The sequence below is a fragment of the Miniopterus natalensis genome, chromosome 11 (assembly GCF_054644295.1).
Source record: "Miniopterus natalensis isolate mMinNat1 chromosome 11, mMinNat1.hap1, whole genome shotgun sequence".
Lineage (NCBI taxonomy): Eukaryota > Metazoa > Chordata > Mammalia > Chiroptera > Miniopteridae > Miniopterus > Miniopterus natalensis.
This window is the reverse complement of record NC_142091.1, coordinates 32670693-32742482: the sequence shown is the minus strand read 5'-3', so window position 1 is coordinate 32742482 and position 71790 is coordinate 32670693. Positions and strand designations below refer to the sequence as shown.

Sequence of the window (71790 nt, the reverse complement as noted above, 5' to 3'; positions counted from 1 at the left end):
ACTCTATCCCCTGCCACGCATTGAAATCCCGTTGTTATGGGCAGAATTGATTAAGAGATCGGATTGTGAGCAGAGCTGGGCACCGGGGACTCCGCGTCCTGGGACCCCCCACAGGCCTGCTCCTGCAGGGGGACCTGGGAGCTGCACCGCGTCTGCCCAGCCACCAGGCCCTTTGTGCAGGGTTTTGTTTTGTCTTCTGCAGTAAAGGCTCCCTCCGCCAGTGCTCCTTACAAACAGCTCGAAATAGCTAGGGTGAAGGGGCCGGTTAGTCACGGATTCCAAGTCATTGTGGAGGGATGGGGTGTTTTCAGTGCCGAAGCTTCCACTGACCTTTTAAATCCTGAGATTAAAATCCTGGGGCATCCACAGTCCTTCTTCCCTGGACACAGAGGAGGGAGGGACCAGGCAATCTGGCACTCTTTTCCTGATATCTGCTGAGGCTTCTTTGGGCAATAATGGTAACAATAATAGTTAATTTTAAAAGAGTCTTTATACAATGCTGGGCCTCTACATGCAGTCACTACCCCATGCGATATCACTATTGCCCTTTGACAGAAGAGAAAACGGGGGCTCTGGTGTAGTAATCTGCAACATTTCCACCACCTAACTAAAATAGGCAGGACCCACCCACAGTGGCCTCTACCGGAAGGTAGGGAGTTATGGTCTAGTAACAAAAGTTGCCACCTAGACTAGGGCAGTCAGGAATAGGAAATAAACTGCGAACACCGAGGGAGCCTCCCTTAAAAGTAAGGATCCCCTTTGTCTTAGCCAGCTTAGGCTGCTACAACAATTACCACAACTGGGGTCTTAGGAGACATTTATTTCTCACAGTTCTGCAGGCTGAAAATCCAACATCAGGTTGCCAGCATGGGTGGTTCTTGGTGAGGGCCCCTTCCTGGTCTGCAGATGGCTGTCCTCTTTCTGTCCTCACCTGGCAGAAAGACTGAGCTAGCTCTCTGGCTTCTTCTTATAAGGGCGCTAATCCCATTCATGAGAGCTGCACCCTCCTGACCTAATCACCTCCCAAAGGTCTCACCTCCAAATGCTGTCACATTGGGGATTAGGGTTTCAATATATGAATTTTGGGGGACATAAACATTCAGCCCATAAGACCCATAGTTCAGGGACAGGGTTTAAAAGAAAAAGCTGATGACTCAGGTAGATCTTAGAAAGAGAGAAAAGAGAACATTGGTGATGCTGGGTCCCTGAGGTGACAGGTGCCAGGGCCAGTCCTGACCCAGTGCTCCTTCCTGGACCCTGGTCCTGAGGGAGGAGATCATCTTCCCACAGTGCACCTGGGTTCTCCTCAGCAAATGGGAGCCGCTGCACTAGCATGTCTATTCTTCTGAGTAGGACCAGTTTTCTGTGGTGACCCTCAGGGTCACAGCTATCTATGCCATGTCTGTGGGCACATCTTAAAAACAAAACATCCCCTTCCTTGTGTGCACTGCTTGGCAGCACTAGAGTAAGCACAGGCTGGATTTCAGTTTCACTCATCTCCTTGGCTGTGCAGGCTCCAGGGTGTGTACACTCTGTGATCCTGAGTTGCATGACCAACAATGACAGCAGCAGGTTTATCAGGCGCCAGCTCTAGACCCACCTGAATGGCAAAACCAGCCTGAGTTCCCTTTGGGGGCCATACGTCTCTTGGACTGTAAAAGCTCCCAGGGTTCTGTCAGGCTCTGGGAAGAGGGGGAGACTCTATGGGTAGAGATACTAAGACTTTACGCAAATAAAAGAAGCCTAGCCTCAGTTGTCCCCAAATTATGGAGTTGTTCCTGCAAGTTATACTACTTCTGCTCACCGCATGCTGCTCTGATTTTCGTGTCTTTTGTGTAGGTAGATACGAGGGATTCTCCTGGTCAGGCAGAACTGATTTAGGTTTATGTCTCTGCTGCATGTTGGCAAGAGGACTTATGGTTTATACTTGGGAACTTGGACTGTGTGAGTCAGTCTCCCAACATTGGATCGGTTCTGAGACACTGACCAAATACCAGATGAAAGCAGGCTTTCACCTGGGCAAACGGAAATAGATAGATAGATTCAGGCTCGAAGGGCAAGAGTGCCCTGTTGAATTGGCAGTGTCGTCCCTGGCTCACATCAAATTTCTGCAAATGTTTGTTTCGCCCGGCTCTCCCTTTTCTATAGGGCACATGCCACTCTCTGCACTCTCCTCACACACTCTCGCTGTTGCTTGAAGCTAACCACTAGCTCTGTTGAGGCAGGGCTGCTGCATGTTTCCAGGTCCATCCTTCCCATCATCATATCCCACCGCTTGGCACAGTACCTGCCCTCAGGAGGGACTTAATAAAAATGCCTAACTGTCCCAGTTTGCCCAGGACTGGGGGATGTTTCTTGGTAGTGGTAAAACTGAGACAGTCCTAGGCAAGCTGGGATAGTTGGCCACCCTAAGACTCAAAATAGTTAAGGTTTAAATAGCAGGTGAGATGGAGGAAAATGTGTGGATTCCTTTCCTGAGAGACTCGACTCTAAATAGAAGATATAGGCTATCTAGAAAGGGAAAATAGGGTTGAATTATTCAGTTTTCTATCCACCCCCTTGCTTATTTTTAAACCATTCTAAAGGCTTATTTCTAGGATGGGAGAAAAAGTGAGCCTAGAGATAAAGGAGACTTAGGATAACTGAAGGAGCAGCATCTTGTCCTCAAGGAGTGGGAGGGGCAGGATGCTGAGCTGTGCGGGGCAGGAGAAGTTCCCGCCTGTGGAGACAAAAAATCCTGTGTGAAGGTGGGGCTGGGAAATGGAGGGGGCTTGCATTTCAACAGATGTTCTCCATGCTGTCAGGACGCATGAGGAGAGGGAAGGGTGGAGGCTCGAGTGGAGATGAGTAAAGGCTTGGGACAACCATTAGGGAACGCAGGAAGACACTGAAACACACTCCAGGCACCAAGGGATGCCCGGCTGAGCTGGAGCATCATGAATATGCAGCATGTGGTATAATCACTAACGAGGCTAAGATGCCCCGCCCGTCCAAAGTGACACAATCACAAGCCGATTACAACACATTGCTGGTCTTGAAAAATATCTACCATTGCACCTAAAAAGAATAGTCGATGGCAAGTATGGGGTAAACAAGAGACAAAAATACTTTCTAACAGGCTGCAGCAGAAAATGACACATGAAGAGAAGCAACAGTCCATTGAGCCCTTGGCAGGACTGTTATTAACGAGCAATACTTACTGTCCCGTAAGTAAGTGGCATGGTCAGACACACGTGCTCAGACTGGAAGGCAACGTGGGGAGAAGAGGAATGAGAGGTGGCGGGATAGGGAGGTACGCAGGGCCGAACACATTCCTGCCGCCCTGGGTAGCAGGGTGGCTGGGAACCTCGACGCAAAGCCAAGCCTCGGCTGCCTGGGATTAGAACTGCTCTCTCCCTCTTGGTGGGAACTTATGCGTTCCCTGTTCGACTCCCCATGATAACCATTTGTGATAGTTTCCCAATTTTACCAATGGAAAGACTGCTCCTTTTTTTTTTTTTTTAAATATATCTTTATTGATTTCAGAGAGAAGAGAGGGAGAGAGAGAGATAGAAACATCAATGATGAGAGAATCATTGATCGGCTGCATCCCGCAACCCAGGCATGTGCCCTGACCGGGAATCGAACCCTGATCGCCTGGATCCTAGGTCGCCGCTTAACTGCTGAGCCACGCCCGGCCGGGCAAGACTGCATCTTAATACAGCTAAGTAACTGGCCTGTGGCTGGTGAATTAGCAGAAATGAGATGCAACTAAGTGGACTGATGCAGCCCCTCTCCTTGCCCTTCTTTTCACCTATAGAAAAATAAAGAAGATACCTGAGCACAGGCCTTGGTAAGAATGAAAGGAGATCATGTGTGAACATTCCAGGCACCTCACTGACGCTGCTTATATACTCTTCTAGCATAGTGGTTCTCAACTGGCAGCAATTTCACCCTCTAGGCGAAATAGGGATTTTTTATTTTATTTTTTTATTGTCCCAACTAGGGGAGTGCTATTGGTATCTAGTGAGTAGAGGCCAGAGACGCTGCTAAACATTTGACTATGCACTGAACAGCCCCCACAGCAAAGAATTATCCTGCCCAAGATGTCAATACTGGTAAAGTTGAGAAGTCCTATGGTGGGACTTAGAAGATAGAGCACTATCTAGAAAAGGGAAGCAGGATTGAGAGAGTTGCAGGGGACCGGGAACCCTACACAGCAAAGCCTTGCAAGCAATAGGCAGGTCTTGGTGTTAGGACACTTGTAGATCTGGCTCTTGAGCCCACGATGTGCTTTCAGTAAGTTATTTAACCTGTCTGAGCCTCACTTTCCAAATGGGAATAATAACAGTACCTACCTCACAGGATTGTCAAGAGACTCAATGAGTTGGTGACCAGCTTGGTGCTGGCACATGGAAACAGGGTGTCGGCGTTATTATTACTAATGAAAGGGCGCGGCAAGCAAGGTGCCGGGAGAGGGACGCCTTGTTTTACTAAACAAGGAAAGAAGAGGAAGTTGAGGAGCACTGCAGTGACACTACAGCCTTCGGAACTGTCCCAGGGTTCTTGTCTGCTTACTGTGCAGCTCTATCCCGGATGGTACTCGTTACCAAGTAATTTTGATAAATTAAACGATGGTTGAATAATAATCTGCTAGCACAATGGAATTAATCAGCTTCACCGCTTTGAAAGAAATTCTATGGACACCAAGTTTCTGGAATTGTAAAAGTTATTTTCATCCTTAATAAGACTCATCGCCCTATTTCCCTGTGGTGCTTTCTTACGAAGCGTTTTGTTCAGAAGAGTGATTAGCGGTGGTATTTTAAGTTGTATTCGGTGGCTTGATACCCATTTACTCCCCCCCCCACCTCCCCCCCCACACACACACAAGTTCCTTTCTGAAGGTATTGCAGTACTTTTGATTTGTGCAAACACCGACCTGGATTTTAAAATCTTCTGCAGTAACACAGGCTTTGACTTTCTCCCTGCAGATAGTCCTGTAATCTACCTTGGCCGCCTCGAGCAGAGGCAGATCTCCTCTGCAACGAATCAACAGGCAACATCTTATGTTTTCTGGGTGCTGGTCTCTCTGCATTTTCATCGGGGGGTCTGCAGAACGGAAGCCCCCCTTTCCTCTCCAGCTGCTCCCTTCCCACCCAGCCTTCCCTCCCCTGCCCCTGGCCATCCCATCCCGACCCTGCCGGGCGCCCTCTCTGCCACTTCAGGGCCGAGTAAAACATCTCTCTGACTCTTCTCATGGAACAGCGCAGCCTCCTCGCTCCGGGGCGCCCTTCAGATGCCATTCCCCGAGCCTGCTCTTCGGGGAACTTCACCCCCTTCGTCATTGCTTCCAGCGGGGAGAGTGGACAGAGGAAGGGAGGGAGCACCGACCGGGAGCAGGACTGAACAGGGGGGCGCCGGAATGGGGGGGGGGCGCAGGGCTCTTAAAAAGGGGGGGGGCAATCACCAGGCAGCAAATAGATGACCCAGAAAAAGCGCAGGAGGCGCAGAATTCTAAGGGCCCCGCACAGGGAAACCGTCGGTGCGCACGTTGAATGTGCTTCAAGGCGCGCTGCGTGTGTCCCCCCGCCGCCCAGCGCGCTGCGAGGTGAGGCGGGGACCGCGGCCGCGCGCCTCGCGGGTGCGGAGAGGGCATAGCGCCCCGCGCGCCCCGCTGGGGGGGGGGGGAGACACGCACCCCAGGGCTGCCAAACTCCAGCCTCCTGCGTGAGAGAACTGCAGGGAAAGCCGACAGAAGCAAAAGTATCAGAGAGCAGGAAAGACAAGGCAGAGAAGGAGGAACGTAGACCGTGGCACGGATGGGAGTGGGAGGGTCAGACGCGGAGGGGCGCAGAGGAGCTTCGGGGGCGGCGGGGCGGCGCCCGCCCCGGGGAGGTCAGCGCGGGGCGAGGAGGCCGCGCGGGAAGCCGTCTTTCTTAAAAAACTCCACCCAAATCAGCAACGTACCTGCGCTCCGGCCTTCCCAGCACAGGCGGGAATCGCGAGGCTCCCGGGCGGGGGGGGACCCGGCGCGGCTCGGGCGGGGCAGGGGCGCTGACATAACCGACCTTTGCCGACCGTCACCCAAGCCCCGTCTAGGTTTCGGGGCTCCTCTGTTCCAGGGAGAACCTACCAACGGCCCTTTTTTTTTAAGCCACCTGAGGCTGGGATTAAAACAACCCTCGACTCCTCTTCGTCTCTTTTTCTTAAGTTTCCTTTATTAATTGAAACCTTTAATCCCGTTTCATCTCCATGTGCATTTTCCAGTCGCTCTTCAGTCTTGGGGATCCGGAGCCCCCACAGCAGCCTCGGACGCGGGGGAGGGGCGCCCCGAGTCAGTCCCGGCGCGCCCCCGGCCCCCCCGGCGCCCCTTCCCAAGCCCCGTCGGGTCGCCAAAGGCTGGAGAAGGCGGCGCGGCCGTAGCCCGCGCTGTACTCGTAGGACATCTGGGGGGCGGGCGGCGGCGGGGGCAGCGCACAGTCTGAGAAAAACGGGGCGAAGGAGGCCAAGGGGCCGGGCCCGCCCTCCCCGCCGGGAGAGTCCGCGGCGGCGGGGTACGGGCGGCGCAAGGGCTCGGTCAAGGTCGAGCCGCCGCGGGGGGCAGCCAGGGGCGACTTCTGGGTCGGGGGGCAGGCCGGGGTGCTCCAGGACTCGGGGTACAGAAGGCTTCCCACCATCGCCGGCAGCGGCTCAAAGAGGCCGGGCTCCAGCTCCGGGGGTCCCCGCAGGGCCGCGGCTCCGGTGGGGAACACATCCAGAGGCTCCGCGGCCAGCAGGACGCCCTCCTCGGTGCCGGCGCCGTAGTCGGGCCCCAGCAGCTCCAGGAACTCCAGGGCCTCGGGGCCCTTCTCCAGCGCGCACGAGCCCGCGCCCGCGCCCGCCCCCGGGGGGCCGCCCCCGCCGCCGCTCGCGCGGGACGGCTCCGTGAAGAAGGAAGGGGGCAGGTTGCGCGCGCGCAGCGGGACCTTCCCGGCGCCCGGGGCCGCCGTGCCCCCCGCGGGGCCGGCCGCGTCCCCTCCGGCGCCCCCGGAGCCCGCTCCGCCGAGCCCCGCTGCGGGCGCCGCCGAGCCCCGGGCCGGGTCGGCGTCCCCGGGGCCGTGGCGCAGCGAGTCGAAGAGCGCGGCCAGGCTCCGGCTCTGCAGGCTGGCGGCCTGCGACGCGTCCCGCCGCGGGGCGGCCTTGCCGTGGGCCGGGGCGGCGGCCGGAGCGCCGGGGGAGCCCAGCGCCCGCCGGGCCGGGGCGTCGGCGGCGCCCGGGGAGGGCGGGCCCGGGGGCGCGGCGCCCATGAGACCGCTGCAGCGCTTGATCTGCTTCTGCAGGTACTTGCGGTGGTTCACCTTCCGCTTCGACTTGCCCGGCTTGTCCAGGGCCAGCTTGATGTTGCTGGACGCCGAGTCGATAAAGCTGAGCAGGTCGCGGGTGGCCTCGCGCGCGTCCCCGCCCTCGGCGCCCGCCAGCAGCGCTCCCGCCCGCGCCCCGGCCTCATCGTCCTCGAAGCAGCAGCCCTTGTCCAGGGCTCCGAAGGCGCCCCCCAGCCCGTCCGGGGAGCCCCCGAAGCCGAAGGGGACGAAGGGGTGCGCGCTGAGGAGCGCCGCCTGCACCGCCATCGCCGCGTCTCGCCGCAGCCCGCAGCGCGGCCGGTGCGCCCCGCGCGTCGCCGCCGGCCGCCCGCGCCCGGATCCCGCCCCGGCGCTCGCGGTGCGCGGCGCAGCCTCCGCGGTCTGGGCCCGGCTCGCCGCGCGGCCTCCCGGGGGAGCTCATTAGATCTTGTAGGGGCGGGGGGCAGAGGGAGGGGGCGCGGCGGCCGCCCCGGTGGCCGGGGCGGGGCCTGCTCTGCGCGGCTGGAGGGGTGAGGGGTCCGCTTCCCCAGCTTTCCGGGCTTTCCCGTGCTCGTCGCCTTAACCCTTCGTTTCCCTGCGCCCCGCGCTTCCTCGCGTCCAGCTCCCGCGCGGGGGTGAGGGCGGGATGGCCCCGCCGCAGACCCGGCTTCACTCGCGGCCCTGCGCTGTCCGTACATCGCCTCATTTAATGCTTGAACAACGGTCCGAATGAAGTACATGTTGTTATCACCATCTAACAAATGAAGAAACTGAGCCTCGGAGAGTTTCAGGGAGCTGGCCAAAGCCACAGCCAGTCTAGCCGGACACCAGAGCCATTCTACGCCCTTGACAAAACTTTTGGTCTCTCTTGGTCTTGGTTTTTTTCACCTGTAAGTTGGGGCAAGGACACTTGTGTCTCTTCAAGCTCTAGCCTTGGTGCTAAGATTCTAACTGGCGTTTCCACAGGACTCTCAGCTTTGGTGCTCTTTCTTCCACCCATTGGTTGTCAGAAGTAACAGCTTATAGTACACTGAGGCCAGCACCTGGCTCGTTTTTTATTAGTAGTAGGTGGCAGGAGGCAAGGGAGAAAGGAGTTGCTCCCACTAAGCCAGCTGGTGCTTGAGAAAGAGCCCTGCATGTGTGTAAACTCTCAGCATCTTAGGACAAAATGTGGGCTGGAATCCTCAAGTCATACCATTTACACTGTCCTTCTGGAGCTTCTGTTGCATTTCAAGAATCACTTTGAAGTTCACTTAGACCCAGTTTCACCTGGGCAATCCTGGGATAGAGAAAATGAACAATATGGTAAAACGTAGATGATTCAGAAAAAACTTGGGTTCTGGCCTTAGACCCACCCCTATTCAATATCAATGTGACTTGGGTGGAAATCCTTGCTCTGATGAGGACAGATTTGGGCAAACCAGCCCATCTCTCTGTGCCTTAGCTTACTCATGTTAAATGCAGGTAAGGTCGCCCAACTCACAGGGCACTTGTGATATTTAAAGGGAACATCCTGTGAAAAATTCTCATCTGTTGACTGTCCCATAGACTGTGATGAATGTTTGCCTTTATTTCTCTAAAACACAAAAAGGTGACTCTCTTCCCTTATGTGTCTCCTCTATCACATGGTGTTCATGAGGATTAAAGGAGGTCCCGTATATGAAGACACTCTTTGTGTGATAAAGTGTTCTCTAATAAGTTTACGTAGCTTAGGTGCAGACAGAGTCTGCATGGGGGAAATATAAACCATCTCTTTCAAAACTCTTTTCTTTAAGCCCCATTTTTCAGGATGTAGCAAAACCATTAGTGAGCACAAGGCACAACCTTACCAAAGAAGAAAGGCGAGGTGAACATTTCGTTTAGGAGATGAAATGGACCTTCCCAAACCATCATAGCTGAAGCAAACTCTTTGCTTTTTAAATTCAAGGTGGCTCAGTTATAATGTACTTTTCGTTTAAATCACACACACAAGGCCTTGTCCTCCATGATTGCACTATTTCATTTTTGGTGACATTTGCACTCAGAAAAATTGTGTGGGCCTATCCTTGAATTGTATTTCTCCTCTATATCCTTCAGATGTGGATGTCAGCTCTTCCCTTCTCTTGCAGATAGGACCATTCCATAGAGCCCAAAGTCTGGTAGCCAAGAGCACTAACTCTTTTTTTTTTTTTTTTTTTTTTTTTTTTTTTACCTTCTTTCAACTGAGCAGCTCTTGCAAATCCCCAGACACAGATTTCATGGGACAATACATTTCATTGACATCTTTAGTCTGAAATATCTCTCTTAAAACCCAGAGAGTTAGCTGAGCACTAATATAATCATATTCAAAAATCAATGGCATATGAAAAGATTCATATGTGAAAGTCTCTACATTTCCAGATCATTTGTGTTCTAAGCATCAAAGTTGATTTGGAGTTAGATGAGGCAGCGCTCAGATTCTGGCCTGCCGCTTGCCAGATGAGTGTCCTTGGATAAGTCAGTTCATCTTCCCAAGGCTCGGTTTCCTCACCTGAAAACTGGGAATGGTCATAACTGTTCTCAGAGTCTTGTGAGAATTACATGACACAACAGGCAAATAATACCTCCGAGTCTTTACTTTTTCTATCTGTACAATGGAGATCATCTCAACTCCTCAAAGTTGTTTTGAAATGTTATATATGAAAGATCCTGGCACAAAATAGGAGCTCCACAAATGTCCTTGGTTTTGATTCCTTAGGCCCCATCCATTCCTTACCAACACATCACCCTATAAAATCAGCATCAATTGTTCTTTCCCCAACAAAGTGAGTGACTATTTTCAAGTGCATGAAAGTACCTATACTTGCCAGTTGTAAACACTTAGAAAAAGGTAGTGTAATATAGTAGAGAGAGTGATGAAATTAGAGCCAGAGATTGAGACCAGAAAGCAATCTAACTCTTTATTATCCAATTGACTATAGAAAAGTCACTTAATCCTCTGGACCTCAATGTTCCCATCTGGAAAATGGGAATAATAGTGAGTGTGAGTCTATTTGACCAGGCTATTGTGAAAATCAATGAGATAATGGAAGTGGAAGTTCTTTGTCAACCATAAAGCTCCATGTACAAATATAAGTTTTTCATGGCTTTGAAGTTCTGTAACCTGATTTATAAAATTGATTCTTGCACATAAATATCCATCCAGTCATTCATTCAACTGAAAGATATTGACACCAACAATGTGCTCAGCACTATACTAATGTGATGAATTCAGAGATAAGAAGCCATGATTTCTACCCTTTCTGGTGGAAAGACAGGCCTGCAAACAAGTCACTATAATGTAATGTGATACTTCTCATTACATTAAATTAAAGGTAAAATAGTTGATGGCACAAAAGGACAGTCAGTTCAGCCGAGAGAACTTGGGGAAGGCTGCATAGATAGGTAGCATTTGAGCTAAGACTTTGTGCCAAGTAAACAAGCAATGTCTCTGGGAACAGCCTGGGCAGAGGCATGGTCATATCAAAGCAATGGTGTTTATGGAAACTATAGATGAAAAGGCAACAAAGAAAACCGCTGGAAATAGCTCTATACCTATGACCAAAAGAAATTCTTAAAGTTTGCATTATCTAACGAAATTGTGCATATGGACCCCAGCTCATGGTCTCAATTGCTTTCTTCCTTGACCTTTCCTTTAGGGAAGAGCTCTGTCTGGGATGAAATTAGCTTCAACCAAGTCAGTGGCCAGCTCCTGCCAGGCCCTCAGACCCTCCTCCTCCACCCGGAGTGAGCTCACTCACTTGAGTGGCTTTGACATCAATACGTTTCACTTCCTGTGAGGCAGAAGGACCGCGCCTCCGCCTGCACCGGGCCTCTCCCAAGAGCTCCAAACTAGAGCTCTTTTGCTCCAGTGATACCTAATGCTGAGCAAGTGGGATTAGTCTCCTTGGGAACCGAATCCCCCGGGGGCTCAAGGGCTGAACTCGCCCCAAACCGTTTGGGAGAATTGAGATTTCACATTGTTCTTTTACACTTGGATTTCAGGACATTACCTAGACAAAAGCCCACCTGAGAGCTGCCTCCTTTCTTGTGGGTAAATATAGCAGCAGGATCAAAAGCTGACTTACTTATTTTGTTTTCCTCTTTGTAACTTTAATCACATTCCCTGCAGGACAATCTTAGTCCTCAGAGATGTCAGGAATGCACATGCTTAAAGGGAGAAATAATTAGGCATCTTCCCCCCACCCCTCTCTCCCCATACCAATTTCCTGTCACTCACTAGTTTGAAGCCTCAGATACAACAAATCAATCCCTCAGTTTCACAATTTATAAAGTATCGATCTCATCAAAAATGTTACCTTACAAATAGTACACCTCAAAAAAATGTAGCTCTTGTATTTTGCTGTTACTTTTTCCCTTCATCCTTTCCTCCTGCAAACCACATTCTACTAAGACTAGGTCTTATTTTCCATCTTAAAATATTAGATGTTATTCTGGTCACCTATAGTTGTATAACAAAGAACTCCTGAATAGAGTAGCTTAAAACAACAACTATTTTATTATAACTCAAATGTTATTGGTCAGTTATTTGAGCAATGCCTGGCTGGATAGAAAATACTATCAAAGAAATATATATATTTTTTTTAATTGTAGAACTGAAGGATTCTACAAACTGAGGGATTCAGGGCTAAATACATAAGGAAATCTATTGCTTCTATTTATTTTTCTTTCTTGGAGGCATCCCCTCCTTCTCCAGGATTCCCCATCCTCCTGTTCAATAAATGTGGGTTGTCACTAGGCCTGCTGTATACTGTTATTGCGAGTCTTCTCTTAGTCATCATCTGGGGACTTCTCTGTGCTTCTCTTCCATGATGTCTCCCCTGATTTTTGGATATCCCCTTTTTTCTATTTTCTTCATTATTCTATGGGTCTGGAAGCATCTCCAGATTGAAAGAACCCATAAATGTCTAGCAAACTTAATGAGAAGAGAAAAAAAATGATCCACACCAAAGCCCATAATTATGAATGTTTGGAATATCAAGGAATAAATAAAAGTTTCCAGGGAGAGAAACAAAACAGAGGAACATCTGACCTCTCATTAACAACTCTGGACCTTGGAAAGTTCCAAGAGCAATGTCCTTAAAAATCTGAAAGAAAATGATTCCCTACCTAGCATTCTATACCAAACCCAATGATCAGTCAAACTTGAGGGTAGAATACCAATATTTTTAGACATATGATATCTTATAAAGTTGTCTCTCAATAAACTTTGACCAGGGAACCACTGAACAACCTGCCCCACAAGTACCCTGGGAGGCCTGGGAGAGGGAAGCAGGGAGTACCCCACAGATGGAAAAGGCGTCAGTGCTCTGTAAGTAATAGAGTGTTCAGGACAAGTGGGTTTTTGAGGGGTAGCACTTACGAAAGGTAAAAGGGAGAGAAAGCAGAATTGGCCAAGGAAAGCCTTCCAGGTACAACGCAAACCTAAGACCTGTGAAAGGAAAAGTAGGAATCAAGTCCAGCAAGGAAGGCCTCAGTGTTGTAGATGTGACAAAAGTCTCTACAAGGCTGGGGGGGACCTCTAGAGCACAGAGGACTCATTCAAGGACTACTGCACACGACACTAGGCAGAAGTGGCCAGGCCTCTGTAGCTCTGCCTTGCCCAGTCACAGATGGTGTCGCCTCAAGAAGAGTGTGGCCTCAGCTTGGAGGAGAAGGGACACCTGCCCAAGTTAACACCTGAAGGCTGCCAGCCATACTCCTAGCAGCTGGGTAAACAGTTCTTTCTAGAAGAGGATTCCGAGCAGTGTGTCTCCATGTCTGCCACATAAGATTTTCAGACATGTAGGTAAAATAAAAAGAAGAAATAGTTTTTTGTGGTTTGTTTGTTTTTTTTAATTGATTTCAGAGAGAGGAAGGGAGAGGGGGAGAGAGAGAGAAACATCAATGATGAGAGTCATTGATCTGCTGCCTCCTGCCCGCCCCCTACTGGGGATCGAGCCCGCAACCTGCAACCCCGGCAGGTGCCCTGACTGGAATCGAACTGTGACCTCCTGGTTCATGGGTCAATGCTCAACCACTGAGCCACGCCAGCTGGGCAAGGAGTAGTTTTTAAATGTTTAAAGTGAGAGTCAAAAATAGGGCTAACGTGGGAGAAAATTGTAATGCACCACTATTTTCCTTTCTAAACTGTGCAAGTATTTATTTTAATAACAAATTTAAATTTAAAAAGTCATTCTCCAAGAGCTTTTTCACTTACTTCACAATTACTCTGTTCCTAGTAGAAATAATAACAGTATAGTTCTAATAAGGATATTGTAACAACGCCAAGGATATTTCTCAAGTGCCTTATCTTAGCAGCATATTCAGTATCCCAAATAGCCAGGACTAACCACTGTAGAGACGAAATCTCAAGATTGTTGTATGTGGAGGGTAAGGTAACAGGAATTTTAGGAATAGCACTGTGGTGAAAGCAACTTGATTACCTAAGGTTTGATTTTCTTTCCTTTCAGGCGATGATTCACATCTACCCAAGAAAGAAATTAAAGGCATATTACTGACAAATATTCCAAGACCACATCAACATGCTGCAATGGAGCACTGAAAAGTACTTGCTAGAACCAAATGCAGCCAAAAGTGGAATTGGAAGTGCCTTCACCAAATTAAGTGTCATCTACCAAATTAAAATATCCAAGCGTGTTATGCTTCTGAAATTAATATCTGAGGGGATGTGAGTTAGAAATCTTTATAATTGGACTATTGGTCATAGAAAACCAGATAGATTAGATGATGATAGATAGATGATAGATAGATACAGGTAGATGATGATAGATACATGATATAGATAGATAGATAGATAGATAGATAGATAGATAGATAGATAGATAGATAGATAGATGATAGATAGATAGATAGATAGATAGATAGATAGATAGATAGATAGATAGATAGATGATGATGATACATAGATGATAGATAGATGATGATAGATAGATAGATAGATAGATAGATAGATAGATAGATAGATAGATGATAGAGATAGATGATGATAGACAGATAGATGATAGATAAAGATAGATGATGATAGATAGATGATAGATAGATGATAGATAGATGATGATAGATAGATAGATGATAGATTAGATAGATGATAGATAGATAGATAGATAGATGATAGATAGATAGATAGATAGATAGATAGATAGATAGATAGATAGATAGATAGATAGATAGATAGATAGATGATAGATAGATAGATGATAGATAGATAGATAGATAGATAGATAGATAGATAGATAGATAGATAGATAGATGATAGATAAGAGATGATAGATGATAGAGACAGATGAGAGACGGATAAGAGAGACATCCTAACGTGAGCAATTTCTGTTGCCAGTTCAGCTGTTTATTGTTACCACAATGAGCCCAGACTCTATTTTTATGTTCCATCTTCCTTGATATATTAATTATCCTTAACTGGGTGCCTTGTGGTTGCAAGATGGCTGAATCACTTCCAGACATCACAGCCCTGTTCCAAAAGGGCAAAGTTTCTTTTCCTGGGGATGCTTTGATTTTATACAGAAAGAGAAGCCCTCCCCAGAAAAAAAAAATCTCATAGCCAAAACTAGATTATATGCTTACCCTTGCACCACTCAGTTACAATGGGAAAGGATATTATTATGACTTGTTTAGACCAATCATAATTTACCTCCTGGAGCTGGGTAGGTATCTACACTTACTGAGATGGAGGGATCTCTGCCCCACACCTCAGCAGATCAGTGTTCAGTTTGCAGGAAGAAGGGGGAAGGATGGCTGTTGGGCCAATAAAGGGCAAGGTGCCTTGTTGGATTCAGATATCCAGAACTGTCCGACAGAATCACCAAGCATTTGCTGTCATTCCCAACAACCCATAATTGCGAGTTAGAACTTCTAATTTAATACAAATAGACAGTAAGAAGAAAAGTTGCTTAGTTATAGAACCTGGCCTATGGCGGAAACAATCTGATACTGCTCTAGATACCTGCATATAACCTGAAAAATGGCATAAAATTTTACCCGTCCAGCTGATAGGAATGATTTTTATTACTCTTTAAAGCTGTGTTCTCTTGTTATAATCTATGGTTATTTTTTAAGATTTTATTTTCTTTGCCTAAAATTGGTAATCTGTGGCATTTCTTTTTGAGGTGATAAAAATGTTCTGGAATTAGGTACTGGTGATGGTTATACAACATTGTGAATATACCAGAAACCACTGAATCACACACTTGAAAAAGTAGATTTTTATGATATATGAATTATATCTCAAAAAAAAAATGGTGGCATGCATGTGTGCTGAGTTCTCATTAAGAGGTTCTCAGATGTCGAAAGTCTGAGAAAGAGCCCCCTAGGCAATCTAGAGATGAGCACAAGATCTCTGAAGAGATGGAGTCAGCAGTGAGGCAACAGGCCTCGACTGCCCGCTTCCTTCCAGGCAATTTTAGGACAGTGATGAGACAGACCCTGATTCACGTGGATTGTTAAAGCCGTTCTACATAAGGCTGAACAACCGGATTCATCAGTTCAACCAATGATACACTCAATTTGCTGTCTTAAAATCCTCTTCACAGAGCACAACACTGTTCTGATCCTAGAACTTCCAAGAGAGGGTGTGCATTATCCCATTTGCAAGGACCTCAGCATCCAGTCTGTAACTGAGGCGAGGATAGGGGTTGTGGCAACGCAGAGGACAGAGGAACAACTGGCTGGGAGGTGAAGATGGCTTCACACAGGCCTGAAGGCTGGGGAGGAACCTGCTACGGAGGAAAGGGGGCAAAGGACATTTCAGGTGAGGACACAGGCCAGCCAGAAACACAGAAGTGGGAGAGAGAACAGTTAGCAGAACAGTGAGAAGTTCACATGGACTGTGGTTTGCGCGGACAGGACTGGCTGGAGACAAGGCCATAGCCAGAGGAGAAGGTATTTGAATGTGATACCAAAAGTGTTGGCATTATTATATAAGCAAGGGGAACTCTGAAGGCTTTTAAGCCCAGAGAATGGTCATTTCTTTATTTTAGAAATTCTATTCCATGATATTATGGAATGGAATATATTTGGTAATTAAAAAAGAACAAACTACCATGCAACAACATGGATGAATCTCATAAACATTATGTTGGGCCCAATAAGCCAGACATAAAGGAGTACGTACTGTAGATTCCATTTGTATGAAATCCTAGACCAGGAAAACTAATTTATGGTGCTGGAAATCAGAACAGTGGTTGCCTATGGGGGAAGGGATTGACCGAAAGGGGCCCGTGTTGGTTACAGGGTGTGTGCATTCGTCAGAACTCAACGAGCTGTACACTTAAGATATGTCACGTCTGTGTTTGTACATTATGCATAAAACACAAAAAGAAAGAAATCTCACTCTGGCATCAGTGTGCAGGATGGGTTGGCAGAGAGCAAGGTTGAAGAAGATGAACCTGCCTTTCAATTGTTTTCTCTTCCATTATAATTCACTCAGACCCTGTTCAGTCGTGTTGATCAGTCAACTGCAGGCCTAAGCACATGAGTCCAGGAGGGAGCCAAGGAGGGAGCTGAAAGACCTGATTTCCAAATAGTGCTTGTACTAGCAGTGGGAAAAATTACACAAGACCCTCTACGTGGAATCTTTTCTGTTCAGACTTCACTCAAGTACCTGGTATCTTTCTCCTCTTAGAAACACCAGACTTAAGTTGAGTCGATGGGGAATGATTCCATCAGAACACAGTTGAAGGCTGCTCTGAGCCCACGGAGGTTTACACCAAAATGAGAGAAGTGCGGATACCAGAGAGAGCCAGGGCCTCGGCAAGGCAGGCTAACTGGAGCAGCCCTCAGCCCAATATCCGGTGTGGCAGACAGAAACGCTTAAAGACCTAGATCCTATTATGCAAGGTTGAATTCATTCAATTAAACAGCTAAGTAGCTCGCTCAGCCGCTGGAACACTTCTCTGCCGAGCGCTAAAACAATGGCCTGAGGGGCAGCTGAGGGTGGCTTTCTCTTGTGTGAGGCCAGCTGGAGTTGCCTCGCACAGGCCGAGCAGGGGAGGGCCAGCAGCGCATAATTGCATTAAACCTGCCGGTTCTTTCCGGCAGGAAAGCACTTCCTGACCGCACCCAGGAGGAAAGGAGTTAAGGGGAGCTTTCAAACAGTAGGCTACCACACCTGTCTCTCAATCCCCCTGCCTCAACCCCTCAAAAACATAGAGAATCTGAGAAACTGGCTAGGGCTAGTTTTGCTGTATCACACTTGGCCTCTCCTCATTATCAAAGTGACTGTTGCTGGGCACAGCATTTGGGGCAGAAGGAAATAGAGTATATTTCTATATGGTAGAACCAGGGTATCACTAATTCTGTTGTACTTTCTGAGGATCCTATTCTGTTTTCAAAATCCACATTAAGTAGCAGTGGTTCTCAAAAATCCTCCCGATCTTTGTTACCACCAGCTCAGGCTGTCGTATCTCCCTCGCTTCCTCATGCTTCCTTGACGTTTTATCTTTTTCATGGACTTCTTCATTCATCTGTCCATTCCCCTAACATTCCACTTACTGAGTTCCCATCTTATATTGGAAGCATCTTATATTGGCACCTTCACATTTATTCATTTAATCTTCACACTAACCCTTTCAGGTCGTTAATATCATCCCCATTTTACTGAAGACACCTAAACTCACAGAGCTTAGAAGCTTACTGACGGTCAGACAGCTGGTACAGTGTTTAGCTTCAAATCTAAATCCTATGCCCAGCCAGCTTTAAATCATCCCGTACTTGTCTACCACTATCACTTAGTAAATATCTATTGAGGCCTACAATGTATTAGGCACCACCCTAAGCACCAAGAATACTCACATAATTAAGTCCTAAGAAGATAGACATATTCCAATAGTCATGTCATTTATTTATTCATTCAGCAGATGTTTGTGGAGCACCTGCTATATCCTATATACACCGTGCTCAAGGCTTGGAGAAATGGCATAGACATGCTTCCTGTCCTCAGGACAGTGTTTGAATAGAGACACAAGCAGACTGTCACTGGAGCACACAAGAGAGGGTAAATTGTGTACGGAAAGTTTGGAGAAGGCTTCACAATGGAGATGCCATTGAGTTGGGCCATAAAGGATAAGGAGAGGTTTTGATAAGTTAAAATAAACAGAAAAAGCAGGGGTGGGGGAGGGAATCCTAGAGGGAGTCCTTATGAGCCAGGACATGGAACTATAAAGCTGCAGGGCAGTGTCAGGGTCATTTAAATAGTACTGCGCAGAGTGTGAGGCAGGGAGTAGAGGAAGATAAGATTGGAAAGGGTACCTTCAATTCTGTGCAAAAGAGTCTAGACTTCATCTTATGGAAATGGAGAGAACCATGAGAGGTTTCTGAGCAGAGGAGCTTATTTATTCTCATGCTCCATGGCATGTGGCACACTCGCTGCCTTATTCTTGGTAGCAGTTTTTAGCATTTGTCATTTTCCTGGCACCAGGAAGGACTCTGGCCCCCAACCTGGTGCTCTGCTCTGTTTACACAGGCAAAATAATGCCCATGCTCTTGCATATAACAATTTTCTCGCCAGCTCCTCTGCCAAGGCATTCCAGATCTGAGAGCAAATTTTCTCTTTTATCCAAGTCCAAATTGCTGCCTCCATGATGTTGTCACCACTACAGACTCCGCTAATTTCTCCTTGGAGAGCAGAAGTTGGTTCAGTGGAAGATATACTAGACTGAGAAGCTGAAGGAACCAGGGTCCTGATCCCTGCTCTACAAGTACCTAGAATGTAACCTTGGCCTATTCTCATCTATAAAATGGATAGGTGATCTCAGACGAAGTCTCTGATTTTAATTTCAGGGTCAACATGCTTTTTGTTAGGCAAGACAGTGTCTATATCTGCACAGTTCTGCTTTAACATGTGGCGAAATAATTTTCTACTATTGCAATCTGCAATCTGTTTTATTCACCCTGTACTTGGCCTCACACCTCCAGACTCTACCTCCTTCTTGCCCATTTCAGGGAGGTTACCAGGGATGTTGGCATCGATGCCTCAGGAGAGCTTTGTGTTGCTAAGCTAAGAACAGAACTTTCTAAAGAAAATCCTCTCTGCCAAAGACGGTCTTCTTTGAAATCTTAAAAAGGCAGTGAGGATACCAGGCCACTTGTCCCAAATAGGATGCAAAGAGAAAGGAGTACTTTTCAGAATAGACAGGAATCGCAAGATTGAGAAGAACTTCTTTCTTAGGATGGTCATAAAATTGATCTTTTGTGGGAAGACATTTTGTAGATCAAAGGTAACATTACTTATTAATAATTACACTGGAAGCGCAGGCATAAACCAGGATTGTCCAAGGCAAACTGTGTGCTGTACTCACCCTGCACCACCCTTAAATCCAAGAAGAAGTGTGGGAGCACAGCCCACTGTCCCACAGAAATCACTCACCAATCCCCACTCTCTTCCTACTGAGCCCAGGTGAGCTTAGAACCCTTTTCAACATAGTGCTCCTGACGCTATTAATCTATCAGTGTTGGCCCTTGAGTTGAAATCTTTTTATTACAGTTAACCTTGTAATAAAAACAAGACATAGTGGATACCGCGGTGCTATGCCCAGATCCCCTCCGGGGGCTGATGCATCCATTCCTCGGCAGCTGAATCTGTCTGATGACAGCTGACAGCTTGACCCCTCGCCAAGCATTGCCCACAGGTGAAGGAAACTGCTTTGCCTAAGGTCATATCCTCTCCCGAGCACGCTGGAGACCAATGACTGGCTGGGTGATGCAGGGATACAAAGGTCAGACCCACCTTGCTTCAATCTGAGTCAAGTCTGAAAGGCCATTTCAGCCCCAGAGCTTCCCATGAGACCAGTGGAGGCTCACGGTGAGCCAGCCCCTCCTTCTGCCCAGTCTTGGCTTCCTCACTTTCCTACAGACGGATCTGTCTAGACTCTCTCAATCAACCGTCTGCACACAACTGTCCATCTCAAAGTCTGTTTCCAGGGATCCCTATTTAAGGAACCAAACTACCTCTGTGCTGTTAGTAAGAAGTAAACCCCTGGACATACAGATGGCCAACAGACATATGAAAAGGTGCTCAACACCACTAATCATCAGGGAAATGCAAATTAAAACCACAGTTAGATATCACCTCACATCTATCAGGATAGCTATTATCAATAAATGAAAAAACAACAGGTGTTGGCAAGGATGGAGAGAAAGGGAACCCTCATGCACCGTTGGTGGGATTGTAAATTGATGCAGCCCTTATGGAAAACAGTATGGAGGGCCCTCAAAAAAATTAAAACTACCATATAACCAACCCAGCAATTCTATTTCTGGGTATTTTCCAAATAAATCCAAAACACTAATTTAAAAAGATATATGTACCCCTATGTTCATTGCTGTGTTATTTACAGTAGCCAAGATACAGAAGCATCTAAGTGTCCCTTGATAGGTGAGTGGGGAAAGAAGATGTGGTATATTTATACAATGGAATATTACTTGACCATAAAAAAGAATGAAATCTTGCCATTTGTGGCAACATGGATAGAACTAGAGGGCATTATGGTAAGTGAAATAAATCAGACAGAGAAAGGCAAATACTGTATGATTTCACTCATATGTGGGATCTAAAAAACAAAATAAATGCACAAACAAAACAGAGAACAAATTGATGTTTTCCAGATGGGAAGGGGTTTGGGAGGATGAGTGAAAAAGATGAAGAGGTTAAGAAATATAAATTTCCAGTTATAAAAACAGTCACAAGAATGTAAAGTACAGCATAAGGAATGCAGTCAATAATGTTTTAATAACTATGTATGGTATCAAATGGGTACTAGACTTATCGGGGTGATCACTTTTTAAGTTATATAAATATCTAATCACTATGTTATAGGTATAAAACAAATATAATATTGTTTGTCAACTGTTACTAAAAAAAAAAAAATTTAAAAGAAGTAAACTCCAAGGTGAACTTTTTACTTTGTATCTTACTAAAATGGGTCAATTAGCAAATTTTCTTGTTTCCACATTTAATTGATCTTAATATAAAAGCTGCCCTAGAAAATACATGTTCCTTCCATCTTTGCAATCTGAAAAGTGCAAGTCTTTTTCTTCTCTGGTCTCTAGTGGAAGAAACAGGATTGCTATGTGGTTCCACAGCAATAAAGTGGAGCAAATATTTTTAGGAAGACAGGAGATCTGGTTTTAGTTCTGGCGTTGCCAGCAACTCACTATGATGTGGGCAAATCATTTACTTTCTCTAGGTAGGTCCAAATTTATTTGTCTATAAAATAGAGGACTTATCAGAAAAAGTATTCAAAACTTGGAAATAAAGCAGAAAGAGGGCTCCCACATTCTTTCAATGTTATGGGGAACAAAGACCAGGGATTGCCCAGAGAAATGTATTTAATTTCTCTCTCTGTTTGCTGTTGATTAAAGGTGCCAGATTTAGTAAAGTTGCTTATGACCTGGTAGAGTTTTGTCCAGTAGATATAAAAACAGATAATCTCAAAGATTTATAGCCTAGTTGGGTTTTTTTAATCCAGTAAATTTATCCTTTCGATGCTTAATAGATACACTTGGCTTCTTAAATGTTCTTTGAACCAATCATCATCTTAGTGATTCTCAAGCTAATTCATGAGTTAAATAAGATCTCTTACATGTGGCTCATTTTATATTGTCTGAGAGTCATGATTTACCTTTTAAAAAATTATACCTCATCAGGCTTGATCTGCTCCATGATATCAGAAGAAAACCCATCCACACACCCCTCTCGAGAATTCAGGGATCTTGCAGTTTGAACGTAACACAAAGGCATCTAGTACTCCTTTCTGCAGCAATCCTCTGGACCATGTTTCCTCTGAAGAGCAGTGAGCATTACCAGAGTTACCAGATCCACCATCCATCACTGTGCGGCTGGAGTGGAGGCTGGGGAAAGAGCAGCACAGCCAAGGCTTAGAGAGAGGGACTTTCCCAAGGTCTGAAAGGTACTAAAGTTACGTGTTGTCAGGGCTGGGACTCGCAGCAGGTTTGTCTTGCACTAAAGGCAGGACCGTAGCTACCTACACTCCTCACACATTCACGCCATGTCTCATCTGCCTCTATCCTCAATGTATATCACATATGCATCGTGCATAGTAAGCACTCAGTATATATTCCATGCAATTAAAAACTTTTAAGTATTCCTAGTGACTGGAGCTTGGATGTTTCCAAAGGGCCAATTCTATCAATTAGCCTCACTTCAGAGCACTAGAAAAGACAGACGCCAGGAGCCAGACAGGCCCGTGTTCTGTCCCATCATTGCCATTTCGTGGCCAATTTAGCAGTGTAACTCAAAGCAAAAATGAAATTATGTGAGCCTCAGTTTCCTCCCCATCATATGTGGATAATCCTCATATTTTTGATGATTAATCCTTGCTCTGAGGATTGAAATAGAAAAAGGAAAGGAAAGCACTTAGCACAACGCCCATCCCCATGGTTCCCCCACCAGAAATGGTCTTCTGGTCCTTCCCTCCCCTCCCCTCTCAGCAGACCCTGGAAGGCTCTGATGCCTTGGCTGTGTGGCTGCTCCTACCAGCCCCCTCCCCAGCCACACAGTGATCAACGGATGGGAAAATCGCTCTGTTCAAACAGGTGTCACTGTTCTAAACCTAGAGTCTCATTTCCTGATCGTGTCTTAATCTGCTCGTCGGTGGTGAAAGTTGATTTCTTGCACATTCTTATATCAGTGGGAATGTCTGCCCTGGGCTGACAGGCATTATGGGCTGGCTTTGACATACAGCCCTACAGGGCCTGAACAGCCCCTATTCTTTCCCAGTCCTGAAAGGGAGCTTTGTGCCAAGGATTCATTAAACTGCACCGCACAGCCCCTTCATAAATGGGGCTCAATAATGAACAGTCGATTTAACTGGAAAAGCTGCTGGAGCTGTTAAATTAAAGGGAAATAAAGTGCACTTTAGACTCAGTCTGCCAGAAGAAATGGTGACCTAAAAGGAAAATCTTAATTTTTACTGAATTGAAGTTTTTAAAAAGTTTAATATGTCCAGGAAGCTTCCTCATGACAGGCAATGAGATGGAAAGACTCAGAACGCAGGCTCGAGATGGTGTGTTTTTTACTCACCACTGTCGTCCCCAAGTGAGTGTAGGGCACCTAAAGGAATGATCTAAATTTGAGAAAGAAATATCAGGGGCCTCTGCAATGGGCCACACAAAATGTAGGTTTTTAAATTGTGTTAAAGGGTTTTAAGACCAGGCTTTCTCTATCACTCTTTGAACACTGAAGGACCAAGAGCCATGCTTTTCCCTTACTCTGCTCTTTCAGGGAGGAGCCCCAGTTGTTTCTCCTGATACTCCAGGTGAGTTATATTCGATTTGAGCAGCGAGCTCTGGCATCTGACTCAGCAGCCTCTCCTTTCGGTGTGAGATTTTCGGAAGTACGCATAAGTGCCCCAAAGAACTTTCCCTTCAGCCTTGTCTTCTGCAGGATAGAGCTTCTTAGCATAGTAAGCTAGAACTTCTACTCAGCTATGCTGGGATGTTATTGTTTTTAATAGCCCTCACACACAAAAAGCAAACGCCCCTGCGCTTTGGCAGGTGCAATAGCCATATGGTCGTCTTACCTTTTCTCTGCTAAGCTGCTGTGAGCTAGGGACTCTCAGCATGTCCCTCTTTCCTCTTTGTAGTCACATCTTTATATAGAATCTGCTCCTGGGTATGTTACAGGCGTCACAGTCCTAGCCAAGGCCTTTTCTGGTTTTCATCTGAAGCATTGTTTTACCATCAAAAACGATGAAGTCGCTCATCTCAGAATTTGAAGAGGAGTCTGAAAGGCAATGTGAAATAAATGAAGGCCCACTTCCACCATCGTTGTTCAGGGTCACGGGAATCCAGACACAGATTTTCAGTTGCAAAGATGTATAGGAAAGGAAAGGCTTCCTAAGAAGTTTTATGTTCTCTTTCTGAATTATACTTTATTTTTCATGTTGAAATCTAAGCCATCTGTTTACTTTTTTAGGACTCTGCGTTAGGCAATTGAAAGCTACCTTGAAAATATCCTGAAGTTGAAAACTATAAGTCTGTGTGTGTATTCATTTTTAATAGTAACTATGGTGACCCACTAAATAGTATTTTATTTTTTGTCCATCCACCACTAATGAGTCACAGTTGACCAAAATAAGTCACAGGTTCTCCATGCCATGAAATTCTGTGTTAATAATAAAACTGCGGCCTATGACTGCTCCTGCGATGGACTTTGCCCAGTGTGAGCCCTGATAGTTATTAGAGTCTACACCCTCATCAGACCAAACAAAGTTTCGTTCACCTTTCATTAAAGATTTGCCAGAGTCCAAATTGGCTAAGCCATCCTCTGTGGATTGTGTGGTCCTGATTACATTTAGCAGTGGGGTACATATTCATTAAGAAATACACATTAGACCAGGCCAACTTTTACACATGGCATCAGCCATTCCAATGCAGTCTTCTACCCATGAGTTATCTCTTCTCAGACAATTACAACCTATTCAAAAGACATTTAGCTGTAAAGATGAGAGATAAGAGGACTTTCTGGATCTGCTTAGACCAGAGGCAGACTGTAAGTGAAGGAGAACTCATCTAAAGGAAAAGCCCCGGGAAAGTGATGGTGATCAAAATCAAAGTACAGCGGAAAGTATGTTTCTAAAGGATTCAGAAAATTCCTTAATTCTTCCATTTGCTTTATTGACTAAAATTTTATGTGCCTTTTTCCCTACCAGTGTGTAATCTTTCTGAGGAAAGGAAAAATGCCTGTGGGACAATTACAAAAGATATAAACATAAGTGTAATGAAATACCAGAAGGAAAGAAAGGGAGAAAGGAACAGAAGAAATATTTGAAATGATAATGTCTGAGAATTTCTCCCAAATTAATGTCAGCATCAAATCACAGATCCAGGAAGAGCAGAGAACACCAAGCAGGATAAAACAAAAACAAAAACAAAAACACACACACACACACAAAAAACCCTGACAATAACAAAATACTACACTTAGGCCTATCATTTTGAAACTACAAAAAATGAAAGATAAACAAAAATTCCTGAAAGAACCCAGAAGAAAAAAACACCTTACTATGCTAACACTAACCAAAAGAAAGTGGGAGTCGCTATGTTAATTTCACACAGAGAAGACTGACAGAAATGTTATCAGGGATAAATAGGGGCATTGCATAATAATAAAGGAGTCAATTCTCTAAGAAGACATAACAGTCCTTAAAGTGTATACATCTAACAACACAGTGTCAAAATACATGAGTTAAAAATTGGTACTACTGCAAGGAGAAAAGAATACATTCACTATTATACTTTGAGGGTTCAACATCCCTCTATCAGTAATGGACAGATGCAGCAGACAGAAAATCAGTAAGAACACAGTTGAATTCAATGACATCATCAATCAATTGGATATAATGAACGTCTACAGACTACTTCACCCAACAATAGCAGAATGCATATTTTTCTCAAGCTTACATGGAGCATCCACCAAGATAGACCATATTATGGGCCATAAAATGCACCTTAACAAATTTAAAAGCATAAAAATCATATAATGTCTGCTCTCAGGCCTAATGGAATTAAACTAAAAATAATAACAGAAAGATAGCTGGAAAATCCCCAAATACTTGGAGATTAAACAATGCACTTTTAAATAAAATATGGGCTAAAGAAGAAATCTCAAGAAACCTTAAAGAATACTTTGAACTGAAAAATAAAACACAATCTATCAAAAGTTGTAGTATACAGCAAAAACAGTGCATAGAAGGAAATTTATAGCATTGAATGCATTTATTGGCAAACTAGAAAGATCTAAAATCAATCATCTAAGATTTTATCTTAGGAAACTAGAAAAAAAAAAAGAGGAAATTAAGTCCAAACAGAAGAAAATAAATAATAAAAATTAGATATATCCAAAGAAAATCAAAACACTCATTTGAAAAATATGCGCCCCTATGATTATTGCAGCGTTATTTACAATATCCAAGATTTGGAAGCAGCCCAAGTATACATCGGTAGGTGAGTGGATAAAAAAGCTCTGATACATTTACACAATGGAATACTACTCAGCTATAAAAAAGAAGGAAATCTTACCTTTCTGACAGCACTGATGAACCTAGAGGGTATTACGCTAAGTGAAATAAGCCAGTCAGAGAAAGGCAAATACCATATGATTTCATTGATATGGAATCTAATGAACAAAATAAACAAAACAAAATAGAAACAGACTCATAGATACAGAGAACAGACTGACAGCTTTCAGGGGCTGGGAATTTGGGGAACTAAGCAAAATAGGTAAAGAGATTAAGCAAAACTAAAATCTCACAGACAGAGACATCAGTATGGTGATTACCAGATGGAAGAGGAGTGGGGCAGGTAGATGAGAATAAAGGGGGAATAAATGATGATGGGAAGAGACTAGACTATAAGTGGTAAACACACAATACAATATATAGATGATATATTATAGAATTGTATACTTGAAACTTATTTAACTAACCAATGTAACTCCAATAAATTCAATCAAAATATATAATTTTTGAAAACTGGAGCAAGAAATTAATGAAATTGAAAACAGGAAATCAATAGAGAAATACAATGAAACTTAAAGCATATTCCTTGGAAAGATTAATAAAATTGGTAAGCCTATAGCCAAGTTAACTAAGAAAAAAAGAGAGAGGACACGAATTATTAAAATCAGAAATGAAATAAGAGACATCATTGCAGATCCCATGGATATTAAAAAGGATAATGAAGAAAGACTATGAACAACTCTATGACCACAAATTTAATTACCAAGATAAAAATGGATCAATTCCTTAAAAGATACAATCTATCAGAACTCATGCAAGAAGAAATAGGCCATCTAAATAGGCCTATATCTAGTAAAGAAATTGAATCAATAATCAATAATCTTCCCAAACAAGAACCACCAATCTGATATGGAACATTCACCCTACATGATGATGAATGATGCAGGCAGGTCCAAGTAGAACACAAAGAACAGACAAAAAGTTTGTATCTAGAAAAGCTGTCATCAGTGGTTTTGCCAAAGATGAATAGAATCACAGAAGCCTACCTTGGGAAGACTGTTACCAATGCTGTGGTCACAGTATCACCTTACTTTAATGACTCTTCGTCACTGGAATCATTGCCAGTCTCAATGATCTTAGAATAATCAAGGAGTAAACTATATTATTGCTTAGAGCTGTTGCTATTGCTTATAGCTTAAACAAAAAAGTTAGAGCTGAAAGAAATGAGCTGATCTCTGACTGAGGAGATGGCACTTTTGATTGTCAAACCTCAATATTGAAGAAGGAATCCTATCTTTGAGGTTAAGGCTACAGCTGGACACAGCCACTTAGGTGGAAAGAACTTTGATGACAAAATGGTCAACCATTTTATGGCAGAGTTCAAGGGCAAGCATAAGAAGGATATCTGTGAGAACAAGAGGACTGTCCATGGCCTCTGTATGTGCTAAGTGTACTTTCTCTTCTAACACCCAGGCAACTATTAAGATTGAGCCACTCTATGAAAGAACCAACTTCTATACCTCCATTTCCCATGCACAATTTGAAGAATTGAATGCTCACTTATTCTGTGGCACACTGGACACTATACAGAAAGCCCTTCAGGATGCCAAGCTAGACAAGTCCCAGATCCATGATATTGTCCTAGAGGGTAGGCATACTTGTATTCTCGATATTTGGAAACTTCTACAGGACTTCTTCAATGGAAAGGAACTGGATAAGAGCATTAACCCTGACAAGGCTGTTGCTTACAGGCATCCATCCTATCTGGAGACAAATCAGAAAACATTGGAGATTTGATGACCTTGGATATTACTCCTTTTTCTCTTGGCATTGAAACTGCCAGCAGAGTCATGACTATATTCATCAAGCTCAACACTACCAATCCTACCAGGCAGATGCAGACCTTCACTACCTACTCTGACCACCAGCCCCATGTGCTCATTTAGGTTTATGAAGACAGGTGCACCATAACCAAGGATAACAACCTACTTGGCAGGTTTGAATCCACAGGCATACCACCTGCACTCTGTGGTGTTCCTCAGATTGAAATCACTCTTGATATTGATGCCAGTGTCACCTTCATTGTCTTTGCTGTGGATAAGAGCACAGGAAGGAGAACAAGATTACCATCACTAACCACAAGGACCGTTTGACCAAGGAAGGCAGGGAACACGTGGTCCAAGAAGCTGAGAAGTACAAAGCTGAAGGTGAGAAACAGTGGGACAAGGTATCTTCCAAAAATTCACTTGAATTCTTTGCAATCAACATAAAACAACTGCCAAAAATGAGAAGCTTCAAGTTAAGCTCAATGGTGAAGATAAACAGAATATTCTTGTGAAATGTAATTAAATAATCAAATGGATTGATAAGAGTCAGACTGCAGAGAAGGAAGAATTTGAACAGCAGCAGAAAGAGCTGGAGAAAGGCTGAAACCCTATTATTCCCAAACTGTCCCAGAGTGCAGGAGGTGAGCCAGGAAGAACGCCTGGGGTTTCCCTAGCGATGGAGCTCCTCCATCTGGTGGTTCCTCTTCTGGGCCCACCAGTGAAGTGGTTGATCAAGGCAACCTGAACATACACTTTGTTTTTGTTCCTTAAAAACATTGAGAACCCAGATTTGTAGCAAATTCCATGGCACTTCTAAGGGTGAGCTGATATGGTAAGTAACTGGCATCCTCGATACTTGAATATGGAATATGTGTAGATGGAAAGGAAACAACCTTGCACTTTCTATGCACTGCATTGTAAGTGGAAAACCAATGTCTTAAGTCAAACTATATTTGAAATTGGCACACACACACAAAAGAACCCCAAAACACCACAATACAAACCACGTACTTTTACTGCATTCAGATACAGTTTTGTTCTAAGGATATAGGACAAAAATATGGAGGTAATGTTTCCCTGGGGCCTGAATAGTGTTAATTATGAGAGTGGATGTTTGGTGGTACATGTACTGAGCATTGATTACCAAGTGATAGTATTGTTTGCATTTCCTTTAATAAATGCATTTTGTATGTATTTATGATATGTGAGGCCTCTAAAATGTGGGACTCAAGACAGGGCCCATCTTTCCCAGACGTTTTAGGCATTATTACTAAACCCGTTTAACAGATGAGAAAACTGAGACTTGAGTGTATCAGTCAGCATAACATGTAGGAAATAGAAACATCTCTAGAGAGTTCAAGCAGAACAGAATTCAATACACAAATTATGAGTTCACAAAATGAAAACAAGTCCTAGGACATGGAGATAAAAAGCTACTTTCTACTTTACAACAGGAAAGGAGAAATTTCAGACAGATGATGTTGGGCTTTGTTTGGGTGGAGTGGGTATGTGTATGTAGATTTGATGTAGAGGAGATGAAAGGTTTCCATTTAATGGTGTCTTTTGGTCAATAAAATGAGGCAGCTGAGAAGGCCAGCAGAGTGAGGTAGGAGGTTTTAGAAGAAAGCAATGTATGAAAGTGAATGTGGAACATGTTCAAAGTAACTAGTGTGATTGCCAGACAGCTTTCAGATTCAGTTGCTGATGTTAATCATTAATTTATAGGCAAACAATTTTCCTAGTTACCTGCTCTTTAGGTTTAGGACATTTACCAAGATAATGTCTGATTATCAGTGTCATATTCCAAATGAGATGGGAAAAAATGCTCATAATATTGCTTTGTGAAACTTAGCACTTGTTTCCACCCTACGTATGCCTCACATACAGTCCCAGCCCAAGTCCAAAGTCTGTCGGAGACTGTGCCTCAGTCTCACGAAGTTCCTCTCCTTTCAGCACCTCCAGATATCCTTCCTCTAACCCAGACCACCTCCAGCTCTCAGCCCCAAACTCCTGAGACAAAAATCTACAACCAGAGTAACCACAGATCATGAGAGACTCAGTCACACTGCAGAGGCAAAGGTAAGACTGGAGCCCCTGCCTGAGGAGGGAGTCAGTCCCCAAGCTGGAGGAAGAGGCAGTTTGAAACAAGGACCCTGTTAGTGTTCTGTGAAAGCTTCTACAGCGAAGAGGAGGTGTGGATGGAGACAGGTGTGCTTCTTGACAGGAAAGTGGGATGTTAGAAGACAGAAAAAGGGAAAGGGGAGTAGAACTATACAGGTTAGGGCAAAATAATTATGGTAATTAAAAATCTTGGGGGCCTGCTTGCCAGGATCCTAGGTGGGAAGTCTCTTTCTAGGTGCTTGCTTTCTGCTACTAACTTACGATGCCTAGATCAGCAGTCTTCAAAATAGAGTGTACATACACCTGAGGGTGTGAAAAGACTGCACAAGATACTCAGGTAGGAGTAGTGTTAACAAGATAAATGTTCATACCCGCAGACCCCACATGGACTCTTTCTTAAAGTTTGTTGGAGAGGCTTATTTCCCATTCCATCTCTCAAAGTTGTCTTTCTTTCATTTTAAAAAGCAAAGGATAGCCATTCCCTCCTCTCCTATTCCTTTTTTCTCTTTCTATTTCTTGCTCTTCCCTTGTCTTCCTGAACAACCCAGTGTTAAAGTGTTTGGGGAAAGCAGAGCAAAGTCCTATCTGTGCTGGCAGTCAGTGGGGACAGGGTGTCGAAGGGGAACTGAGGTGGCCCACAGCAAGGGGTCAGAGCCCAAGCAGTGAAGGGAAGCCAACCCATGGAGCAGCCTGACCCGGGGGAGGTGGAAGTCCATGGGTGGAGGGAGCTTTCAGATGAACGTCAGAGCCAGAGCACAGTGAGGAAAGGGGCAGAACATGCCAGAGCCCAGACAAGGTAAAGAAGCAACCCTATGGAGAGAATGCCCAGCATAGTACTGGAGAGGGATGGGGAGGGCATTCATGCAGGAGAAGGGGCAGAGACAGGGGTGAGAAATTGGCTTCATACAGGAGGGTTGATCTAATTATATACAAACATGTTAAGGATCAAGAGTCAGTGTTCTCACTTTGAGAAAAAAGTTACAAATCCTGAAGGAGTGGAGGGAGACTGAAATGAAATCGCTAGCTGGTGATCTCAGGGCAGCCTGAGGAAGTAGCCAAGGTGGACCCGAGGAAATCCTGAAGGGATTTACCGCAAGCAGCAGACTGATCCAGCAAAGTGTGATTGACAGCTGGCAAAGTACTCCAAGTCCCTGCCCTTAGGAAGTGAGACCCTAACCAAGGCCGCTTGCTCTGCTGCTTGAGAGCTGCCTGACAGAAAACCAAACTGCCACGTCACGGCCAGCTCCTCCTGCGGCTAACACACTTTAAAGAACAACGCTTTGTTCCTGCTTTCCTTTTTCAACATCATTTCCTTTGGGTTCAACCATAAATATAATGCGTGCAATGTAGAAGTACAAAGGCACAATTGGAGAAATTGCCACGGACTTTTTAATTTTGCAACAAATGTTTATAAAGATGCTTTTGTCGAGTTACCTATGTGGAGAGCTTAGCACTAATAGCACCAAGCTCTTTGCTAAGATCCTCTCCACATTCCTCTATCAGTTGTCTCAACAGCTTCTTAGGTCTCTGCCTTAGGTTTCCACAGTGTCCTCTCCCTGCCGTTAGTGGGGAGCCGGCTCTGATCTGGGTGGGGCACCAGAGAAGTTTTTCTTGCCCAAGTGACACAGTTGCCATAAAATTTTGTCCCTAACCTGTCATCTCCTACACTTTCAAGAGATTTGGAAACGGACCCCCACTTAGTTGAAAGTAAAAAGTAACAGTACAGATACTAGTAGGACTTCATGTTTCCTCCTTAAACACATCTTATATTAATTTTCCCACCAGTTGGGTCCTTCGGATGGCTTTGCAAGAGGAGCAGCAAATGGGAAAAGCAACTTCTGGCAACCTCTGTTCGGTGGCAGCAACTGCACACTCTGCCTGATCAACTACCTAGATTTAGCCTTCAGCCAACTGCACCGAATGCTGCTGCTCTTCAGGAAAAGGACCCAGAGAGCACCAGAAACAGTTCAAAATGCAGGTGCTCAAGGAGCCCAACTGCGGCCCCACCAGGAGTGGGCTGGAGGGACAAAGAGGCCAGGCAGGGGCCCCTGCAGGAGCTCAGAGCAGCAGCACCCAGACTGTCCTCACTGACAGCAGATAGTTTTTGTCAATTTGTAGTTGATATGTGCAAAGTAACTGCGAAGTGATGATGTTAATGTCACAGGCAGTCTGCAGAGTAAAACTCCTTATTTTGAAACATTGGGTGAAAAATAATTCAATTGGATTTTCAATCCATTCAAGCTTTTACAAGAAATTTCCACATTACATTTGTAAAAAAAAAAAAGAAAGGAAAAGAAAGGGAGGGAGGGAGGGAGGGAGGGAGGGAGGGAGGGAGGGAGGGAGGGAGGGAGGGAGGGAGGGAGGGAGGGAGGGAGGGAGGAGAGAGAGAGAAGGAAGGAAGGAAGGAAGGAAGGAAGGAAGGAAGGAAGGAAGGAAGGAAGGAAGGAAGGAAGGAAGGAAGGAAGGAAGGAAGGAAGGAAGGAAGGAAGGAAGGAAGAAAACAGAGATTTTAGTTTCTTTAAATGCAGTTTCAGAGAATGGCAGTGCTCTTGCAGGTGTGGTTCCTCTGGTTGGGTGTTGTCCTGTGCACTGGGGGGTGCCTGTTTGATTCCAGGTCGGGGCACATGCCCAGATTGTGGGCTTGATCCCTGGTGGAGGGCTTGCTCGAGGCAGCTGATCAGTGTTTCTCTCTCATATCGATTCTTCTTTCTCTCTCTTCCTCTCTCTAAAAATCAATACAAAAATGTTTAAAAAATAAGAGAAAGGGAATGAAAAGATTTTAAAATTTTTATTACCTACTTATGCAACTGAAATATCTCACCAATGGTGACTATGAAGAAATTGAAGAGATCATCATTAATAATCATAATTGCACGTTGATAATTATCTGCAGTCATTTCAAGTATACAATTGGAAATAAAAAATCTATATTTATTCAAAATAATGAATATTTTTCAAAATGTGTTAATGTGGCTAACACACCTTTGAAATAAGCCATACCACTGTCAAGAAAGCATATAATCTTTGTAACTAACCTGTAATCCAATCCTCACCTTGCTTTCTTTCACCTCCATGTAATCTTTCTTACTTCCCCTCCTTAGTTTCAAATGAATAAAAGAAGCTGTAGAACTTATTCTAGGGAGTATCTGATATCTGGCTCCCCAGCATACATCATCAGTTTGGTTCAAATAAACTCATATAGAATTTTCCTTTCAAAGTCTATATTTATTCAAGCAAATTAAAAAATTATAAAAACTTAAGATTTGTAGGTATCTTCCTTCTAAATTTATATTTAACATATTTCTTAATAAATTATATTTTATTCTTTTTATAATTACACGATATAAAGAAATGTCATTTTTTTCAATGAAGCCAATATTGCCTATCAGCTTACTACAGTGTGCCCAACAAATAAAATCATTTTCTCTCCTTGCCATGATATTAAAAATGTTGAGAAGTGCTGCCTAATCCATGGAGAAGTAATATGTGCTCCATCTCTGCAGTTGCTTCCATGGTCCTTAAGAACTTGCGCAATTAAATACCACATCCCTCTACCAGCTCAGGATCCATTCCCAGACATATAAAGCTCATTTCCCCTCCACCTAAAGAGAACATGGCCTTTGGAATGTCTTCCCCTCCTTTCTTTCGGCCAACTCTTCTTAGACACTCTCTGAGCAGCAAGATCTCTGAGCCCCGAGGCTTGGGCAGCAAACTTCACAGGAATTTGCAACTTGTCATGGTTATTGAGATGTGTTACAACCCCTTTCTTACTACTACTACTAATTTAAAAGTTCTAGAAGGGGACATCAGAAGCCTGCCTTGGCCAGGTTGGGGAGGGAGTGATGCGGCAAATGCTAGAAGCAACCTGCTTTTTCTTTCGGCCCAAGGCAGAAGGCCATTAAGCTCCTGGTCCCTGTAGAAGCAAGGTCCTGTCCCTGGATCACCAGACATTATGTACAGAAGATGAACATTTGGGAATGAGCCATCAGCATGGAGAAGGTAGTTGGAACCATGAGTGCTTAACAAACTCCTAAAAATCAAGGGTCCCAAAACTTGTAGAAACGGAGCAAGAATCTTACTCTGCCCCTCGCCTTACTCCCATAGATGTCATGTGCCCCTTACCTGCTCAGGAGTGAGATTCCCACATTCCTTTCTTTTGTGCCCCTTGACTTAAGCCTCAGAGTTCTCTTTTTCTCTCTCTCCTCATTACAGTGTTTTCCTCATGTTCCAATGAGTCATCAGCACAATGCCTTGGGATCACCCTGCCTCAGTCACCCTAGGAGGCAGCGAGTCTCTGCAATATATCATGGCAGCTTCCTCTCACTTTACCTCTGCCTCCAGATGCTCATGTTGGCTGCAGGTAGGAATCGTTGTGAGGCTCTGATTCTCTGATATGTAAGGGGAAGGAAAAGGAAAAGGGAGGAAGCTGGAAGGAAAAGTTTGACAAAAATACAAATGCTATGAGACTCTGGGGAAAGTTAAGAAGTTAACTTTATTCCACTTACTAAGTACCAGGCAGTGTACTAGGCATTTTTACTGGTATCTCCTGGTCCAGGCCTGCTGGTGTGTGTGTGTGTGTGTGTGTGTGTGTGTGTGTGTACACCTGAGTGCAAATATGCCTTCTGTGGGGCAAAGATTGAGAGAAAATAATAGAGCCCTGGTGGTAATAAAGAAGCGTAAGTTCTGAGAGCTTCAAGATAATCTAGAATATGATTGGCAAAAACTAGCTCATATGCTCCCATTTTCTCATCTCATGCTCATGGTAAATATTATTCATGATTCTCAAACATCTTTACCACTGAGCTGGTCCACGTTCTTTCTCAACACGGTTATCCAACTATCCATCCAGAGCCATCAGAGTTCCTGTGTGATCCCTCCCTCCTCAGGACCTGACCTGCACGAGCTAGCATGTCTATTCCCCATGTCCTGCAGTCACATTCCTCAGGTCCCTCTCCTCCGGGTGAGTTAAATGAGGAGCCCAGGGCCCAAATATTCAAGAGCTTCTTGCTCTCAGGATCTTGCTTACTATGCACCTGTACCCTGAAAGTGAGTGTGTCCTCAAAATTTGTGCCCTAAGTCTTTGTTTGGCTCACCTTAGCCAGGCCTAGACTTCCTATGTCCAACATCTCCTACTTCCTCCTAGCTCTGGGTGAATGTTAAGGTCAGAAAAGAGACCCCCTCCCCCCAAGATCCAGCAACTATTTTCACACTTTGTTCCCAGGATATGTTAGTATGGAAATAGCCAATCATGTGTGTAATCAATCCCCCTTCATCTGCCAAAATCCTGCCCCCAGCCCACCCTGACTCTACCTCTGCTCTCTTTTCAGGAGCATTCCAAGTCCAGGGGCCCCATGAACCGGTGGTGGCCCTGCTGGGGGGTGAAGCTGAGCTGCCCTGTTTCCTCTTGCCTCGTCAAAGTATTAAAAATATGAAAATAAGCTGGATTCGATCCCTACCCTCCCAGGTGGTGCACCTGTATGAGGATGGGAGGGACAGGCCTTATGAAGCCATGGAGGAGTATTCTGGGAGGACAGAGCTTATGAAAAACGCCATGTATAAAGGGATGGTGGTCCTGAGAATCCTCAATGTCCGACCCTCTGACAATGGGCAGTATCGCTGTGGGTTCCGGTATGGCTCCTTCTACAGTGATACAATGATTGAGCTCAAAGTGGCAGGTAATGGCCCACATTTATCCCCTTAACACCCTACGGGGGTGAGTTTATTCTGGGATGGGTTCCTTCCTCTGATGCAATTTTCCTGGGAAATATGAAGAAGTCACAGGAGAAAGGGTGATGGCCATTACTCTACTCACCCCATTACTCCATAGAGCACTGCTTGGGGCTGAATAAAGATAATCAAGAGACTCATAGTGGGCGTCAAGAAATAGGCAGGGCCATTGGTGTTGGATTGCGTTGCACCTCTCTCTCCTAAGAAGCTAGGTCCCCATCTTTTGTTGTCAGGACTTCTTCAGAGCCTCAGTTTCCTGTTCTGCACAGAGGTCTAGTCAGCAGCAAAAACTCTCCTGAAGCAGGGGAGGGATATGTGTGCAGGAAAATGAGCTTAGGATCTGACTTCTCTCTCTTCCACTTCCCAGTTCTTGGCTCACATCCTCAGTTCCATGTGGAAGTCACTAAGTCCAAACAAATGCAAGTAGTGTGCACATCAGAGGGCTGGTTCCCTCAGCCGAAGGTCCAATGGATGGACTCTGAGGGAGCAGAAATTCCAGCTGAGTCTGAGACTCATACCCAGGACAAAGGTGGCTTGTTCCATGTAACAACATCACTGCTCCTCAGAGAACCTTCTCAGAAGAATCTGACATGTTCTGTCTGGAACCCAGTCCTGAATCAGAGAAAGGAAGAACGTTTGTCCACAGCAGGTCAGTGCTCTCTCTCCCCTCACTTTGCCCACAAAATGGGTTTGACGCTCACACTCCATGATGGTGGCAGCTCTAAGCACATAGGCTTGGTTCAGTCTCTTCATCACACCCACACCAGTCTTGCTGCCAGGACCCAACTTTCCTCCTTTTTTCCTGCCTTCTCCCATCCTTTCCTGACAAATGTTCCAGTCTCCACCTACTTAACCTTTCCATGGAATTGGACCTTCTTGTCTTAGGCCATTCAAGCTGGTGTAAAAACATACCACAAACTAGATGACTTATAAATAACAAAAATTTATTTCTCACAGTTCTGAAAGCTAGAAGTTCAAGATCAGGGTGTCAGCACAGTTGATACTGGTAAAGGTCTTCTTTCAGGTTGAGACACTCAAACTCTCCTCATGTCCTCACATGCTAGAAGGAGCTAGGGAGCTTGAGGGGGATAAGGGGTAGTCTCTTTTATAAGGACACTAATCCCATTCATGAGCTTAAGATCTCACATTGGGCATTTGGATTTCAAAATATGAATTTTGAGGGGACACATTCAAACCTTAGCACTCTTCCACAAAAAACACAGACTTTCTCCTTACTAGTCCTCCACTAGGTCAATCTCTCCTGCTTCTCATTTTACAACGTTTCTCCTCAGCCTTTTGACCTGTTGCAAAAATACTATGAGCCTAAACAAGATCAACTTCCTGTTGACATGCAGTTCTGATTTCGTTATATCTTGCTGCGTATACTGTATATTCCACCTCTTTCCTGATTTCTTGCCAGGCCCTGTTGTCATGCCACTATTTTCTTGGATGTTTGTATTTCTGCTTTGTGGTATTTCTTCACAGAGGCTACTGTTCATCAATATTTTTAAAATTCATGGCTAAATGTTTGGCTAGAATATTTATCTCTTCTCTGGCAGCATTTTTCCAGTGAATCATGATTATCTTTTTCCTCATTTTTCCATGTATAATCTGTGTGCTGCTGCTATGCCAGCCTATTGTATTACTCATTATTACATCCACTGGATTTTCCTGGGCCAGCTATTTCCACAAATTTCTTGTGAGGCTGGGAGGCTAGTGTATCTTCCAGTGTAGCTGATTCTCACAGTCAACTGCTGCCACAGAGACAGGCTTCTTCCTACAAATATGGCTCCTGTGTGTGAAGATCTGCATCATATCCAATGCCCCCTGCTTCTTTCTAAACAAAAATATCTAGGATGCCAACCTCGGTTCCTGCACCATTTGTTACAAATAAGCATGTAGCTTTTGATCTGCTATGTAGGTCCATCTCTGCAGTAAGGACATTTTTGCCAGTACTTTCTGACACTTGCTATCACATGGTCTTCTCACCATTCCCCACACCTCTCTTCATTTTTCTCCCACATAGTGTCTATGTGATCATAGCTGCTTTTATTTTTTTTTATTTTTTTTTAAGTATATCTTTATTGATCTCAAAGAGAGGCAAGGAGAGGGAGAGAGAGAGAGACAGAAACATCAATGATGAGAGTCACTGATCGAGCCCATAACCCGGGCATGTGCCCTGACCAAGAATCGAACCCTGATCGCCTGGATCCTAGATAGAAGCTCAACCACTGAGCCACACCCAGCAGGGCCATATCTGCTTTCAGCAACCTTTGCACCTGCTTTAAAGTCTGGTGTTTGCAGGTTCTATATTTGGTTCTCTTTTATTGCTGGTATTTTATTTCCAAGAAGAGAAGAGTAACTGACTTGTGTAGCCACAGTCATAGTGGAAATCTAAAAGTTTGAATTTGTGTCAGAGGTGGGGCGATTCTAGGTGATGACAAGTCCAGAAATGGCCATGATAGCAAGTGGAGAAAAGTGAAGACAAAGTGAAGACCCATGTAATTTCCCCTCTCTCTAGCTAGCAAACTTCACTCTTGTTTATCTCCCTCTTTCTCACTGAGCCCTGGCCACACTGGCGTTGACCAGGTCCTCAAAGGCACCAAGATTTTTCTTACATCTGGCCTTTTCATTTGTTGCTGCCTCTGACTGGAACATGCCATTCTGACTTTCTTCTTAGTACAGTGGTACCTCGGTTTTCGAATGGAATCCATTCTGGAAGACGGGTCGCATTCTGAAATGTTGGAAAACCGAGGGGTTCACAGCCAACAGGTGGGCCTCAGAATCCTGTCCTCAGTTGAAGCTGTGTGGCATGTGTGACTTCCGAGGTGTGTTTGAAAACTGAAGCATTTACTTCGGGTTTGCAGCATTCATAAACCTAAATGTTTGTCAATGTAGACGTTCGAAAAACCAAGGTATCACTGTATCATTTATTTAAAATTTGAGAGTGTGACGCAGTGGGGTCACACCACAATCCTGCTCCAGTCTCCCTCTTCTCTATCCACACTCTCCCTTTATTGCTTCATCCCTTCCATTCTGAACTGTCTTACAGCTCCCATTACACACACACACACACACACACACACACACACACATTGAATTATTTCATTTCATTATAAAGGAAAATTCAACCTTCTTTTACTCCTACCTCCAAATTTGCCTGTCCAGGGCCATCAAAGCCTCAGCTGTACAAAGGAGGGCCTTTCATGTAGCAACCATAGCTGTTAACATGAGGCTAAAATGAAAGTGCAATGACAATAATGTGTATCTCTCAATACAATATCTGCATCCATTCCAAAGAGAAAGTCAGAGGAAACTGACATGTAAACACGGAATAAGGCTTCTCTAAGGCAATTTGTCCATCCAAACGAGCCGGAGCTGAGCACTAAACTCATCAAATTCAAGTTCTCAGTCTTTAGCCCACAACTAATTTCAGAGAAAGGGACATTAGCTGGCTTCAAGTTCGGGAGCTACAGAGAGAGCAAATCACATAGGTTTTCACTTTGATTCCACTTTTCTCCACCTGCTTTTGTGGCCGTTTCTGGACTTGTCTTCACCTAGAATTGCCCCACATCTGACTTAAACTCAAACACTTAGATTTCCAATTGAATATGGCTGCATAACTCAGTGTGTCTCCAGAGCATTGTACCCCATTTCTGTGGTACAATTATTCTCTCCATTCTCCATCTGGGTAACTACTACTTATCCTCTAACACACTAGCATCTCAGCTCCATGATGCCACATTTCCACCATTACACATTCATACACACATTTATCCAACAAATATTTATTGAGCAACTTTTGTGGGCCAGCACAATGCTTAACACTGAGAATGTCATCATGGCTAAGACATAGTCTATACTTATGATACAGACATTTAGCAGGAGGAAAAGACTGTGCAAAAGAAAAACCTTTGAAGGCTAGACCATGCCTGCCTTGTTCAGCAGTTTCACTAACACCTGTCACTGCAGGTGGTGCCTGACAGGAACTCAGTACATTTTCTTTGAATGAATAAAATTCAGATATAATACAATGTATGGAGTAAGCCCAGGATGCCATGAAAACAAAAAGGAGAGAAAGATTTTAGAAAGAGAAAGAGAAAAAGTGAAACGGCAGTTTTCAAAATGTCAAAAACGTAATTCTCATAAAAATACATAGAGACCGGGTGCCATAATCTTACTTAACTCTTAAGTGAGAGAGTGGACAACAAGGCTGGTTCAAAATCAGAGAAAAATTCCATCCTAAGATGAGGCTGCTAAGTTAATGTTCTAAAGGTCAATGACACTACAATAAAGTTTTACTTCGCTATATCAGATGATCCTTACATAAATTTATGGATAATATTTTAGCATGATAGTAAAAAGACATAGAATCTGTTTTTGCCTTATTTCTGTATTTTAGGCCCTTTTTCTCAACAAAGGCTTCTTTGAGATAATATTGCACCTGATTGCTGAAGAGAGAGGAGAAGTTGTCCAGTAGGAATGGCAAAGGAAAGGCACCGAGTGTCCCAGGAGTAGGGAAAGTGAAGAGACCCACCGCACTTCCATCACCCCGGCCACTGTCAGACCTTGGGCCTGATCCAAAAGTGAACATATTTCGGTTATAAAACGTTAAACCCCAATGTCTCGCTTTTTGAGGACAATCTTCTATTCTTTCAACTTTATACTTTATCTCTATTTACACAGACTCTTCAGCCTCATAGACACCTCTGGCCCCTTGATTCTTTCATGCTTCCCAGGTACCAGCTTCAGTCTCATCTAACCTCCATGGGTCACCTCCCTGACTACTCTTTTGTCAAAACTCTCAATTCTGTTATACACTGTTACACTGCTGCTCTTCCATGGAAAAAATGAATTTATTTGCTTAAATCTACTTTCTGAACAAGTAAGCTGAGTAAGATAGTATTTGAATGGAGGCTGGAACTTACTAATTAACCATAATTTGAGAGACAATGGAGGTAGAGGGAGGATCCGCAACTGAATACTGTTAGAGGGATTATGATTCGGGATCCACTGAGCAAGAAGTGAATGTGGGGCACTCTCTTCATGAAACTGATTGGGGGACATCTGTATTTCAGTTGCTGAGCCCGTCAGTGTGACAGTCATCATAGTGGTTACAGCTTTGGTAACATTTCTGATAATGCTGATTCTTCTCATACTCGTTGGACTTTATTTAAACAGAAAGAGGATCAAAAACTGGCACAAAAACAGGTAAAGCCATTTTTTTCCCCAAGATATAAATGTACATTCTCAAAGGTATCTGTCCTCCACCTTTCTGCTTAGGAACAAGATCAAAGTCAGCAAAGGCTCTGCTCAGAGCAAGTCACACCAGTGAGACTCTAATACCTCAACTGTAACATATGGAAAATAATACTTTCTTTCTAGAACTCCTGTGTGGATTACAGAAATAATTTACATAAAGCATCCCTGCCTTACACCAACACGAAGGCCTTCAATGAGAGGCTATTATTATTGTTGTTATTATTATTAATGTTGTGGGAGAAAGAGGAGGAAGAGAGAACAGGACGGAAAGGTGATGGGAGGACTGAATATTCGTGGTGCACTGACTATGCCCGAGGCATAGAAGCACTCATGCGTGAGGCCTTAAATTGACCACCATGGGTAATACTCATTTTGACATCATTCACCTTTTGCCCAAGAAATACAAGTAAAATTTATAGCTGCTCATTAGACCAACAAAGAGTTACAACTATGCTGGGTATACTTGCAATGTGTTGGCCCCGGATAACACATTACTGAGCCCCCCTGTTCAAGATCACTTTAGTCTTTAAAGCCACACAATCAGCAAAGAGGGTTATGAGGCAGAGAAAAGCAAGACATGTGACCACTGCTCAGTGTAGGGTGTGCATAGTGTGCTTGCAAACTCTCCTAGAGTGTTCGTCTAAACCACCTCTTTCCTTAGACTTCTTGCTCTATCTTAAATTGATTCAATAAACTCTGTATTTTGAACTTCTTAATTTGGCATAGAGTTGTCTAAAACATTTCCTTACTACTTTTTTATTGTCTGAAGGATCTGTAATAATGTTCTCTCATTCCTGATATTGAAATTTTTGTTTTATCTTTCCTCCTCCTAAAAATTTATCAATTTTATTCATCTTTTCAAGGAATTATCTTTGATCTTATTGAATTTTTTATTGTATACTAATAAACTTTCATTGACTTTTGCTCTTAATTTAACTATAGCATTTGAACTTTGTGTTTAATTTGCTCTTATTTGCTAGCTTCTTGAGGTAGAAACTTATTAAGTGATTAGTTTTTTTCCTTTTCTTCTTTCCTAATATAAACATTTAATACTATAAATTTCTCTCCAGAAGGGTATTATGCTAAGTGAAATAAGTGACACAGAGAATGACAAATACCATATGATTTCACTTATATGTGGAGTCTAAAGACAAAATAAATGAACAAGCAAAAGAGAAACAGACTCATAGACATTGTGCACAAACTGATGGTTGCCAGATGGAAAGGGGGTTGAATGGATAGGTGAAAAAGTGAAGGGATTAAGAAGTGCAAATTGGTAGTTACAAAATAGTCATAGGAATGTACAGTACAGCATAGGGAATATTGTCAATAATATTATATGGTGTCAGATGGGTAGTAAATTTATTGGGGTGATCACTTTGCAAATTATGTAAATGTTTAACCACTATGCTATACACCTTTCCTCTAAAAATCAATAAAAATATGTCCTCAAATGAGGATTAAAAATATACATATATCTTTAAAAGTACTTTTAACATTGGGGCTATCAGAACCTTCCAAAGTAGATGAGTTCATGAATAAATTAGACTATTCCACAGTGGTTGACCAATTCTTCTCTCTAATACCCACAACTGTCACTTAAGTATCTATCATTTAAAAAATCTTCAAACCCAATGCAAAATAAAGTTAGTAAAATGTACTATTTGTATTTTTAGTCTATCATTAAAAAATCTTTGAACCCAATTCAAAATAATGAAATAAAATGTCCAAATAAAATTTCCTCCATAGACTGCTTTAGCTGTAGCTCATGAATTTTAATGTATTATATTTTATTGTTCATTCAAATAATTTCTAGTTTTCCTTGTTATTTCTTCTTTGATCAATGAGTTATTTATAAATGTGTTATTTAATTTCCAGATATTTGGGAATATTCAAGATATTTCTAGTTTAATTCCATTGTAGTCAAAGAACATCATTTTCTATTATTTTAATCCCATTAAGTCTACTGAGACTTGTTTTCTTGCCCAACATATGGCTTATCTTAGTAAATATATTATGTGCACTTACAAAGAATTTGTATTCTACTATTGTTGGGTGGATTGCTCTGCAATATCAGTTAGGCAAAATAGGTTGATTGTATTACTGAAAATCCTTTCTGATTTTCTGTCAACTGGTTTCAGCAGTTTCTAAGAATGGAGTATTGAGATTTCAAAGTATAATTGTGCATTAGTCTATTTCTTCTTCTCAGTTTAGTCAGTGTGCTCTGTTTATTTTGTTTCATGTTATAAGGCATATACACATTTAGGAATTTTATGTCTTCTTAATGAACTGACCCTTTTTGTCACTATAAAATGCCCCTCTTTCTCCCTGGCCATATTTCTTGCCCTCAATTCTACTTTACCTAATAGCAATATAGCCGCTTTAGCTTCCTTATGATTAATGTTTACATAGTGTATCTTTCCCCATTCACTTACTTTTAATCTATACATAAGTGGATTTCTTACAGAAAGCTTATATGGATCTTACTTTTTATCTAGTTGAATTATTTCCGTCTCTGAACTAGATTGTTTAGGTCAGCACTTTCCAATTGAAATAAAATGTAATCTTAAACTATATAATATGTAATTTTAAACTATGTAGTATCTACATTTAAAAATAAAAATGAACATTGGAAATTAATGTTAACAATATATTTTTGTATAATTTATCAAAAATATTATTTCAAAATTTATTAACAAGTTAGTTTACATCATTTTGTATCAATTCTTCAAAATTCAGTATGCATTGATACTTACAGCTCATCTCAATGTAAACATTAAGTATTTTTCAGAAATAATTGATTTAGAGTTCAAAAATTTATAGTTGAAAGAGTAGATTCAGATACCCAAGTTGTTCTAAGCATACTTGAAAGATTTCCATGATTGGAGTGTCCATTTTTATTTTATCTTATTTTTTTTGTTGAATTTTTGGGAGTGACATTGGTTTACAAAACCATACAGATTTCAAGTTACAACTCAATAAGACATCACCTGCATACTTCATCATGTGCCCATCACCCCAAGCTAAGTGTCTTTATGTCCCCATTCCCCTACTTTGCCCACCTCCACCTACTCCCTCTCCCTTTGGCTATCATTACACTGTTGTGTGTGTCTACGTGTTTTATATATATATTATGTGTATATACATATATATGGTTTTTGTTTAATCCTTTCACCTTCTTTGATCCAGCCCCCCAATGCCCCTCCCCTCTGACAGCTGTTAGTCTATTCCACGTATCCATGCCTCTGTTTCTGTTTTGTTCATAAATTTATTTTGTTCATTAGATTCCACCTATCTTAGATCATAAAGCATTTGTCCTCTAACTGGCTTATTTCACTTAGCATAATAATCTTTAGGTTCATCCATGTTATCACAAAGGGTAAGACTTCTTTCTTTTTTAAGGCCAAATAGAACTCCATGGTGTACATGTCCCACAGCTTTTATATCTTCTCATCTACTGATGGGCACTTGGGCTGTTTCCAGATCTTAGCTATTGTAAATAATGCTGCAGTGAACATAGGGGTGCATATATTCTTTCAAATTAGTGTTTCAGGTTTCTTGGGATATATTCTCAAAAGTGAGATCATTGGGTCAAAAGGCAGTTTCATTTTTAATTTTTTGAGGAAATAGAGTATCCATTTTTAAATTTAAATTAAATAAAGATTTAAAATTTAGTTCCTCAATTGCACTAACCATATTTCAGATGCTCAACTGCCACGTGTGGCTAGTAGCTACTATATTTGACTGTACTGTTTAGACCATTGATTTGGTTAGGTTTAAACTTACCATTGTGCTATTTATTGACAATTAGTTATTTGTTCCTTGTTTTCTTTTTTGCCTGCCTTATTTTGGCTTAATTACATATTTTTATTATTTCATCTTTAATATTGACCTATTAATTATAACTTTTTGTTTCATTTCTTTAGTGGTTACTCTAGGGTTTACAATATTCATCTCTAACTTGTCCTATTTGATCCTGAACCAATATTATAATACTTTACAACTAGCATAAGAATGTTACAATGAGATGTTTTATTTTCGCTGTTCATTGTGCTATTTTTGTCATAGATTTTACTTCTACATGTTATATATATATATATATATTTTTTTTTTTTTTGCTTTAAACAGCTCATTATATTTAAAAGACATTTAAAAATAAGGAAGAAAAGCCCAGCCAGTGTGGCTCAGCGGTTGAGCATCGACCTATGACCTATGACCCAGGAGATGGAGGTTCAATTCCCAGTCAGGGCACATGCCCCAGTTGTGGGCTCGATCCCCAGTAGGGGACGTGTAGGAGGCAGCCAATCAATGACTCTCTCATTATTGATGTTTCTATCTCTCCCCCTCTCCCTTCCTCTCTCTGAAATCAATAAAGACATATTAAAAACAATTAATTAAACAAAATAAGGGGGAAAATGTAGCCTTTTAAATTACACCCACACTGCCATTTCCACTACTCTTTTATTCCCTTGTGTAGATCTACATTTCCATCTGGAGAAACTTTACACTTCCTGTTCTGTGTGAATGCTGCTAACAAATTCTCTTGGTTGTTATTTGTCAAAGAAGCCTTTTTTTCACTTTTCATTCTCTTTCTTTCTCTCTTTCTTTCTTCCATTTTTAAGGCTATTTCCACTGGATGCAGAGCAAGTTTAGAGTAGCCTTACTGTTAAAGCTAGTTTAGTCCTATTCCTGTCATAATCTTTCTGGGCTCTCTACTAAAAAACAAGGTATCTCCACTCTGAGTAGCTGGAACTCTAATGTCTTTCAGTTCTGTGTGAGCCTTGAGAATGGTCCAGCTTATGGCTCCCATCAGTACTTTGCCTCACCTCATATATTCAGCATTGTATTTAGGAACCAGTTCAAGAGAATCCCTGTGTAGATTTCTGGAGCTCTCTTTTTGCCTCACTTACTTTTCTCTGATATCCTGCCCCCCAAATTCTAACCACCTCAGCCTCTCTGAACTCTGATCTCTGTCTCTGCATCTTCATAAGGCAGATCTGCCCATGGGGTTCTCCTCTCTGCTCTGCAATCTAGAAATAGTCTCAACACAGTAGGTTGGAAAATTGTATTGTTTCTCTTTGCTGCAGGACCACAACCCTCTGCTGGCTATTATTTAATGTCTGAAACAGTTGTTTTTTAAATTTATTATGTCTGATTTTGTTAGTGTTTATTCCAGGAGGGCACATCTACTCCCAGTTACTTCATTGTAGCTGGGAGTATGTCTATTACTCTCTTTCTACAGGTGAAAATTTTCTTTTGACTTCTGTGACCCTGTTCAAGGTCATCCTGTCCTTAGAGACCTGGGCTGTGAGAGGCAGTCTGTCATGGGCCCTGAGTGTCCCCGCACTTGTTCCATGACTAAGGTGATGTAAACGAGGTGCCCAAGACACAAAATTTAGAGAGGCACTAACTCTCCTCTTTATAAAAATGCTGCCCCTGTTCTTGCCTGACCCTGAGAGTAAATGCCTCCCTGAACTTTGGTCCAGGTGCTTCACTTGCCCACCCCAGTCCCAGCTCTGCCCTGCACACTCTTGCTAAGTATGCCAAGGATGCAATGCCCAGAATTCTCTTTACTTGGATGATTTCTCAAGGTTGAGTTTCCAGGGACAACCTTGAGAAATGAAATAATTTCTTTTCTGGACAAAGAATAAACTTGTTTCCTCATATTATAAAAACAGGAAATCCCGGGGCGTCCCTTGCCATGGCACCGCTCCAGCCACCACTGCCTGTGATGCCGCCCTCTGCCCTGCAGACCCAGACCCCGAGGCTGCCAGAGTCTACACGACAGGGGCCGCCCCGGCCAAGACAAAGGGGCAGCAGTGTGACGAGGCATCAACATCACGTGCTTGGAAAAGCAGGACCAGAACTTAGATGATGCCACCATGAAGGTGGGCCAGTGCGTCACTGCGCTCCAGATGGACACCAACAAGTGTGCCAACCAGTCGGGCATGCCGACATATGGCATAAGAAAGCCTATGTCTACCACCCCAAAACCGTATCCTGCCACCCATGGACCACTCAGCAATCAGCTTGCAAATGGCCACCACCAAGAGTGCCAACCCGACAGTATGACAGCTCCCAGGACCCGGCAGTACATCTATGACACCAGGCAGGGCACCACCAAGTGTGACAACTCCTCCATGTCTCGGCAGATGGACCACACTCAGGTGTCAACCAGAGCAGCCAGGTCTTTCACTTCGGCCAGGGGACAGGAGTTGCGTGGCTGAGGCAAAGCCAGACACTGCCCCCTCCACAGTGCTGCCTCTCCCCCACCAAGAACCGCACAGGACACGCCCACCCCTCAAGGAGGCCCTCCCTGGGAACAGCCCCACCCAGGAGCCCTGGGACCAAGAGATACTGTGAAATACCAACTGTGGACCCAAGGCAATAAAATCTCTTTTGGGGGGGGGAAGAAATAAATACCCCAAATTCAGTTTTCCATCTATCATAGTGCAACATCTGCATAAGCTGAAATCCATTAAGGCCTCTTTGATTCACCCTCCTTGGTACCGAGGGACATGGCAGATGGACGCAATTGAACACGAGCCTGCGGTTACTACTTTGCCATGAGTAATAAAGTGCGTTTTCTCTGACCCAGCAGTCTTGTTTCTTGTTAGCATCCAGGAAACAGTAACAGGCTAACTTATTGGCTTATAAGTAAATGAAATGCTGGGCCCTGCACCCTTCTTGGAGACTTTTATACAAGGTAATGTACTCTTTCCCTTTTGACTTCATGTTTCCCAGAAGTTACGGGAGGAAACTCTGAGACTGAGATTCGGCCCATACTGAAATGTGTAAGATTAATAATTCTTGATTTTTATACCATTGAATTGGAGAGTAAAAAAACAGCCACCTCATTTTTCTCCTGCCAATCCCACTCCTATCACATGTGTCCCATTTCACATTGGCCACACACCCATGTTTCTCTACTTCTGGGGAACTGAAGAAACTGTTGAAAGATCACAGTTTCTCATGCTCCTCAAATACACCTTCTCCCTGTCTCTGGGTATTTCATTTTCTGTCTGTCTCTCTGTGCCCTCTCCATGTCTGTCCCATTGCCAGCATATGTCTCCTCCCTCTCTTGAGCCTTAGTTGTGTGTCTGTGTGTGACCTTGGAGCCCATCTTTCTCTTGATGCCCTAAAACTTTGAAGATCTCATCTCCTGGCAGAGATCTGGGACAGCAGAGCTCAGGATCTGGATGTTCATGGGGAGAGGGGAACATGTTGGTACAGTGTGAGGTGTTCATAATCAGTCACCCTGCACCAGTGACTATAGTGTCCAGTTACCGGGACAAACACCAGTGGGGATGTTTCTGTGAAGGTATTTTTAGATGTGAATGACATTTAAATCAGCAGACTTTGAGTAGAGCTGACTACTAACTATAATGTGGGTGGGCCTCATTCCAATCAAAGGCCTTAAAAGATTGAGATCCCTCAAAGAGGAAGGAATTCCACATCCAGACTGCCTTCAGACTCAATACTGCAACATCTACTCTGGATTTTACAAATACCTTCTGGAATTTTCAGCCTGTGGCTAAATCTGAACATTTCAGACTTACCAGTTCTCACAATAGCCACAAAACACAATTCTCTGGAAAAAAACTAATATATGGGGTGATGACTAAGGTGTGTTTCTCTTTGAAAAATGAAAAGTTTCTGAAATGTATTATTGTGTTGAATACACAACTCTAAGCATATAATAAAAAGCATTGAATTATACAGTTTTAAAGGGTGAATTGTATGGTATGTGAATTATATCTCATATTGGTAAAAGTATTTACAACTGCAAAATAAACATATTTAAACTATATTAATTAAAGATATGAAGGTAACATCCAAGAAAAAAGACTGTAAGAGATTATATTGTTTATTTGATGAACAGAAATTGCAGATGAAACCTCAGCCATTATCTCTTCAAATATTTATCCTGCCTGATCGATCTCTCTCTCTCTCTCTCTTTCCTTCTTCCCCGTTCCTCCCTCCCCCTTCCCTCTTGGGATTCTAATTTCATATATGTGTGCTAGAATTTTTTTTTAAATCTTTTCACATTTCTGGATGTTCTATTTAGGTTTTTGGTGTGTGTGGTTGTTGTTTTTTCTTTTCATTCATTTTGCTCCTTGCATTTCACTTTAAGTCATTTCTCCTAACTAGTGAGTCTATACTTTGTTGTGTCTAGTCTACTACAAGCCTGTAAAAAGAATTCTTTATCTTTGACATTATGGTTTTTATTTTTAGCTTTGTTGTCTCCATCACTCCTCAAGAAATTCTCTGTCAGAGGGAAGAGAGAGCATCATTGGTTGCACTCTCCATCCACCGTGATTCCACAGGCAGGAGCACAATCCAGGCACTCTGGCTGGCCCACCAAGGCCGTCCCAGTACATTTCCAGCCCCAGACCCACACCAGCACCGTGGCTTGCCCCCAAGACTCTCCATAGCCCATGCCCTCTCCAGGCATAGCTCCGGGCACCCCAGAAAAAGGGCTATATGAAACAGAGACAGCAATGCAGATAAAGAGCTCAGAACATTGGTGATAAGCCCTGGCTGTGTGGCTCAGTTGGTTGAAGCATCATCCCCTACACCAAAAGTGTTCAGGTTTGATTCCTAATTTGGGCACATACCTAGGTTGTGGTTCAAACCCAGGTCCTGACGCATACAGAAGGCAACCAATTGATGTTTCTCTCCCACATCAATGTTTCTCTCTCTCCCTAAAATCAATTTTTTTAAAAAATTGCCAAAAAACATTGGTGATAAACATGGTCAATGAACTTGGGAGAAGAATAGGTAAACTCAGTGAGAACTTCAACAGAGACATAGAGCTATAGAGAGATATATGTATGTAAATTATTTATTTATGGAATTTTCCTTTTAATATCCTTGTACTATAGTTAGCCACGTAAAACTAAAACTGGGTAAAGTGAAACCATTGATAAAGGAGGACTCGTGTAGTTCTTATTCATTGCATATTATGTGATAGGCACTACTTATTTTTACAATGGGGAAAAAAGTGTCTCTTCACTAAAAGGTGTTGGAAAAACTTTTGTGCAGTAAAGGAACCATCAAGACAAAAAGGCAACCTACTCAATAGGAAAAGATATTTGCAAATGATATATCCAATAAGAGGTTATATCCGAAGTTCATGAATTACTCATACACTCAACATTTTTTTAAAAAATCTAATTTAAAAATGAGCAGAGGACCTGCATAGACATTGCTCCAAAGAAGACATACAGAGGGCCAATAGACACATTAAAAGATGTTCAACCTCACTAATCATCAGGGAAATACAAATCAAAACCACAGTCAGATATCACCTCACACTTCACACCTGTCAAAAAGACAACAAGTAGCAAGTGCTGGAGAGGATGGGAGAAAAAAGAATCTCCACACGCTGTTGGTGGGATTGTACACTGGTACAGCTAGTATGGAAAATAGTGTGGATATTCCTAAGATATTAAAACAGAACTACCATACAATCCAGCAATTCTACTCCTGGGTATCTATTTGAAGAAAACCAAAACAGTAACTCATAAAGATATATGCACCCCAATGTTCACTGCGGCATTGCTTACAATAGCCAAGACAAGGAAACAATTAGGTGCCCATCAATAGATGAATAGATAAAGAAGGTGCAGTGTGTGAGTGAGTGAGTGAGTGAGTGTGTGTGTGTGTGTGTGTGTGTGTGTAGATATATATAATGGACTATTACTCAGCCATAAAAAAGAATGAAATCTTATCATTTGCAACAATATAGATAGACCTTAGAGAGTATTATGTTAAGTGAAGTAAGTTGGACAGAGAAAGACAAATACCATAAGATTTCACTTATATGTGGAACCTCAAAACAAAACTAATAAACAAAAAAATGAAACAAAAGCAAACTCATAGATAAGGAGAACAAACAGATGGTTGCCAGAGGGTAGTGGTGTGGGAGGATGGATGAAAAACAGAAAGGGATTAAGAAGTACAAACTTCCAGCCCTGCCAGGCATGGCTCAGTGGTTGAGCATCGACCTCGGATCCAGGAGATCACAGTTCGATTCCCGGTCAGGGCACATGCCTGGGTTGTGGACTCGATCCCCAGTCAGGAGCGTGCAGGAGGCAGCCAATCAATGACTTGTCATCATTGATGTTTCTATCTCTCTATCCCTCTCCTTTCCTCTCTCTGAAATCAATAAAAATATCTTTAAAAAAAAAAAAGAAGTACGAACTTCCAGGTCCTAAGTCCTGTCCTGTTGTGGTTGTGCCACTGCTGGCTGCTGACCCTGACCAGCATGGAAGAGGCAGACAATAGTAGACCCCACCACATCAGCTGTCTTGCTGGAGCATTGTCATTTCTCTCAGGTCATCTTTAACAATGTGGAGCTCTATGTTCCTGGAAGGTATGTCACATGTTATTACACCCTCACCTAGCATCTCATTCCCCATCAAAAGGATTGGATTGGAATCTTTAGAGTGGGCTGGAAGACAACCCATGAGTATTACAGCTTCATGTGGGTTACTTTGCCTGTTCACCTAAACAGCAAATTGACCAAACACAGGAAGTCCATTTCAAAGCTTATTACCTGACCAAGGATTATGAATATCACCAGTTCTACAGCTATGTGGATCAGGATGGTGTGGTCTGGGAAGCAAGTATGCCTTTCCAGTTCTGTCCAGAAAACAAGAAGGGCACCTGATTGTTACTACTCAGGGTGAGGTGGACGAGACTGAGCAGCACAACAGTGAGCTTTGCAAAGAAAACCAGGAACTGAAGGTCAGCTGTGTCAGCCTCCAGAAGCAGAACTCAGGCAAGCAGGCTGAGCTCCAAAAGAAGCAGAAGGATCTAGAAACCGTAAAGAGCAACAACACGAAGTTGGAACAGAAAGTGAAAGAACAGAAGGACAGTTGGGAGACAGCTTCTTCAACTGAAAGAACAAAGCCAGAAGATGTCCTCAGAAAATGAGGATATGGAAGTCAGAGTGGGTCAGCTTCAGGCACAGATGTCAACTCAAGAGAAAGAAATGGAGAAGCTTGTTCAGGAAGATCAAGATTAGACAGAGCAGTTGGAGCATCTGAAAAAGGAAAATGATGAGCTCTTTCTTAGTTTAACTGAACCAGAAGAAGCTCCAGCAGATAGTGGTAGAGCTGAACCAGAAAGAAGCTACTGCTAGGAAGAAATCGCAGGAGTTAATGGACCAGAACTTCAACCTGTCAAAAAGGCTGCATGAGAACAATATCATACGTAATAAACTGCACAGAAAGAATGGAAAGAGTAAAATGATCTTTGGAAGAGGTAGAACAGCAGATTGATGAGTTACATGAGTCTGTATTTTCACTCTGCCATGTCAAGCACCTACTTCAGATCAAGGAGGTGCAGGACAAAACCCAGGACTGGTCTGTGGAAACCTATATTCTGGCATCCAAGAAAGTTCTGGCCCCAGCCTGCTCTCCATCAAGAAATGCTCCACCTGCAAATTAGACTTTGCTGATGATATTTTTGACCACACCTTGGAGCAGCAGCACATTCAGACCTTTTATATGAATTGTCTGATTTGTGACAAGAGCTTCTCAGCAAAAGAAAAGCAAATCTTTAAAGAACATGTGTTCTGCCACAGTCTATAAGTGTCCTCCTTTTGGATCTATACATAGATTTTATAGAGTAGAACCTATAGTTTCTACTATGAGTTATGACCCAAGATCCTGCCTAACCTGAAATTATTAGGGATTTTCTCAGTCCCACTGCTCTAAAGTGCAATCATGTTGATAATCTAAAGGATAGTGTTAAGGGCTGTTACTTCCATTCCTGTGGGTTACCAGCTTTTAAATCACATAATGCTCAGCCTATGATGCCTATTCTTCCGAGGATCTCCAGTACAAGGGCCCTAGGATGGAAGCGACCTGGCTATTCACAACAGGCTTGACTCAAATACCGAGAGACTAGTTTTCCAAGTTGTCCCACAGCCATTCCAGGTCAAGCCTTGAGCATATTTGTACTCAGTCCTCAGCCCTACCCTTGGGACTGGGTTGAAAATTTTTTCCTCCCCTTCATCAGGCCTCTTTCTCAAACTCATTGTATTAGACTAACCAAAAACGGCATGTCAGAGAACTCAGGCATTCAATTTTGACACCAAAGTTTTCTCATCTTTTTGTTGTTGTTGTTGTTTAAAATATTACAAATGTCCCTTTTTCTCCCCTATGACCCATTCCACCTCATCCCATCCCCCTCCACAGTCCCTCTCCACACCATTGTCCGTGTCCTTGGGTTGTGCATATATGCATATAAATCCTTTGGTTACTTTCTCTCCCTCCACCCACCTTCCCGCCCCCATCCCTCTGAGATTCGTCAGTCTCATCTATGCTTCCATGTCATTGAATCTATTCTGTTCATCAGGTTTATTAAGTTCTTTAGATTCCACATATACACGAGATCATGTGATGTTTGTCTTTCTTGCTGCCTGGCTTATTTCACTTAGCATAATTTTCTCCAGGTCCATCCATACTGTCCCAAAGGGTACGAGATTCTTCTTCTTTACAGCTGCATAGTATTCCATGGTGTAAATGTCCCACAGCTTTTTATCCACTCATCTACTGATGGGCACTTTGGCTGTTTCCAGATCTTAGCTATTGTAAATTCTGCTGCTGTGAACATAGGGGTGCATATATTCTTTCTGATTAGTGTTTCAGGATTCTTAGGATATATTCCTAGAAGTGGGATCACTGGGTCAAATGGCAGCTCCATTTTTAATTTTTTGAGGAACCTCCATACTGTTTTCCATAGTGGCTGCACCAGTCTGCATTCCCACCAGCAGTTGTACTAGGGCTCCCCTTCCTCCACACCCTCGCCAGCACAAGTCATTTATTGGTTTGTTGATTTGTTGATGGCAGACATTCTGACACGTGTGAAGTGATACCTCATTGTGGTTTTAATTTGCATCTCTCTGATGATTAGTGATGTTGAGCATTTTCTCATATGTCTCTTGGCCATCTGTATGTCCTCTTTGGAAAAGTGTCTACTCAGGTCCTTTGCCCATTTCTTTTTCTTTTTTTTTAAATATATCTTTATTTTTATTTTTTTTTAATACATCTTTATTGATTTCAGGGAGAGGATAGGAGAGGGAGAGAGATAGAAACATCACTGATGAGAGAGTCATTGATTGGCCACCTCCTGCATGCTGCCAACTGGGAATCGAAACCCCAACCAGGGCATGTGCCCTGACCGAGAATCGAATCCCGATTGCCTGGATCCTAGGTAGACGCTCAACCGCTGAGCCACACCTGGCCGGGCCCTTTGCCCATTTCTTAATTGGGCTGTTTGTCTTCCTCTTGCTGAGTAGTATGAGTTCTTTGTACACTTTGGAAATTAGCCCCTTATCAGATACATCCTTGGCAAATATGTTTTCCCAGACTGTGGGGTTCCTTTGTATTTTGAGGCTGTTTTCTTTTGCTGTGCAGAAGCTTTTTAGTTTGATAAAGTCCCATATGTTTATTTTTTCTTTTGTTTCTCTTGCCCTAGGAGATGTATCAGTGAAAATTCCACTACATGGGATGTCTGTGACTTTACTGCCTATGTTTTCTTCCAGGATTTTTATGGTTTCATGACTTACATTTAAGTCTTTTATCCATTTTGAGTTTATTTTTGTGTATGGTAAAAGTTGGTGGTCTAGTTTCACTTTTTTGCATGTAGCTGTCCAATTTTCCCAACACCACTTATTGAAGAGACTGTCTTTATTCCACTGGATGCTCTTGCCTCCTTTGTCAAATATTAACTGACCATAATGGTGTGGCTCTATTTCTGGGGACTCTGTTCTGTTCCACTGATCCAATACCAGGCCGTTTTGATTACAATGGCTTTGTAGTACAGTTTGATGTCCAGCAAAGTGATCCCTCCCACTCTGTTCTTTTTTCTCAAGATGGCTGCAGCTATTCGGGGTCTTTTTTGGTTCCATATAAATTTTCGAAATGTTTGTTCTAGATCTATGAAATATGCTGATGGTATTTTAATAGGAATTGCATTGAATTTATAAATTGCTTTGGGTAGTATGGACATTTTAATGATATTAATTCTCCCGATCCATGAGCATGATATATTCTTCCACTTGTTTAAATCTTCCTCTGTTTCTTTTTTCAGTGTCCCATAGTTTTCCAAGTACAGGTCTTTTACATCCTTGGTTAAGCTTATACCTTGGTATCTTATTTTTTTTGGTTGCAATGGTAAATGGTATTGCATTTTTAGTTTCTCTCTCTGAAAGTTCATTGTTGGTGTATAAGAATGCCATTGATTTCTGGATGTTGATTTTGTATCCAGCTACCCTGCCAAATTCGTTTATCAAATCTAGTAGTACTTTGATGGAGTCTTTAGGGTTTTCTATGTACAATATCATGTCATCTTCAAATAATGACAGTTTTACTTCCGCCTTTCCAATTTGGATACCTTTTGTGTTTTCTTCCTGACTGGTGGCTATGGCGAGGACGTCCACTACTATGTTGAATAAGAGTGGTGAAAGTGGACATCCCTGTCTTGTTCCTGTTTTTAAGAGAAATGGTTTTAGTTTTTGACCATTGAGTATGATGTTGGTTGTAGGTTTGTCATATATGGCTTTTAGTATGTTGAGGTATGATCCCTCTATTCCCACTCTGCTGAGAATTTTTATCAGAAATGGATGCTGGATTTTGTTGAATGCTGTTTCTGCATCTACTGATATGATCATATTATTTTTGTCCATTTTGTTTATGTGATGTGTCACGTTTATTGATTTGCGGATGTTGTACCAGCCTTGCATCCCCAGCATAAATCCCACTTGGTCATGGTGTATGATCTTTTTAATGTATTGCTGGATCCAGTTTGCTAGTATTTTAGTGAGGATTTTAACATCTATGTTCATCAGGGATATTAGCCTGTAATTTTCTTTCTTTGTTGTATCTTTATCTGGTTTTGGGATTAGGATGATGCTGGCCTCATAAAGAGAGTTTGGAAGTTTTCCCTCCCTTGAGTTTCCTGGAATAGTTTGAATAGAATAGGTGTTAATTCTTCTTTGAATGTTTGGTAAAACTCACCTGTAAATCCATCTGGTCCAGGACTTTTGTTTACTGGGAGTTTTTTAATTACTGCTTCAATTTCATTAGTTGTTATCTGCCTATTCAGGTTTTCTGCCTCTTCTTGATTCAGCTTTGGAAGGCTGTATGCTTCTAGGAATTTGTCCATTTCATCCATGTTGTCCAATTTGTTGGCATATAGTTGCTCACAGTATTTTCTTACAATCCTTTGTATTTCTGTTGGGTCAGTTGTTATATCGCTTCTTTCATTTTCTGATTTTATTTATTTGGGTCCTCTCTCTTTGTTTCTTGATGAGTTTGGCTAAAGGTACATCAATCTTATTTATCTTTTCAAAGAACAAGCTCTTGGTTTCATTGATTTTTTTTGTACTGTTTTTTTAGTCTCTATGTCATTAATTTCTGCTCTGATCTTTATTAATTCCTTCCTTCTACTTCCTCGGGGCTTTTCTTGCTGTTCTCGTTCCAGTTCTTTTAGTTGTTGTGTTAGATGGTTCATTAGATCTTTTTCTTGTTTCTTGAGATAAGCCTGTAATGCTATGAATTTTCTTCTCAGCACTCCTTTTGCTGTGTCCCATAGATTTTGGGTAGTTGTTTGGTCATTTTCGTTTTTTTCCATCAAATGTTTGATTTCTTCCTTGATCTCATTGGTAACTCATTCACTGTTTAATAGCATGCTATTTAGCTTCCATGTGTTTGAATATTTTTGAGTTTTTTATAGTGGTTGATTTCTAGTTTCATGGCATTGTGATCCAAGAAGATGCTTGATATGATTTCAATCTTCTTGTATTTATAGAGACTTGCCCTGTGCCCTAACATGTGGTCTATTTTTGAGAATGTTCCATGTGCACTTCAGAAGAATGTGTATTCTGCTGCTTTGGGATAAAATGTTCTGTAAATGTCAATTAAATCCATTAGGTCTAGTGAGTCATTTAAGGTCTGTGTTTCCCTGTTTATTTTTTGTCCTGATTACCTGTCCAGTGCTGACAGTGGGGTGTTAAAGTCCCCCACTATGATTGTGTTGCTGTCAATCTCCCCCTTAAAGTCCACCAAGAAATTTTTTATATATTTAGGTGCTCCTATATTGGTGCATAAATGTTTATAAGGGTTATTTCCTCCTGTTGGGTTGATCCCTTTAGTATTATGTAGTGATCATCTTTGTCTCTTGTTATGGTCTTTATTTTGAAGTCAGAAATAAGAATTGCTACTCCAGCTTTCTTTTCCTTTCCATTTGCATGGAATATTTTATTCCATCCCTTCACTTTTAGCCTGCGTGAATCTTTTGCTCTCAGGTGGGTCTCTTGTAAACAGCGTATATTTAGGTCCTGTTTTCTTATCCATTCAGCTACTCTATGTCTCTTGATTGGACGGTTTATTCTGTTTACATTTAAGGTTACTATTGATATAAACTTATTTAATGCCATTTTCCCCCTTTATGCTGAAGTACCTTTCTCTCACTATTCTTTCTTTTTCTTAGAGCAGTCCTTTTAGCATTTCTCGCAATGCTGGTTTGGTGGTACTGAACTCCTCTAGCCTTTTTTTGTCTGGAAAGCTCTTTATTTCACAGTCAATTTTAAATGATAGCCTTGCTGGATAAAGCAATCTTGGTGGCATGCACTTGCTTTTCATTACTTTGAGAACTTCATGCCACTCCCTTCTGGCCTGAAGAGTCTCTGTTGAGAAATCAGCTGTCAGCCTTATGGGGGTTCCCTTGTAAGTCACTGCTTGTCTCTCTCTTGCAGCCCTTACTATTTTGTCTTTGTCCTTGACATTTGCCATTTTAATTATGATGTGTCTTGGAGTGGGCCTCTTTGGGCCCCTCTTGTTTGGAACCCTCTGTGCTTCCTGAACTTGTGTGGCTTTCTCCCTCGCCAGCATAGGGAAGTTTTCTGTCATTATTTCCTCCACCAAGTTCTCTATCCCTTGCTCTCTTTCCTCCCTCTCTGGCTTTCCTATAACGCAAATGTTGTTTCACTTCATGTTGTCCCAAAGCTCCCTTAGACTGTCCTCATGCTTTTTAAGTGTTTTTTCTTTTTGCTGCTCTGATTGAGTAATTTTTTCTATCTTGTCGTCTAAGTCACTTATTCTATCTTCTGCTTCATTGAGCCTGCTTTTAATTCCTTCCAGTGCATTTTTGATATCAGATACAGCATTCTTTATCTCTGTCTGAGTTTTGTTTATGGTATGTATCTCTTTTTTCATGTTTTCACTAAGGTCCTCGATCTTATCATCTAGTGTCTTCTTAAGTTCCTTGAACATCTTCATAATTAATACTCTGAACTCTGTTTCTGATAACTTGCTTAACTCCATCTCATCAAAGTCTTTTTCTGGCAATTTTTCCCTTTCTTTAATTTGGGGGTTTTTTCTTTGTCACCCCATTTTGGTAGGTCTTAGTGTTTGTATCTATATATTAGGTATATTTGCTCTCTCCCAGTCTTGTAGGGAGGATTTTGTATTGTGAGACCAGTGGAGACCAGAGGTGTGTTTTCCTTATACTTCTGAGCTCTTTGGTCTAGGCATGCCCCTTTTGTGGGTGTCCCTTTTGTGTGTTCTTTGGGTTCTCCTGTTGTGGTTAGGTCTAGAGTATTGTTGACCAGTCCTTGGGAGGACTCTCCTTGCACGTTGGCTAACTGTGTGTCTCAGCCCCAACCTTGTCATGTAAGCTATTGTGGCAAGGATGTGGAAAAAAGAGAACCCAAGTACACTGTTGCTGGGAATGCAGACTAGTGCACCCACTATGGAAAACAGTGTGAAGTTTCCTCAAAAAAATTAAAAATGGAATTGTCTTTTGACCCAATGATCCCACTTCTAGGTATATATCCTAGTAATCAGGAAACACCAATCTGAAATAATATATGTGTCCCTATGTTCAAAGCAGTGTTAATTACAATAGCCAAGATTTGGAAATAAACCATGTGCCCATCAGCAGATGAATGGATCAAAAAGCTGTGATACATTTACCCAGTAGAATACTACATGGCTATAAAAAAGAAGCAACTCTTACACTTTGTCAGAATAGATGAACCTGGAGATTATTATGCTAAGCAAAATAAGGCAGTCAGAGAAAGACAAATATTATATGATCTCACTAATATGTAGAATCTAATGAACAAAATAAACTGACAAGAAATACAGGACCAGAGGCATGGATACGTGGAACAGACTGACAGATCTCAGAGGAGAGTGGGACCAGTGGAACTGGAAGAGATTAACCAGAAAATATATATGCATATATGCATAGGTCATGGACATAGGCACCCCTGGGGTGGGGCGGGGCTGGGTGGAGGCTCAAAAATTGGGGGGAGGGAGAATGGGGGACATCTGTAATACTGTCAACAATAAAAAAGAAACCAAACCAATAATTAATAACATTCCTAAACAGGAACCACCAGTCTGATATAAAGCATGAGCCCTGCATGATGCTAAATGATGCAGATCCAAGTAGAATGCAAGGGAGAGACAAAAAGCTTCTATCTAGAAAAGCTGTTAACTGTGGTTTTGACAAAAATGAAGAGAATCACAGAAACCTACCGTGGGAAGACTGTTACCAATGCTATTGTCACAGAATCACCTTACTTTAATGATTCTCTGCATCACTGAAATCATTGCTGATCTAAATGAACTTAGAATCACCCAGGATCCAACTGCTGATGCCATTGCTTATAGCTTCAACAAAAAGGTTAGAGCTGAAAGAAATGAGCTGATCTTTGACTGAGGAGGTAGCACTCTTGATTGTCAAACATCACTATTGAAAATGGGATCTTTGAGGTGAAGCCTACAGCTGGAGACAACCACTTAGGTAGAAAAGATTCTGACAACTGAATGGTCCACAATTTTAATGCAGAGTTCAAGTTCAAACCAAAGAAGGATATCAGTGAGAACAAGAGGGTGCCCAACCCTTCTGTTCTGCTTGCAAACCTACTAAGTATACTCTCTCTTCCAGGACCCAGGTCAGTATTGAAGTGGAGTCTCTCTATGAAGGAATCAACTTCTATACCTCCATTACCTGTGCCCAATTTGAAGAACTGAATACTCACTTATTCTGTGGCACACTGGACACTGTAGAGAAAGCCCTTCATGATGCTAAGCTAGAAAATCCAAGATCCACCACATTGTCCTAGTGGGTAGTTCTACTCGTATTCTCAAGATTCAGAAACTTCTACAGGACTTCTTCAATGGAAGGGAGCTGGATAAGAGCATTAAGCCTAAGGCTGTTGTTTGCTGTGCATCTGTCCAGACAGCCGTCTGATCTGGAGACGAATCTGAAAACACTGGAGATTAGATGATCTCAGATATTACTCCTTTTTTTCTTGGCATTGAAACTGCGGGCAGGATCATGACTGTCCTCAGCAAGTACAACACTACCAATACTACCAGGCAGATGCAGACCTTCACTACCTACTCTGACCACCAGCCCCATCTGCTCATTTAGGTTTATGAAGATAGGTGCACCATAACCAAGGATAACAACCTACTTGGCAGGTTTGAACCCACAGGCATACCACCTGCACCCTGTGGTGTTCCTCAGATTGAAGTCACTCTTGATATTGATGCCAATGGCACCTTCATTGTCTTTGCTGTGGATAAGAGCACAGGAAGGAGAACAAGATTACCATCACTAACCACAAGGACCGTTTGACCAAGGAAGGCAGAGAACACGTGGTCCAAGAAGCTGAGAAGTACAAAGCTGAAGGTGAGAAGCAGTGGGACAAGGTATCTTCCAAAAAGTCACTTGAATTCTTTGCAACCAACATAACTGCCGACAAAGAGAAAATTCGAGTTAAGCTCAATGGTGAAGAAAAACAGAATATTCTTGTGAAATGTAATTAAATAATCAAATGGATTGATAAGAATCAGACTGCAGAGAAGGAAGAATTTGAGCATCAGCAGAAAGAGCTGGAGAAAGGCTGAAACCCTATTATTCCCAAACTGTCCCAGAGTGCAGGAGGTGAGCCAGGAGGAATGCCTGGGGCTTCCCTAGCAATGGAGCTCCTCCATCTGGTGGTTCCTCTTCTGGGCCCACCAGTGAAGAGGTTGATCAAGGCAACCTGAACATACATTTCATTTTTGTCCCTTAAAAACATTGAGAACCCAGATTTGTAGCAAATTCCATGGCACTTCTAAGGGTGAGCTGATATGGTAAGTAACTGGCATCCTCGATACTTGAATATGGAATATGTGTAGATGGAAAGGAAACAACCTTGCACTTTCTATGCACTGCATTGTAAGTGGAAAACCAATGTCTTAAGTCAAACTATATTTGAAATTGGCACACACACACACAAAAGAACCCCAAAACACCACAATACAAACCACATACTTTTACTACATTCAGATACAGTTTTGTTTAAAGGACATAGGACAAAAATATGGAGGTAATGTTTCCCTAGGGCCTAAATGGTGTTCATTATGAAAGTGGATGTTTGGTGGTACATGTACTGAGTGCTGATTACCAAGTGACAGTGCTGTCTACATTTTCTTTAATAAATGCATTTTGTACATTTTTATGATATGTGAGGCCTCTAAAATGTGAGACCCAAGAAAGGACCCATCTTTCCCATATGCTGTGGATATTATTATTAAATCCATTTAACAGATGAGAAAATTGGGACTTTAGTCTATCAGTCAGCATAACATGTAGGAAATAGAAACATCTCTAGAGAGTTCAAGTAGAACAGGATTTAATACACAAATTATGAATTGACAAAATGGTAGAAAGGCCCAGGGTATGGAGATGGAAATCTATTTTTTCCTTATAACAGAAAAGGAGAAATTACAGACAGATGAAGTTGTGCTTTGTTTGGGGAGAATGGGTATAGGTATGTAGATCTGATGTACAGGAGGCGATAATGTTTCTGTCCAATGGTTTCTTTTGGTCAATAAAGTGAGGCAGCTGAGAAGAGTAGGAGAGTGAGGTGGAGGTTTGAGAAGAGAGAAAAGTTATGATAGTGGGTGTGGAACATGTTCAAGGAAACTAGTGTGACTGCCAGACAACGTTTCAGTTTCAGTTGGTGATGTTAATCATTAATTTATAGGCAATCTGTATAGTTAGGTGCTCTTTATGTTCATGACCTTTACCAAGTTATAAGTCTTATATTTAGTTTCATAGCTTAAAGTAGAGAGATAAAAAGCCCTCATAACACTGCTTTGTGAAACTTTTTTTTAAGTTTCTTTATCTTTATTGTTGAGAATATTACAGATGTCCCCTTTTTACCCCCTTTGATGCCCTCCAGCCAGTATCCACCCCACCCCCAGGCCTTCCCCATATCAATGTCTGTGTCTATGGGTTATGCTTATAAACATAAAAGTTCTTTAATTAATCTCTCCCCACCCACTACCCACTACCCGCCTTCCCTCTGAGATTCCTCAGCCTGTTCCAAGCTTCTGTGTTCTGGATCTACTTTGTTCATCAGTTTATTTTATTATATTCCACATATAAGTGAGATCATATGGTACTTGTCTTTCTCTGACTGGCTTATTTCACTTAGTATAATACTTTCTAGTTCCCTCCATGCTGTGCCAAAGGAAAAAAATATCCTTCTTTTTGACAACTGCATAGCATTCCATGATGTAAATGTGCCACAGCTTTTTTATCCACTCATCTACTGATGAGCACTTGGGCTGTTTCCAAATCTTAGCTACTGTGAATTGCACTACTATGAACATAGGGGTGCATAAGTTCTTTGTGTTTGGTGTTTGGGGTTCCTTAGGATATATTCTTAGAAGTGGGATCACTGGGTCAAATGGCAGGTAAATTTTTAATCTTTTGAGGAAGCTTCATACTGCTTTCCATAGTGGCTGCCCCAGTCTGCATTCCCACCAGCAGTGTACTAGGGTGCCCTTTTCTCCACACCCTCAACAGCACTTGTAGTTCGTTGACTTGTTGATGGTGCCATTCTGACAGGTGTGAAGTGATACCTCATTGTGGTTTTAATTTGCATCTCTCTGATGATTAGCGACGTTGAGCATTTTTTCATATGTCTCTTTGGAGAAGTGTCTATTTAGGTCCTTTGCCCATTTTTTAATTGGATTGTTTGTCTTCCTTTTCTTAAGTTGTATGAGTTCCTTATATATTTTGGATATTAACCCTCTGATGTGTCATTGGAAAATATGTTCTCCCATACAGTGGGCTCCCTTTTCATTTTGTTGATGGTTTCTTTTGCTGTACAGAAGCTTTTTATTTTCATGCAGTCCCATTTGTTTATTTTCTCCTTAGTTTCTCTTGCCCTAGGAGATGTATCAGCAAACATATTGTTACGAGAGATATCTGAGATATTACTGCCTATGTTTTCCTCTAGGATTTTTATGGTTTCATGTCTTACATTTAAGTCTTTTATCCATTTTGAATTTACTTTTGTGTATGGTGTAAGTTGGTGGTCTAGTTTCATCTTTTTGCATGTACCTGTCCAATTTTCCCAACACCATTTGTTGAAGATACTGTCTTTACTCCATTGTATATTCTTGTCTCCTTTGACCATAATGGCTTGGGTTGATTTCAGGGTTCTCTGTTCTGTTCCACTGATCTATATGTCTGTTCTTGTGCCAGTACTAGGCTGTTTTGATTACAGTGGCTTTGTAGTATAACTTGATATCTGGTATTGTGATTCCTCCAACTTTGTTCTTTCTCAAGATTGCCATAGCTATTTGGGGTGTTTTTTGGTTCCATATAAGTTTTTGAAATGTTTGTTCTAGATCTGTGAAATATCCTGTGGGTATTTTATAGGGATTGCATTGAATCTATAGATTGCTTTGGGTAGTATGGGCATTTTACTGATTTTAATTCTTCCAATCCATTAACATGGTATATTTTTCCATTTGTTTATATCTTCCTCTGTTTCCTTTTTCAGTGTCCTGTAGTTTTCCTGCTTAGTGAAACTTAGCATTTGTTTCCACCCTACATATGCCACACATACAGTCCCAGCCCAAGTCCAAAGTCTATCAGAGAATGTACCTCAGTCTCATGAAGTTTCTCTCCTTTCAGCACCTCCAGACATCCTTTCTCTAACCCAGACCACCTCCAGCTTCCATCCCTGAGCTCCTAAGAGAAAATCTCTACCCAGAGCTACAACAGATCATGAGAGACACAGCTCCAGAGCAGAGGCAAAGGTAAGTCTGGAGCCCTTGCCTAAGGAGAGAGTCAATCCCAAAGTTGAAATAGGAAGCAGTTTGAAGAAAGGGCCAAGTTAGTGTTCTGTGAAAGGTTCTACTGCAAAAAAGTGTGGGTGGAGAGAACTGTGTTTCTTGACAGGAAAGTGGGATAAAAGAGGATAGAAGGAGGGAAAAGAGGTTAGAAGTGTAGAGGTCAGGGTAAAATAATAATGATAATTAAGAGGACTTGTTTGCCAGGATTCTGAGGTGGGAAGTTTATTCCTAGGAGTTTGCTTTCTATTACTAACCTGTGATGCCTAGATTGGCGGTCTTCAAAATAGAGTGTACATAGACCTGAGGGTGTGAAAAGACTCTTCAAGATACTCAGATGGGAGTAGTGCTAACAAGGTGAATGTTTGTACCCGCAGACCCCATATGGACTCTTTCTTAAAGTTGGTTGGAGAGGCTTATTTCCCATTCCATCTCTCAGAGTTGTCTTTCTTTTACTTTAAAAAGCAAGGGATAACCATCCCCTCCTTTCCCATTCCTTTTTTCTCTTTCTATTTCTTGCCCTTCTCTCTCCTTCCTGAACAACCCAGTCTTAAAGTGTTCGGGGAAAATAGAGCAAAGTCCTATCTGTGCTGGCAGTCAGTGGGGACAGGGTGTCGAAGGGGAACTGAGGTGGCCCACAGCAAGGGGTCAGAGCCCAGACAGTGAAAGGAAACCAACCCATGGAGCAGCCTGACCTGGGGGAGGTGAAAGTCCATGGGTGGAGGGAGCTTTCAGATGAACGTCAGAGCCAGAGCACAGTGAGGAAAGGGGTAGAACATGCCAGAGCCCAGACAAGGTAAAGAAGCAACCATATGGAGAGAATGCCCAGCATAGTGCTGGAGAAGGATGAGGAGGGCATTTATGTAGGAGAAGGGGTAGAGACAGGGGTGAAAAATTGGCTTCATGCAGGGAAGGTTTATTAAATGATATATAAACATATTGAAAATCAAGAGCCAGGATTCTCACTTTCAGAAAAAGTTACAAATACTAAAGGAGTGGAGGGAGACTGAAATGAAATCGCTAGCTGGTGATTTCAGTGTAGCCTGAGGAAGTAGCCAAGGTGGAACCAAGGAAATCCTGAAGGAATTTACTAAGAACATCAGACTGATCCAGCAAAGTGTGATTGACAGCTGGGAAAGTACTCCAAATCCCTGCTCTTAGAAAGTGAGACCCCAGCTATAGCTGGGGTGCTGCCACTTGAGCCTGAGTGAACTCTAACTGCCACATCATTCTCCAGCTCCTCCTGAGACTTTACAGAACAAGAAGTCTTGTTCCTGCTTCCTTATTTCAAAACCATTTCCTTTGGGTTCTACCATAGATGTATCATGTGTGGTGTGGAAAAAGTACAAAGGAACTATCAGAATGTTGTATTGAACATTTTAATTTTGCAGCAAGTTTCTATAAAGAGATATTGGTCAAGAGTTACCTATGTGAAGAGCTCAGCACTAACAGCCTGGAGCTCTGCTAAGATCCTCCCCACCTTTCTTTATCAGCTCTCTCAACAGCTTCTTAGTGCCCCCTTCTTGCCATTGGTGGGGAGCTGGCTCTGTGTTGTGTGGAGGAGGTGTGGGGGGGACCAGTTAAGTTTCTCTTGCCCAAGCGAGAAAGTTACCATAAAATTTTGTCCTAACCTGTCATTTCATACACTTTCAAGAGATTTGGAAACAGACCTCCACTTAGTTGAAGATGCCATGTACCAGTACAGATACTAGTAGAACTTCATGTTTCCTTCTTAAACACATCTTATACCTATTTTCCCACCAGTTGGGTCCTTCGGATGGCTTTGCAAGAGGAGCAGCAAATGGGAAAAGCAACTTCTGGCAACCTCTGTTCGGTGGCAGCAACTGCACACTCTGCCTGATCAACTACCTAGATTTAGCCTTCAGCCAACTGCACCGAACGCTGCTGCTCTTCAGGAAAAGGACCCAGAGAGCACCAGAAACAGTTCAAAATGCAGGTGCTCAAGGAGCCCAACTGCGGCCCCACCAGGAGTGGGCTGGAGGGACAAAGAGGCCAGGCAGGGGCCCCTGCAGGAGCTCAGAGCAGCAGCACCCAGACTGTCCTCACTGACAGCAGATAGTTTTTGTCAATTTGTAGTTGATATGTGCCAAGTAACTGCGAAGTGATGATGTTAACGTCGCAGGCAGTCTGCAGAGTAAAACTCCTTATTTTGAAACATTGGGTGAGAAAAAAATTGAATTTGGTTTTAAATCTATTTAAATTTTTACAAGAAATTTTAACATTACATTTGTAAATGAAAGAAAAAAAGGAGATGTCAGGTTCTTAAAAACAATTTAAAAGAATGGGAATAAAAAGGATTTTACAATTTGGATTACCTACTTATGCAACTGAAATTTCTCACCAATGGTGACTATCGAGAAATTGAAAAGATCATAATTGATAATTATAATTGAACTTTGATAATTATCTGTAGTTATTTCAAGTATAAAATTGGAAATCAAAAAGATATATTTACTCAAGCAAATTCAAAAATTATAAAAATTTAAGATTTTTGGTGTATTCTTCAACACTTATATTAAACATTTCTTAGAATTTCTATTACATTTTTAAAATTGTATAATATAGAGAACATGTCATTTTTTTTCCGTGAAGCCCATATAGCCTAATCCCCTACCAGTCTACTACAGTGTGCCCAACAAATAACATCATTTTCTCTGTGTCCATGATATTTAAATGCTTGAGAAGTGCTGCCTAATCCATAGAGAAGTAATATATGATCCATCTCTGCAGTTGTTTCCATGGTCTTGAAGACCCTGTACAATTACATGCCGAATCCCTCTACCAGCTCAGGATCCATCCCCCCACATATAAAGTGCATTTCCCCTCCATCTAAAGAGAACATGGCCTTTGGAATGTCTTCCCCTCCATTCTTTCGGCCAACCCTTCCTAAACCCTCACTCTCTGAGCAGCAAGATCTCTGAGCCCTGGGCCCTGGGCACCTAACTTCACAGCCATGGCCAACAAATTCCAAGTTATAGTGGTTGTTGAGGTGTGTTACAGCCCCTTCCTCACTACTACTACTAATTTACATGTTCTAAGAGGGGCAAGGCTGGGGGACAGAGTGAGGTAGGAAATGACAGAAGCCGCCTGCTTTTTCTGTTGGTCCACTGCAAAAGGGCCCTTAAGCGCCTGGTCCCTTTAGAAGCAGGGTCCTGCCACTGGGTCACCAGACATTATGTACAGAATATGTACATTTGGGAATGAGCCATCAGCATGGAGATGGTAACTAGAGTCATGAGTTCCCTACAAACCCCTGAAAGTCAAAAGTCCCAAACTTGTAGAAAGGAACAAGAATCTTACTCTGCCCCTCGCCTTACTCCCATAGATGACATGTGCCCCTTACCTGCTCAGGAGTGAGATTCCTGCATTCCTTTCTTTTGTGCCCCTTGACTTAATCCTCATAGTTCTCTTTTTCTCTCTCTCCTCATTACAGTGTTTTCCTCATGTTCCAATGAATCATCAGCACAAAGCCTTGGGATCGCCCTGCCTCAGTCACCCTAGGAGGCAGCGAGTTTCTACAATATATCATGGCAGCCTCATCTCGCTCTGCCTCTGCCTCCAGACGCTCATGTTGGCTGCAGGTAGGAATCGTTGTGAGGCTCTGATTCTCTGATGTGTAAGGGGAAGGAAAAGGAAAAGGGAGGGAAGCTGGAAGGAAAAGTTTGACAAAAATACAAACGCTATGAGATCCTGGGGAAAGTTAAGAGGTTAACTTTATTCCAGTTACTAAGTACCAGGCAGTGTACTAGGCATTTTTACTGGTATCTCCTGGTCTACACCTGCTGGTGTGTGTGTGTGTCTGTGTGTACACCTGAGTACAAAGTTGCATGCAGTGGCAGAGAAAGTAAAGGAGCCCTAGATGGTAATAAAGAAGCTTAAGTTCTTGGAGCCTTAAGATTATGCACAAAAAGATTGGCAAAAATTAGCTTGTAGCTACCATTTTCTCATCCCATGCTCATGGCAAACAGTGTTAATGATTCTCAAACATCTTTACCACTGAGCTGCTTCAGATTCTTTTTCACCACAATTATCCACTATCCATCCAGAGCCATCAGTTTCCTGTGTGATCCCTCCTTCTTAAGGACAAGGTCAGAACTCGACCTGCAGGAGCTAGATGTCTATTCCCCACATCCTGCAGTCACATCCCTCAGGTCCCTCCCCTCAGGGTGAGGTAAGTGAGGACCTAGGGCCCAAAATTTAAAGAGGCCCTTCCTCTCAGGTCTTGCCAAACCTATACCTATAACCTGAAAGTGAGTGTCTCCTCAAAATTTGTTCCCTAAGTTTTTTGCTTGCCTCACCTTATCCAGGCCTACACCTCCTACTTCCAACATCTCTGCTTCCTCCTAGCTCTGTGTGTATGTTCATGTCAGAAAAAAGACCACCCAAGACACAGCAAATATGCCCTTTCAGACCTTATCCCTAGGACTTTGTTAGGATGAAAATAGCCAATCATGTGTGTAATCAATACCCCTTCATCTGCCGAAATCCTGCCCGCAACCCACCCTGACTCCATCTATGATCTCTTTCCAGGAGCATTTCAAGTCCAAGGGCCCCATGAACCCTTGGTGGCCACACTGGGTGGTGATGCTGAGCTGCCTTGCTTACTCTTACCTCCTCAGAGTGTTAAAAATATGAAAATAACCTGGACCCGATTCCTACCCTCCGATGTGGTGCATCTGTATGAGGATGGGAGGGACAAGCTTGAGGATGCCATGGTGGAGTATTTCGGGAGGACAAAGCTTGTGACAGATTATATGTATAAGGGGGTTGTGATCCTGCGAATCTTCAATGTCCAACCCTCTGACAGTGGCCGATATCGCTGTGCATTCCAACATGACTCCTTCTACAGTGATACATTTATTATACTGAAAATGGCAGGTAATGGCCCACATTTATCCTTTTGACACCCCACAGGGGTGAGTTTATTCTGGGATGGGCTCCTTCCACTGATCCAATTTTCCTGGGAAATATGAAGAAGTCACAGGAGAAAGGGCGATGGCCATTACTCTACTCACCCCATTACTCCATAGAGCACTGCTTGGGGCTGAATAAAAGATAATCAAGAGACTCATAGTGGGCGTCAAGAAATGGGCAGGGCCATTGGTGTTGGGTTGCGTTGGACCTGTCTCTAGTCCAGGTGTCTAGGTCCCCATCCTTTTTTGCTAAGACTTCTTCAGAGCCTCAGTTTCCTGTTCTGCACATTGAGGTCTAGTCAGCAGCAAAAGCTCTCCTGAAGCAGGGGAGGGATATGTGTGTAGGAAAATGAGCTTAGGACCTGACTTCTCTCTCTTCTACTTCCCAGTTCTTGGCTCACATCCTCAGTTCCATGTGGAAGTCACTAAGTCTGGACAAAAGCAAGTAGTGTGCACATCAGAGGGCTGGTTCCCTCAGCCAAAGGTCCAGTGGATGGACTCTGAGGGAGTAGAAATTCCAGCTGAGTCTGAGACTCATACCCAGGACAAAGGTGGCTTGTTCCATGTAACAACATCACTGCTCCTCAGAGAACCTTCTCAGAAAAATCTGACATGTTCTGTCTGGAACCCAGTCCTGAATCAGAAAAGGGAAGAACAATTATCCACAGCAGGTCAGTCTTCTTTCTCCCCTCACCATGCCCACAAAATGTATTTAATGCTCACACTCCATGATGGTGGCAGCTCTAAACACACAGGCTTGGTTCTGTCTCTTCACCACACCCACACCAGTCTTGCTTCCAAGACTCAAGTTCCTCGCTGTTTTATCTACCCTCTCCTATCTTTTCCTGACTTATTTTCCAGTCTTCGCCTACTAATTCTCTCCATGTAATTGGACCTCCTTGTCTTAGTCCATTCAGGTTAATGTAACAAAATACCACAGACTGGATGGTTTATAAACAACAAAAATTTATTTCTCACAATTCTGCAGGCTGATGTTCAAGATCAGGGTGTCAGCATAGTAGGTTCTCGTAAAAGCCCTCTTTCAGCTTGTGACAGTCAAACTCTCCTTGTGTCCTCACATGGTAGAAGGGGTAGGGAGGAGTTTGGGGGGGTGGTCTCTTTTATAAGAACACTAATCCCATTCATGTGCATTTTGAGGGGATAGAAACACTCAAATCATAGCACTCTTTACCAAATACCAGTTACAGACTTTCTCCTACTAACCCTCCTATAGGTCAATCTCTCCTGCTTCTCATTTTACAGTGTTTCTCCTCAAACTTTTTGTTTAAATCCTCACCCGAGGATATGATATGTATATTAATTTTGAGAGAGAGAGAGAGTCATCCATGTGAAAGAGAAACACTGATCAGTTGCTACCTGTATGCACCCTAACCCAAGATTGAACCCACAACATAGGTATGTGCTATGACCGGGAATCAAACCTGCAAGCTTATAGTGCATGGGATGACACTTCAGCCAACTGAGCCACCTCACCAGGGCTTTCCTTTGCCTTTTTTTGCTGGATCATCCCTCTAACTAGATGACCTGTTGCTAAAATACTATGAGCCTAAACGAAGATCAACTTCCCGACTTCCAGTTAACATACAGTTATGAACATGATATATTTTGCCATATATATATATATATATATGATATAACTTGCCATATATAATTTCACTTCTTTCCTGACTAATTCTAGGCCCAGATATCTTGCTACATTTTTTTTTTAATTCTTTTTTCTTTAAGATTTTTTTAAATTGATTTTTAGAGAGAGAGAGAGAGACACACACATTAATGCAAGAGGGAAACTTTGGTAGGCCATCTCCTACTTGCCACCCACCAGGTATCAAGCCCACAACCTGGGCATGTGCCCTGACCAGGAATCAAACCGACAACCTCTCAGATCACAGAACAATGCCCAACCAACTGGGCGACACCAGCCACTGCTTAAATTTTTTATTTCTGCTTTGTGGTAGTCTATCATAGAGGCTATTATTCATCAATAGTTTTTAAATTCCTGGTTAAACGTTTGGCTACAATGTTCATCTATTCTATGGCAGAATTTTTCTTGTAAATCTTCATTATCCTTTTTCTCCTTTTCTGAGTATAATCTTTGCACTGTTGCTAGGCCAGCTTATCGTCTTACTCATTATTACATGCACTGGATTTTCCTGGGCCAGCTATTTCCATAAGTTTCTTGTGAGGCAGGGAGGCTAGTATGTTTTACAGAGTAGCTGATTCTCACAGTCAACTGCTGCCACAGAGACAGGCTTCTTCCTACCAATGTGGCTCCTGTGTGTGAAGATCTGCATATCCCATGCCCTCTACTTCTCCAAACGAGTAGGTCTAGGATGCACATCTCAGTTCCTGAACCATTTGTTACAAACAAGCATGTAGCTTTTGATCTTTAAGGTATGTCCCTCATCTTCAGGAAGTATATTTTT

General features: G+C 42.7%; 3 protein-coding genes and 1 pseudogene across 3 annotated transcripts; 3 read left to right on the top strand and 1 right to left on the bottom strand.

Annotated features, from left to right (window-relative positions):
* Positions 1-6314: 6314 nt before the first annotated feature.
* On the bottom strand, positions 6315-7586 carry FAM181B (family with sequence similarity 181 member B). Its single transcript, XM_087822198.1, has one exon. It carries the CDS (start codon positions 7584-7586, stop codon positions 6315-6317), a length of 1272 nt encoding a protein of 423 aa, XP_087678324.1.
* Positions 7587-24038: 16452 nt separating this feature from the next.
* LOC107532380 (uncharacterized) lies at positions 24039-47115 on the top strand. Its single transcript, XM_087822161.1, has 8 exons — positions 24039-24164; positions 27782-27956; positions 28411-28535; positions 34468-34615; positions 35583-35930; positions 36350-36631; positions 41061-41193; positions 46923-47115. The coding sequence occupies exons 1-8, from the start codon at positions 24039-24041 to the stop codon at positions 47113-47115; spliced, it is 1530 nt and encodes a 509-aa protein (XP_087678287.1).
* Positions 47116-51530: 4415 nt separating this feature from the next.
* On the top strand, positions 51531-52844 carry LOC148091966 (calcium-binding and coiled-coil domain-containing protein 2 pseudogene; annotated as a pseudogene).
* A 13670-nt stretch (positions 52845-66514) lies between these two features.
* On the top strand, positions 66515-70221 carry LOC148091965 (butyrophilin subfamily 1 member A1-like). Its single transcript, XM_087822160.1, has 5 exons — positions 66515-66523; positions 67897-68014; positions 68964-69311; positions 69736-70017; positions 70208-70221. Exons 1-5 carry the CDS (start codon positions 66515-66517, stop codon positions 70219-70221), a joined length of 771 nt encoding a protein of 256 aa, XP_087678286.1.
* The last annotated feature ends 1569 nt before the right edge of the window (positions 70222-71790 follow it).

Excerpts from the sequence above, each read along its gene's own strand:
- LOC107532380 (XM_087822161.1), top strand. The coding sequence starts at position 24,039 with ATGAAGTCGCTCATCTCAGAATTTGAAGAGGAGTCTGAAAGGCAATGT. Across the intron at positions 36,632-41,060 it reads AGAACGTTTGTCCACAGCAG|TTGCTGAGCCCGTCAGTGTG; the intron begins GTCAGTGCTCTC and ends TCTGTATTTCAG. Across the intron at positions 41,194-46,922 it reads AAAAACTGGCACAAAAACAG|GAAATCCCGGGGCGTCCCTT; the intron begins GTAAAGCCATTT and ends TTATAAAAACAG.
- LOC148091965 (XM_087822160.1), top strand. Across the intron at positions 68,015-68,963 it reads GACGCTCATGTTGGCTGCAG|GAGCATTTCAAGTCCAAGGG; the intron begins GTAGGAATCGTT and ends ATCTCTTTCCAG. Across the intron at positions 69,312-69,735 it reads TATTATACTGAAAATGGCAG|TTCTTGGCTCACATCCTCAG; the intron begins GTAATGGCCCAC and ends TCTACTTCCCAG.
- FAM181B (XM_087822198.1), bottom strand. The coding sequence starts at position 7,586 with ATGGCGGTGCAGGCGGCGCTCCTCAGCGCGCACCCCTTCGTCCCCTTC.